General features: G+C 37.6%; 1 long non-coding RNA gene and 1 pseudogene across 1 annotated transcript; one reads left to right on the top strand and one right to left on the bottom strand.

Moving 5' to 3' along the window:
* Positions 1 to 40,039: 40,039 nt before the first annotated feature.
* On the bottom strand, positions 40,040 to 57,458 carry LOC117090441. Its single transcript, XR_004440009.1, has 3 exons — positions 57,184 to 57,458; positions 47,773 to 47,890; positions 40,040 to 40,332 (listed from the first exon to the last, which is right to left on the bottom strand). It is a non-coding gene; the product is annotated as an uncharacterized LOC117090441 (long non-coding RNA).
* LOC117090440 lies at positions 51,230 to 52,439 on the top strand (annotated as a pseudogene).
* Positions 57,459 to 72,089: the final 14,631 nt, after the last annotated feature.

Here is a 72,089-nt window from a genome sequence, read left to right as displayed (position 1 = left end):
TATGATCTTCACTGTAAGAGAAGCCACTGTAAATTGAAGTCAGAATTGCACAGATTATCAGAGTAAGCTGCCTTTTGTTGCCTATGTAATTTGCAATTGTCTCAAATAAATCTAACAGCAATTTTTTTAGGTTTTGTAAAGAACTAAAAATGAAATGCAACTTAGCCTTGAATAATCAAAACATGTTTTTCTAAATACCTCTATGCCTTAACACACACACACAAATGTAAGTAAGTTGAGGAAAGATACTTTTTCATATTTCTGTTTGCACAGAAATCATGTTTGTATACACGGCAAAACAGTGAACTCATCCTAAGTATTCACTGAGGCTTGTTGAATTGATTGTTCAGAATATAGAAGTTCAAAAATATTGTACATATTCTAGTGTCTATGACTAATAATTGGAGTAAGTTTCACAATAGTTTACTTCTCTAAATATTATTTTCTCCAAATTGGTAATTGCTATATTGTTAGTAGTACAAAAATAAATATTTGGGGAACTTTCTATTTAAAAAATAATCCAGTGATTTCTGGGGTTGTTTGAGCTAATGACTATGTTTCATTTGGGATTTCCAGAATATCTGCTGAAAACTTTATTCTGCAATTTAGATCAAGAAAGCAGGGTTTATTTTTGATCAGGGTTTATATATTTACAGAAAAGAGAAGAAAAATCTCTAGATCCCAATTAGGTTGAGTTTGCTTTTTTGAACAATAAATTCAGATGTCATAATAATGAAATATTTCTCCACCACACTGAGCCTTTGAGAGAACAGCTTTCTTATGGGAAAGTTGATCAGTTTGGTCTGGATAACAGGAGCTACCCACACAGCAATCACTGGTTTGGGGAAGAAGGTTTTCTGTTATTTGTGTTGTGTTGATCCCCATCATAACAGGAGAGTAGTCATGGATGAGTAACTTTTATGTCTTGTACCAGTATAGATATGATGAAGCATTACTAAGTACCTAATCTATCACCCAATTTTGAAGAGCTAATTGAATCATTATACATTTAAATATAGCCTTTTGAAGATTTTTAGCAATTGCTTCCAGAAAAACATGACTTGTGACATTTTAAAAAATTACCTTAAAAATAATATGAAAAAGTCAATAATGAACTCAAATAAAAATTAAGTTACTTAAGAGTTAACTATTTTTCCAAATTAAATTGCACATTAAGTTCTATAGTTTTTAAGTTCATTTAAAACAAAATCTCTACCAACCTCCCTTTATTTGAGGGTATTTTAAAACTAAAAACAATTAAGTTTTTGAGATTGATTTAATTTTTACTTCTTTTAAGTACCAGCATAAACATCTGCCATCTGGCATAGAAATTACTTCATATGGCGGGAGGAGAGATGAGATTTATTTAAAAGTTCTTTGTCTTTGATACTTTTCCCCGCTGCATTTTCCACTAGTGTAATTTGAACCTGACTATATTTAAATAACCATTTATCGCCATAATGGAAGAGCGGACTTAAAAATACATAACTGCTGTCATTCCAGGAGACTGTATTAAGGAAACATAGAATTTGCCATTCTAGATCAGACCATTTGTCTGTCTTGTCTCACACTTGCCTCCGGCAGTGGCCAACGTTGAAAACAATGGAGAATAACAAAAATATGCAGTGTGGGCACAACCCATTTTGTAGGGGAATAATTATTTTCTCCATTGGTATTCTTACACTATGGTATATTAGAATGGAATCACCCCCACCTGTTTATATTATTAATAATTTTATCAATCAATACACTAACCAGTTCTGCTAAAATTATTTTATTGAATTATGCTTAATGAGCTATGGTATTTCTATATAGGAAATACTCTAACGGGACTAACACTCAGGTTTTTAGTGCCTTAATTTTTAAATATGAGAAAGACATAGGGAAATTTAGGCTGTATAGCACAACAAAACAAAATGAAACCCTGTAATTTTTGCTTGTATTTTAAAGCCCAGAAAAATACATATTTACTACAGAAGTTCAGCTTGCAGGTCCAGAAGACAATCTAACATGATCTAGCTTTATACTAAATTTACTATTGATAGTAGCAGAATAATTCTATGCTGGGTGATTAATAGGCTGGCCAGAATGGAGGCCTACAAATTTTTATCTTCCTTGACAACTCACCAACGTTGTGGAAAAAATATTACAGCGACAAATTCATTTCATGATCTGTTTCTGAAGTTATAGGTGGGTACAATGAACAGAATACTTACCAAGTGTAGAGCTCACATACACACAGATACGCACGCACACGCACACACACACACAGACACCAGTGCACGCACACATTGTCTGCTCCACATACTCACACATCTCCCCAGTGCTCCAGGCATTTTGAACTATTTGGTACTCCCTGTTCATTATTTACCTTCACTTTGTCCTCTGCTAGTTCCTTCCTTACCTCTCCCTAGGTAAATATAAACTGTCCTCCATGATTACATAAATTATACCTATTCTTCTATAAGATTATTATAATCCCTCAAGGAATTATACACTCATAAAATTTGTGTAATCTTTCAGCCAACTTCTTACTCGCCCTATAAAAAGTATTTATACAACAAGTTTTTTCTTGTCTCCTTCACAAGCAGAAAAAAGACAAGTCTTTGTAAATTACTGTCAAATTACAAGTACCACTACTGGTGTGATCATTTTTTGGAATAATATGTTTGTAAACATATTTACTACAAAAATCAAGAGTTTTAAATAACTTGGGTAAACGCCTGCCCACCTGGTTACTCAGTTGAGTAGGGCCTTACTTCTGTTTTTTTTTTTTTTTTTTAAGTCCTCTGTTGGTGTGACTATTAATGCCAAATCATTTTGAAAGTTCAGCAAAATGTTTTCAGTTTTGAGCTGAAAAATGGTATTAGTGGTTGGAGATGGTATCACATGATGTTTCCAGTCTCCAGAGTGATAATGTGTTGTCCGACGATTTAATAACCTCTCTTTCTACAATTGTTAGTATCTTCAGAGATATCTTTTCAGTATTTGTTTTTATGTATATTGAGCAATAACACAATCATACATGGTCACGGATGACTAAAAATATTCAAATTGGGATACTTAGGTAGTGAATGAGTTTTAAAAGTGCTCTTTAAATAGGTAAGCAGTTGAACATAATTTATTTCAACTGGCGTTGTATTGAACTGGCAGCAAAAGGAGAGGCAGGGAAAAAATCCTCATCCCTTACTAAAATAAGAGAAAGAATTTTAACTTTGAGCCAAGCTCTAAAGGCATCTGGAAATCCTTGCATCGGTTTCTTAGCTTCTTGCATTTTGTAGCCTAGCCTTTCCACGAAGGCAAAAAGAACTTTCTTAGAATAAACACTTCTTCCAGCTAAGATCAATCCCTACCTTTCAGATGTAGCATACCTATCAAAAATAAAGCTTGGCAAGATTTTATCCATAATGCTACTTGATAACTTTTAAACCTGTTGGCCAGATTCTTCGCTTTAGCATGAGACAGGTTAAGATATCCCTCTAGATTCTTCACTTTAGCATGAGACAGGTTAAGATATCCCTCTATCTCCATGGTTTTCAATGGAAGCAATTTTTGGCTCCACATCCCCTCCATCCCCAGGATATTTGGCAAAGTCTGGAGACATTTCTACTGTCAACACTGTGGGCTTGGTACAGGCATATAGGAGATAGTGGCCTGAGATGCTGGTAAACATCCTACAATGCACAAGACCAATGCACCACCAAAGAATTGTCGCCCAAAATATCAATAGTGCTGAGTTTAAGTAACTCAGCTCTAAATGAAAAGTATTAAAAACACAATCACAGAGAGTATTGAAATATCTGACTGCCCACTCTGGAATGAGAATTATACATGGTTTACTATGAATTAAATTAAGAATAACCATATACAATTGTCAAAGAAATATACTAGGCTTCTAATAGCTTTTATTTTATTTTAATTTTTTAGTTCTCCTCTCTAAGGAACTAGAAATCATCTTTCTATTTATTTTTGGTTGGTTTCTCAATTTTCTAGTGATGCTGCCATTCATCTGTCTCCCACACCATTCTTGACTGTGCTGTTTGTGTTTTGAATGGTCATTTCCGGGTATAATGATTTGCATTGCTGTTTACAAATAGGTCTAATCACTGGCTGTATGCGACAGTTCACACCTGTAATCCCAGCACGTTGGGAGGCCGATGTGGGAGGACTGTTTAAGCCCAGAAACTCAAGACCAACCTGGGTAACACTGAGAGACCCTGATTCCACAAAAAGTTTAAAAAATTAGCTGTGCACAGTAGCGCACACCTGTAGTTCCAGCTACTTGGGAGACTGAGATGAGAGGATGACTTGGGCCTGGGAGGTTGAAGGTGCAGTGAACCATGACTGTACCACTGCACTCCAGACTGGGTGACAGAGCAAGACCCTATCTCAAAATAAATAAATAAATAAAAATTTAAAAAAGTCTAGTCACTGAGAATGGAAAGGCCTCAAGTTAATTTTAAGTAGCACTCTGTCATCTTATTTCTATAGGGACTTCGCTTGTGTCCCTATAGAAGTTATGTGTCTAACCAGGGTATTCTATGCTATACTAGAACAGACTGAACAATTTGTTCTACAACCTTTGAGTTTCAGTTGGAATAGCTCCCATTACTAACTGTGAATGTAGACATGATGACATTCCTTGTGTAATATCAGTAAACATCCACTTACCTTTCTTACCATACTTGTTGTAGCTGCTTAACGTTTTCTTTTATTTTGTATTTCTATTTAAACATTCCATACCCAATAGCAAGAAGGCAAAAATGTCATGAAATTGACAGAACATGTAAAAGTGTGTTTGCAGCTTCAGATGAAGAATTACAAGGAAAAATTTTAATTTTACATTTTGTCGGGGAAAAAGGTACATGATCAATTCAGATACTTCTAAAAAATTAGAACAACATATCAGAAAACCTTTGTCCTTGTTGGATTTCATTCAAATTTGCCAAGACTCTTGGATATCAATACCAAAGCAGACTTTCAAAATTTCTCTACCCCAAAGCTGAACACATATCTCCAATGTATTCTCAAATGATGAAGGTTGAAAATGGGCATTGTCTTAGGCCAGGTGGCTGGGCTGATTTTCCACTGCATTGCTCTACTCCCCACTGAACACACAAATTCATATAACCTTCTTGATCCCCTTTCTCCCTCTGTCCTTCCCTTACTGCCACTTTTATGTCTTGACCATTCCACAAGAAATGACAAATGGTTATCTTGAGGTCATTTTTGAACGAGAGCAATAACATTAATATTGATAATAAAATCCAAATTCAGAGAAGACCTGCGTTTGATTCAGAAGCTAGGGTGTTTGTGCATGGTGTTAAAGGTGTACTAAGTAGGTATTAATCTTATTTTCTCCTTTCATTTTACATGAAAGCTGTCATTATTGGGATAAGAATAAAATGAACATAAGTATGATAAATGATAAGTGCACATGGGAGTCAATATACCAGTCAGAGAGAGCATTGCTAATCAACCGGTGCAGTAGGCTAATGCACCATGTGAGCAGGCATCTCAGGGAGAGTCTAAATTTGTAACTCAGGGAAGCTTGGCATTTAGCTTGAGCTGCTTTTGGCTTAAGGTGAAACAAAGGGTACAATCATGTGTGGATTACAGCAGCAAATCATGTTTCAGAAGGTGCCTTTGCAAGACCATGTAAAACACAGAACCAATTCTATATCCCTAACAAGGCCCAGCATATACATGAGTTGTTTAATGAATGTTAAATAATGTTAATAAAAATGGGTGAGAGAGTACTGTACTTATTTTTTTTAATGAACAGTGAAAAGAAAGAGTAAGAGAATCAATTAGTTCTCAGTTTGAAAGCTCTGCCTTATATATTAAAGCTGATGAACACAATTTTAAAAATGCAAGTGCTGGAGTCTCTATGCTATTGGGAATCTGTCATCTTCTAAAACATACTTTTTAAAGTTGATTCTTAATTATTAATAGATTAATGATTCCCGTTGCTTTTGATGATCTCAAGATCTCTTACATAGCTTCTTTGTTAACAGCAATACCATTTCTGTTTCCCTTATTCCAGTTAGCCAAGAAGCTGGGGGAGTAGCAGGTTTGCGGTTCTGTTATTTCAATTAAAATGCATTTCTTATACCCTTAAGAGAGGAGTGGAATAGATAGCAGTTGAACTGCATAGAAATATGGTTGGCTGGGCTCATGTTGGCTAAAGAGACTGTTGGAAGTAGCAATTCTCTTGCTGATTCTTGGAATGATTAGTGGCTCTTAGTGACATCAGTCACCTTGGCTCTTACTTCTGGTATTTTAGAAGTGTCCCTGTTGCACTCCCTTCCCAGGCGGTTGATGAATTAGTGATTATTTACTGAGCATCTACTAGTGCCTGATTCATTGTTAGTTACCTTGAGAGCAACAAAGAAAATGATACAGTGAAATAGAAAACCCATGCTTAACTAGCAAATACTACTTTCTGGCTGACAGTTCAGGAAAGAGTTAGAGACTGAAAAGAAAAAAAATACATGATCGTGACTAGAAAGAGGAAGTAGATTAGATTCCTCAGTTTCCATTTTCCTGTCTGCCACCACAAGCCCCTACTCTCATATTCTTGTTCTAGACCCAATGAGGACTTGGTAATAGGTACGCAACTGCTGAAGAACAATGCAAAGAGTGGAAAGCAGAATAACCATAGGGAACGCAGCTAGAGACTAAGAATGGTGGATGTAGTGAGAGTGCAAATAAGACTTCTTACATCTTCAACATCGTAAGCTAGCTGACAGACATCAAACACTAAGCAGCAAAAATAAGAAGACAGCAGTGGTTGTGAGGTAGTTGCTAGCTTTATTTACCACCAACTAAATCAATATTGCGCTCTTTTACTTAAACTTACATTACTACAAGTATATAATCATAGTTCTTGGTCTGTATGTCACTTATTCGCATCACTATTGAGCAAGAACAATATATCAGTATGGTAACATACTGCCACCCTCTCTCAGCAAGCATTCATCTTCACCGTTTACTATTTCAGGCCCTTTGTAGGTGCCGGATAAACAAAGATGACCAAGACATGTTCCCTGCCCCCAAAGAGGACAGATTATCTGGAATGTTCTTTTAAAATGTGCTGATATTGTTGCTACACCAGAGTCAAGGTCATAGTTGGTTAAATATATTGGTTAAATACAATCATTTTGTTGGTAAGCCAACAAAATTTGAACTGCTTTAGATAATAATTTTTGATAAGGTCAGACCTGAAGGAAGGATTTGAATAGATCACAGAGATAAAAAACATTCCAGATTGATGGAAATATGTAAGTAAAAAAGGATCCAGTCTTTGAAAGATAGCATGGCACCCACCTGTACTGACAGAAGTCAAGATAATTGACTGAAATAAGGTGAGAAAGAAGAGGATTTCTGCATTGCAGATAGTGTAAATAAAGTCCTTGGAAAGAGAGTTGGCCCTGAAGTCAGGAGATCTGGGTTTAATTTTGTAATCTTGAGCCAATCAGTCTTAGTCTATCATCTTTTAATTCTCCTATTCATAGAAATGAGGATGAGAATACATATTTGTCTATACTGTAATTCACAATTTCACAGAATGGTTTCTAGACTGAATAAGAACCTAAAGCAAATTGCTCTGAGCTGTTGGAAGAAAGATACTATTCAAATCCAAGGAAGTATTTTAAGATCTTATATTCACTCACTTTTATATGTGGTTTTGCTAAAATAGAAAGATTAGTTTGAAGTTCATCCTGCTGTTTTGGTAAAACCAGTAAAAATGTCTTCCTGATTTTTTTCTGAGTGTAAGATAAAATTTATTGTTCTCAGCTAAGTAGATTATCAGCCATTTTCTTTGAATATCCAAATTTTAAAAGTAGAATCTCTTTTATTCATATATAACCTAGACAATGACATGTGAACTTATAAAATTTCATGTAAAATGAAGCAAGTTAAATGCATGTGATAGTTTTTAGTCCTGGTTTGTTATTCCTTTCTACGTAATACAAATAGAATCTTCCCTAGCTTAAATTTTAGTAGTTTCAAAAAGAATTAATACTAGTTTCTTTCAAGCATGTATTTTAGGTTTTTTTTTTTTTAAATAAAATCATTATCTTACTTGTATACTACTCAACTGTATTTGAACAATGATGTTTGTAGAATAGGTAGATGGAAACTTCTTCATTTTCATCCTACACCTAACTAATGCTCAGCTATCAGTTGAAGTCATACTGCCTTCTAAATCTAAGGAAGATTAACTTGATTCCTTGCTTTAAGTCTTGAGATTTCAGCTCCTTCTACAGTAGGTTAGATCATGTATCATTTTGCTATTTTGTTCATTCTGTCCCTGTTCTACCATATCGTCTCAGAGGTGGAAGCCATCTTGTTTACCTGCTTTTAACAGATAAATGTCTCACAAAGAACTTTTTAGTATTAGCTGAGTTTAATGATAGTTTGGGGAAATGGAATGGGTTCACAGTGCAGCGTTGTAAACATGAAAAATACATTTTAAACATCTCGGTCCTTTAAAAATGTCTATCTGTAGATATTTTTGAAAATCAGGCTCTAGCCTTTCTCTGTGTTATTTATTTATTTATTTATTTATTTATTTATGAGGCGGAATCTCGCTCTGTCGCCAGGCTGGAGTGCAGTGGCGCGATCTTGGCTCAGTGCAACCTCTGCCTCTTGAGTTCAAGCGATTCTCCTGCCTCAGCCTTCCAAGTAGCTCAGACTACAGGCACGTGCCACCACACCCAGCTAATCTGTGTATTTTTAGGAGAGACGAGGTTTCACCATATTGGTCAAGATGGTCTTGATCTCTTGACCTCGTGATCCGCCCGCCTCAGCTTCCCAAAGTGCTGGGATTACAGGCGTGAGCTGTGTGTTTTTAGAGCCTCCCTCTCCTCTCATTCTCTTGAAAGCCAAACATAAAATGAAATTAAAATAAATTCTTCTTATTTTTATAATACAGAAAATTTGGAATCTCTCTCCATTTTTCTTGACTCATGACTTTGTAGTTATACTTTGCATCGCCACTTTTCCAAACCTATGTGATTCTTTCACTGTGAAGGCTTGATGTTACTATACTTTTTTAATGTTATTAAATATTCTATGTCAAATATATTTCAGACTGATTAAACCACAAAATTACTAGAAGAAAATTTTGGTGAATTTTTTTTTAACTTCAGAAAGTGGAAGGACATTGTAAACATAAAGTAGATAATAAATTACAATATTTAAAAACTTATAGATTGGACTACATGACATTTATTTTGTTCTTACACTTCAGAAAAAGAAAATAATTAAACTTACAAGGATTTCATCCTTGAGTCTCTTAAATGTTTTTTTCAATGTATCCACATGAAATTCACATAACATAAAATCGTGTGAAATAGAACAATTCAATGGCATTTAGTACATTCACAGTGTTGTACACTGCCTCTATCTAGTTTCAAAACATTTCATTGTTCCAAAAATAAAACGTATCACTAAACAGTTTCTCCCCATTGCCCCTTCCGCTAGCCCCTGGCAAGCCCCAGTCTGCATTCTGTCTTTATGAGTTTACCCATTCTGGATATTTAATATAAATGAAATCATACAGCACGTGATGTGTCTGGTTTCTCTCACTTGCTTTGTTTTTGAGGTTCATCTACAGTACGGTATAGGAGTATGTATCTACTATACATATTAAAGTATGTTTCTGTGCTTCATCCCTTTATATGCTTGATAATATTCCACTATACATATATACCACGTATTTTTAAGAGACTTTATCTTTTTTTTTTTTTTTTTTGAGACAGGGTCTTGCGCTGTGGCCCATGCTGGGGTATGGTGACACACACATGGCTCACTGCAGGTTCAACCTCCTGGGCTCAAGCCGTCTGGCTGGGACTACAGTGCATGCCATCGTACATGATTAATTTTATTTATTTATTTATTTATTTATTTATTTATTTATTATACTTTAAGTTCTAGGGTACATGTGCATAATGTTTATATCATGTATAACTCCCCAATGCAATCCCTCCCTCCTCCCCCCTCCCCCTGATAGGCCCCAGTGTGTGATGTTCCCCTTCCCGAGTCCAAGTGATCTCATTGTTCAGTTCCCACCTATGAGTGAGAACATGCGGTGTTTGGTTTTCTCTTCTTGTGATAGTTTGCTAAGAATGATGGTTTCCAGCTGCATCCATGTCCCTACAAAGGACGCAAACTTATCCTTTTTGATGGCTGCATAGTATTCCATGGTGTATATGTGCCACATTTTCTTAATCCAGTCTGTCACACATGGACATTTGGGTTGATTCCAAGTCTTTGCTATTGTGAATAGTGCCGCAATAAACATACGTGTGCATGTGTCTTTAGAGCAGCATGATTTATAATCCTTTGGGTATATACCCAGTAGTGGGATGGCTGGGTCATATGGTACATCTAGTTCTAGATCCTTGAGGAATCGCCATACTGTTTTCCATAATGGTTGAACTAGTTTACAATGCCACCAACAGTGTAAAAGTGTTCCTATTTCTCCACATCCTCTCCAACATCTATTGTTTCCTGACTTCTTAATGATTGCCATTCTAACTGGTGTGAGATGGTATCTCATCGTGGTTTTGATTTGCATTTCTCTGATGGCGAGTGATGATGAGCATTTTTCATGTGTCTGTTGGCTGTATGGATGTCTTCTTTTGAGAAATGTCTGTTCATATCCTTTGCCCACTTTTTGATGGGGTTGTTTGTTTTTTTCTTGTATATTTGTTTGAGTTCTTTGTAGATTCTGGATATTAGCCCTTTGTCAGATGAGTAGGTTGCAAAAATTTTCTCCCATTCTGTAGGTTGCCTGTTCACTCTGATGGTAGTTTCTTTTGCTGTGCAAAAGCTCTTTAGTTTAATTAGATCCCATTTGTCAATTTTGGCTTTTGCTGCCGTTGCTTTTGGTGTTTTAGACATGAAGTCCTTGCCCATGCCTATGTCCTGAATGGTACTACCTAGGTTTTCTTCTAGGGTTTTTATGGTATTAGGTCTAACATTTAAGTCTCTAATCCATCTTGAATTAATTTTCGTATAAGGAGTAAGGAAAGGATCCAGTTTCAGCTTTCTACTTATGGCTAGCCAATTTTCCCAGCACCATTTATTAAATAGGGAATCCTTTCCCCATTTCTTGTTTTTGTCAGGTTTGTCAAAGATCAGATGGCTGTAGATGTGTGGTGTTATTTCTGAGGACTCTGTTCTGTTCCATTGGTCTATATCTCTGTTTTGGTACCAGTACCATGCTGTTTTGGTTACTGTAGCCTTGTAGTATAGTTTGAAGTCAGGTAGCGTGACGCCTCCAGCTTTGTCCTTTTGACCTAGGATTGTCTTGGCAATGCGGGCTCTTTTTTGGTTCCATATGAACTTTAAAGCAGTTTTTTCCAATTCTGTGAAGAAAGTCATTGGTAGCTTGATGGGGATGGCATTGAATCTATAAATCACCTTGGGCAGTATGGCCATTTTCACGATATTGATTCTTCCTATCCATGAGCATGGTATGTTCTTCCATTTGTTGTGTCCTCTTTGATTTCACTGAGCAGTGGTTTGTAGTTCTCCTTGAAGAGGTCCTTTACATCCCTTGTAAGCTGGATTCCTAGGTATTTTATTCTCTTTGAAGCAATTGTGAATGGAAGTTCATTCCTGATTTGGCTCTCTGCTTGTCTGTTACTGGTGTATAAGAATGCTTGGGATTTTTGCACATTAATTTTGTATCCTGAGACTTTGCTGAAGTTGCTTATCAGCTTAAGGAGATTTTGGGCTGAGACGATGGGGTTTTCTAAATATACAATCATGTCATCTGCAAACAGGGACAATTTGACTTCTTCTTTTCCTAACTGGATACCCTTGATTTCTTTCTCTTGCCTGATTGCCCTAGCCAGAACTTCCAACACTATGTTGAATAGGAGTGGTGAGAGAGGGCATCCCTGTCTTGTGCCAGTTTTCAAAGGGAATTTTTCCAGTTTTTGCCCATTCAGTATGATATTAGCTGTGGGTTTGTCATAAATAGCTCTTATTATTTTGAGGTACGTTCCATCAATACCGAATTTATTGAGCGTTTTTAGCATAAAGGGCTGTTGAATTTTGTCAAAAGCCTTTTCTGCATCTATTGAGATAATCATGTGGTTCTTGTCTTTGGTTCTGTTTATATGCTGGATTACGTTTATTGATTTGCGAATGTTGAACCAGCCTTGCATCCCAGGGATGAAGCCCACTTGATCATGGTGGATAAGCTTTTTGATGTGCTGCTGAATCCGGTTTGCCAGTATTTTATTGAGAATTTTTGCATCGATGTTCATCAGGGATATTGGTCTAAAATTCTCTTTTTTTGTTGTGTCTCTGCCAGGCTTTGGTATCAGGATGATGTTGGCCTCATAAAATGAGTTAGGAGGATTCCCTCTTTTTCTATTGATTGGAATAGTTTCAGAAGGAATGGTACCAGCTCCTCCTTGTACCTCTGGTAGAATTCAGCTGTGAATCCATCTGGTCCTGGACTTATTTTCGTGGTTAGGCTATTAATTGCTGCCTCAATTTCAGAGCCTGTTATTAGTCTATTCAGGGATTCAACTTCTTCCTGGTTTAGTCTTGGGAGAGTGCAAGTGTCCAGGAAATTATCCATTTCTTCTAGATTTTCTAGTTGATTTGCGTAGAGGCATTTATAGTATTCTCTGATGGTTGTTTGTATTTCTGTGGGGTCGGTGGTGATATCCCCTTTATCATTTTTTATTGCATCTATTTGATTCCTCTCTCTTTTCTTCTTTATTAGTCTTGCTAGTGGTCTGTCAATTTTGTTGATCTTTTCAAAAAACCAACTCCTGGATTCATTGATTTTTTGGAGGGTTTTTTGTGTCTCTATCTCCTTCAGTTCTGCTCTGATCTTAGTTATTTCTTGCCTTCTGCTAGCTTTTGAATGTGTTTGCTCTTGCCTCTCTAGTTCTTTTAATTGTGATGTTAAAGTGTCAATTTTAGATCTTTCCTGCTTTCTCTTGTGGGCATTTAGTGCTATAAATTTCCCTCTACACACTGCTTTAAATGTGTCCCAGAGATTCTGGTATGTTGTATCTTTGTTCTCATTGGTTTCAAAGAACATCTTTATTTCTGCTTTCATTTCGTTATGTACCCAGTAGTCATTCAGGAGCAGGTTGTTCAGTTTCCATGTAGTTGAGCGGTTTTGATTGAGTTTCTTAGTCCTGAGTTCTAGTTTGATTGCACTGTGGTCTGAGAGACAGTTTGTTATAATTTCTGTTCTTGTACATTTGCTGAGGAGTGCTTTACTTCCAATTATGTGGTCAATTTTGGAATAAGTGCGATGTGGTGCTGAGAAGAATGTATATTCTGTTGATTTGGGGTGGAGAGTTCTATAGATGTCTATTAGGTCCGCTTGGTGCAGAGATGAGTTCAATTCCTGGATATCCTTGTTAACTTTCTGTCTCGTTGATCTGTCTAATGTTGACAGTGGAGTGTTGAAATCTCCCATTATTATTGTATGGGAGTCTAAGTCTCTTTGTAGGTCTCTAAGGACTTGCTTTATGAATCTGGGTGCTCCTGTATTGGGTGCATATATATTTAGGATAGTTAGCTCTTCCTGTTGAATTGATCCCTTTACCATTATGTAATGGCCTTCTTTGTCTCTTTTGATCTTTGATGGTTTAAAGTCTGTTTTATCAGAGACTAGGATTGCAACCCCTGCTTTTTTTTGTTCTCCATTTGCTTGGTAGATCTTCCTCCATCCCTTTATTTTGAGCCTATGTATGTCTCTGCATATGAGATGGGTCTCCTGAATACAGCAGACTGATGGGTCTTGACTCTTTATCCAGTTTGCCAGTCTGTGTCTTTTAATTGGAGCATTTAGTCCATTGACATTTAAGGTTAATATTGTTATGTGTGAACTTGATCCTGTCATTATGATATTAACTGGTTATTTTGCTCGTTAGTTGATGCAGTTTCTTCCTCGCCTCGATGGTCTTTACATTTTGGCATGTTTTTGCAATGGCTGGTACCGGTTGTTCCTTTCCATGTTTAGGGCTTCCTTCAGGGTCTCTTGTAAGGCAGGCCTGGTGGTGACAAAATCTCTAAGCATTTGCTTATCTGTAAAGGATTTTATTTCTCCTTCACTGATGAAACTTAGTTTGGCTGGATATGAAATTCTGGGTTTAAAATTCTTTTCTTTAAGAACGTTGAATATTGGCCCCCACTCTCTTCTGGCTTGTAGAGTTTCTGCCGAGAGATCTGCTGTTAGTCTGATGGGCTTCCCTTTGTGGGTAACCCGACCTTTCTCTCTGGCTGCCCTTAAGATTCTTTCCTTCATTTCAACTTTGGTGAATCTGGCAATTATGTGTCTTGCAGTTGCTCTTCTGGAGGAGTATCTTTGTGGCGTTCTCTGCATTTCCTGAATTTGAATGTTGGCCTGCCCTACTAGGTTGGGGAAGTTGTCCTGGATGATATCCTGAAGAGTGTTTTCCAACTTGGTTCCATTTTCCCCCTCACTTTCAGGCACCCCAATCAGACGTAGATTTGGTCTTTTTACATAATCCCATACTTCTTGCAGGTTTTGTTCATTTCTTTTTCTTCTTTTTTCTTTTGGTTTCTCTTCTCGCTTCATTTCATTCATTTGATCCTCAATCGCTGATACTCTTTCTTCCAGTTGATCGAGTCGGTTACTGAAGCTTGTGCATTTGTCACGTATTTCTCGTGTCATGGTTTTCATCTCTGTCATTTCGTTTATGATCTCTGCATTAATTAGTCTAGCTGTCAATTCTTCCACTCTTTTTTCAAGATTTTTAGTTTCTTTGCGCTGGGTACGTAATTCCTCCTTTAGCTCTGAGAAGTTTGATGGGCTGAAGCCTTCTTCTCTCATCTCGTCAAAGTCATTCTCTGACCAGCTTTGATCCGTTGCTGGCATTGGGCTGCGCTCCTTGGCAGGGGGAGATGCACTCTTATTTTTTGAATTTCCAGCTTTTCTGCCCTGCTTCTTCCCCATCTTTGTGGTTTTATCTGTCTCTGGTCTTTGATGACGGTGACGTACTGATGGGGTTTTGGTGTAGGTGTCCTTCCTGTTTGATAGTTTTCCGTCTGACAGTCAGAAGGACTGTCTGTTGGTCTGCTGGAGATTGCTTGAGATCCAATCCAGACCCTGTTTGCCTGGGTATCAGCAGCAGAGGTTGCTGAAGATAGAATATTGCTGAACAGCGAGTGTACCTGTCTGATTCTTCCTTTGGAAGTTTCCTCTCAGGGATGACTCCACCCTGTGAGGTGTGGGGTGTCAGACTGCCCCTAGTGGGGGATGTCTCCCAGCTAGGCTACTCAGGGGTCAGGGACCCACCTGAGCAGGCAGTCTGTCCGTTCTCAGATCTCAACCTCTGCGTTGGGAGATCCACGGCTCTCCCCAAAGCTGTCAGACAGAGTCGTTCGCCTCTGCACCGGCCCCCCGCTGCTTTCCCTATTGGACCTCAGCTGTGGGCTGTCCCCAGAGGTGGAGTCTACAGAGACAGGCAGGTTTCCTTGAGCTGCTGTGAGCTCCACCCAGTTCGAGCTTCCCAGCGGCTTTGTTTACCTACTTAAGCCTCAGCAATGGCGGGCGGCCCTCCCCCAGCCTCGCTGCTACCTTGCGGATAGATCGCGGCAGACGGCTGTGTTAGCAGTGAGGGAGGCTCCGTGGGCGTGGGACCCTCCCGGCCAGGTGTGGGATATATTCTCCTGGTGTGCCTGTTTCCTTAAAGCGCAGTATTGGGGTGGGAGTTACCCGATTTTCCAGGTGTTATGTGTCTCAGTTCCCCTGGCTAGGAAAACGGATTTCCTTCCCCCTTGCGCTTCCAGGTGAGGCGATGCCTCGCCCTGCTTCAGCTCACGCTGGTCAGGCTGCAGCAGCTGACCAGCACCGATTGTCCGGCACTCCCTAGAGAGATGACCCCAGTACCTCAGTTGAAAATGCAGAAATCACTGGTCTTCTGTGTCACTCGCGCTGGGAGTTGGAGACTGGAGCTGTTCCTATTCGGCCATCTTGCTCCGCCACTCCGTGATTAATTTTTAAAATTTTTTTGTAGAGATGGGGGTCTTACTATGTTGCCTGGGCTGGTCTCAAACACCAGGCCTCAAGTGACGCTCCTGCCTTGGCCTCCCAAAGTGCTGGGGTTATAGGTGTGAGCCACTGCATCTGTATCTTTTAGAGTAGTTCTAGGTTCACAGCAAAACGCAGCAGAGGGTACAGAGATTGTCCACATATGCCCCACCACCTAACATTTTAAAACACCTGTAAGCCTCCACAATTATATTTAAACATCAAGAGTCAAGAAATGGATTATAAAGTAGATATAAGTTAAAACCATAACACTTCTAGAATAAAACATAAGAATAAATCTTTATAACATTGAGTTAGGCAATGATCCCTTGGATAATACACAAAAAGCACAAACCGTAAAAGAAAAAATTGATAAATTGGATTTCATTAAAATAAAAATTTGCTTTTTTTTTTTTTGAGACAGAGCCTCACCGTATCACCCAGGCTGGAGTGTAGTGGCGTGATCTCGGCTCACTGCAACCTCCACCTCCTGGGTTCAAGCAATTATTCTGCCTCAGACTCCTGAGTAGCTGGGACTACAGGCGTGCACCACCACGCCCAGCTAATTTTTGTAGTTTTAGTAGAGACAGGTTTTCACCACGTTGGCCAGGATGGTCTCGATCTCTTGACCTCGTGGTCTGCCCACCTCAGCCTCCCAAAATGCTGGGATTACAGGCATGAGCCACCGCATTTGGCCACAAATTTTCTTTTTTAAAGACACAGTTGAGAAAATCAGAATACAAACCAGAGATAAAATATTTGCAAAACACATATCTGATGAAGGGCTTGTATACAGAATGCATAAAGAATTCTTGAAAGTCAATAATAAAAGGGCTAACAAGTCAACTGAAGAAATAGGTAAAAGATTTGTCAGGTAATCTAAACCTGATGAAATGTCCTTGACCTATCTGCTAGCTGAGAAAAAAAAAGCCAGGGATTGGCGAATGTTTTCTGTAAAGGATCAGTTAGTAAATATTTTAGGCTTTATGGGCCACACACGGTTTCTCTAACATATTTTTGCTTGTTTGTTTGATTAAACCACCCTTTGGCTAGGCCTGGTAGCTCCCACCTGTAATCCCAGTGCTTTGGGAGGCCCAGGGAGGAGGATCATTTGAGGCAAGTTTGAGACCATTCCAGACAACATAGCCAGAGCCTGTCTCTACCAAAGAAAAAAAAAAGAAGAAGGAGAAGAAAAGAAAAAATTTAACAACACTTGAAAATGTTTTAAAATTTTTTAAAAAATAACTCACAGGCTATACAACAATAGGCTGTGGGCAAGATATAGTCCTAGGATTATAGTTTGCTGACCTCTAGCCTAGGCTTCAAGTAGAACAAAGGAAAAAAACCAACCATGCCCTATCCTGGAAAAAAAAAAAAAGAAAGAGAGAGAGAGAGAGAAAGAAAGACCTCACCAAAACAAACAAACAGAAAAAGCCCTCACTTACTGAGAATTAATAATAACATCTCTGTCCTTAAATGTGTTTATGTTTCCAATTTTCAGTATCTACATGGTCCAGGAAATCTCAAGCCAAGATATGCAATTAAAGTAGATCTGGGTAGGTAATGCTGATAGATGCTCAGGGGAAGCAAAAACATAATTTCTGGAAAGCAGTCTCTCAAATTAGATTTAGAGGAGCAATGCATGACTCAAACTAAATATTTTTAAATGGAAAAGAAAAACCCCAAAGAATTTCTCTGTTGGAATTGTCAAATATTTAAAATGTTGAAAGAGAAAACAAAATTTAAGATATGTCTAGGATCCTCAATTGTCTTGAGATGTTCTAAAAAAAAAAAAGGATGTGAAAGATATAAAAAATAATAAGATGAACCAGTATATTTGGAAAATATTCAAACAAAATTTATAATAATTAACACTACAATAACTGAAATTAGAAACAGTGGACCAGTCAAAGAGTACCTTGGACACGGCTGAAGAAATAATTAGTTATCTAGAAGGTAGATCTAAAGAACATACAAAATGTAGCACAAAGAGAAAAAGAGATTGAAAATGTAAAATAATGATTATGAAATACAATGGCTGGAGTGAGATGGGCTAAAATAATTTGATCATAGTTTCAGATAGAAAAGAATACAGGGAGGTATGAGGGGGTAATATTCAAGGTGAAATACTGAGAATTTTTCAGAATTGAAGAAAGTCCCCAAGCTTCATATTCTGAATGCATAATAAATTCCTGATAGGAAAAATTGTTAAACTTAAAGTTATATGATAGTAAAATTGCAGAACACCACAGTAAAGGAGAGCTTAAAATGGACTAGAGAGAAAAGACATTTTACATAGAAAGGAATAATAAGCAGATTGACAATGTAAGCTAAGGCATCTAAAATAATAACATTCAGGTACTGAAAATATGATAGTCAACATAGAATTATATTCTAGCTAAATTTTATTTAAAATGCTGAAGGAAAATAAAGATATTTTCATGAAAACAAAAGCAAATTACCACCAATAGACCTCCAAACCCTGAACTTCTGGCAGGAGAAAAATTATCTCAGATGGAAGGTCAAGAGAGGCTTATAAGTAAAGATACTCAGAAATATGTGAATAAATTTAAAATAGATTTATCTGTGAGGAAAAGAAAAGGAATGTTTGATTTGAAGTATAAAAAAAAGGTCAAAGGCCAGGTGCAGTGGCTCACGCCTGTAATCTTAGCACTTTAGGAGGCCAAGACGGGTGGATCACAAGGGCAGGAGTTCGAGATCAGTCTGGCCAAAAGGGTGAAACCCTGTCTCTACTAAAAATACAAAAATTAGCCAGGCGCGTTTATGGGTGCCTGTCATCCTAGGTACTCGGGAGGCTGAGGCAGGAGAATTGCTTTGACCCGGGAGGTGGAGATTGCAGTGAGCCAAGATCACGCCACTGCACTCTAGCCTGGGTTACAGAGCAAGACTTTGTCTTGAAGAAAAAAAACCAAAAAACAAAGAGCAAGAACATGTAAAAATGCAAGGAAGATGATTGTTCTAGAGAAAGGTATGTTCTGGAGAAGGGAAAAGATAATTGCTGAGATATGCAAAGAATTAGACTATCATGTCAGATACACGTAAATCAGAGACCTTACTCAGTGTCAAGCTTGACTAATCATTTCAACGATACAGCAGTCAGGAGTCCTAGGCAGAGTAGGTTCAAGGTCTTGAACCACCAGTGCAGCTCCTTTATTGCAACTTCATGACGTGTGCTCTGGCTCAAATAATTCATGAGGTCTCCAAGTAAGAGTAATATAGGCAAGAATGTTACTTTTGGAAGGGACCCAGTCTGTCATAAAAATAACTTTATTTTATGTAGATAGCTACATAGCTTATTTAACATTTAAATGCCTTATATGCCTATAGATTCCGGGTTTGTTTCCCGTAAGCAGGCACAGTCTGCTAAAATCATTCATTCTACAGATAAGGACTACGGCTAGCAAAGCATTAGTGTGTCAATATCATATTTATTAAGAGATTTTTTCACATTGCCTTATTGTTTCTTGGGGATGACCCTTACTCCTCAAAAGGAGAATAAATAGATCCTGATGTGCCTCTTAATAATTTTCTTCCCGATTATTAACTTTAGACATTAAGTTAAATATGTATGATAAAATCATAATGTTAACTCTAAAAACATATACATTAATGAAACATGCAACTTCCAATCAGTGGTGTGAAAATACTTGAAATCAAATGTAATAACCCTTGTTTAATCCACTGGCAAAACAAGCAAGGCAAATAGAGTGTAAAACAAGACATTAGAAATGATTTCAAATATGTTAACAACCATATTCTAACCGAAAGAAAGTTGACATAGATATATATCACACAAAATAGAAATGAAGGCAAAACATATTATTAGAGACTCTAAAAATCAACCTTATTGATAAAAGGTTTCTCTTTACCAGTTTCAGTTCACTGGTAATATAGAACCATTTTAAACAAATATGTACCAATAACATAACCTTAAGACATACAAAGCAAAAATGGATGACTAAAAAGTAGATATTGTCAATTCCATTATCATAATGGGAGATGTTAATACATTTCTCTCATAAAAATTAATAAGAATATGGAAGATTTGGGTGCTATAATATTCCTGCTGGATCCAACAGATATTTCTAGAAACTTGTACACCCAAATTAGATTACACATAATATACATAGTGCCTTCTTGAGAACACACAAAATATTTACAAAAACTGGCCATATTCTAGGCATAAAACAAATATAAACATATTTCAAAAAAGTAATATAATATTGCACATACTCTCTGACTACAGTGGGACCAAATTAGAGACCAATAACAGAAAGACAACTGCATATGCCCCCATATCTGCAATTAAAAATATCCTCAAAGCAAAAATAATCATTGCCAGACTCCCTTGCAGCTAGTCCTCTGGATGGGTTTAGTTTGCAATCATCGTAAGCACTCTTCAGAGTCTGAAATTTGGAACTGAGCTGGAGAAAGAGGTAGAGCAAGAGGCAGCTGTTTTGTTGGTGTGAATTGTAGCAGAAATAACATGGTTTAGGAGCTAACATCTATAGCTAGGATTTACTAACATGATTGGTGAAGTTCTGATTGCCCCAGGAACAGAAGATTCATTGGAGTATAGTTTTGCTCGGAGGGCTTTGGAAATTTTCCCAGAGGCATGATAAAGAATCTGTTTTTTTGTTCGTTTGCGTATTTTTAAATTTTCTGTTTTAGTCCATTCTCACACTGTTCTAAATAAATGAAACTGGGTAAATGGGTACTTTGTAAATAAAAGGGGTTTAATTGGTTCACAGTTCTACAGGCTATATAGGAAGCACAACTAGGGAGGTCTCAGGAAACTTCCAATCATAGCGGAAGGTAAGGGGGAAGCAGGTATGTCTCACATGGCTGGAGCAGGAGGAAGAGAGCAAAGCGGCAGTTGCTACACATTTTTAAACAACCAGATCTCATGAGAACTTACTCAGTGTCATGAGAAATGTCATGAGAACAGCAAGGGGGAAACTGTCCCCATGATTCAATCACCTCCCACCAGGCCTGTCCTCCAACACTGGGGATTACAATGTGACATGAGATTTGAGTGGGGACATAAATCCAAACCATATCACTTCCCAGTGATTTTGTAAGATATGTTGCATGTTATAAATTTTTAAATTCTCTTGCACTTAGATGAGTAAAAGTAGATTGTACCTAAACCCTGATCAATATGCCCACTATATTCATTTATTCATCTCTCACTTACTTTTCAATCCACTCCAACCTGGCCTTGCCCATCATTACACCAAAATTGTTCTTGCTACAGTTAACAATATTCTGTGTAGAACTCAATCCCATAGTTGTTTTCAAACATTATTGTATTCCTTCAGTTACAATTTACTCTGTTGACCACCTTCCCCCTCTTGAAACCCTATCTGCTCTTGCATTCTGTGAATGCACATTCTATGGATATTGTTCTTGCCTTGTACCTCCTTGACAGCTTCTTAGTTTTTTGCAGGTTCATCATCTTCTACTTGGCCATCACATGCTCGTCTCAAGGTTTAGTCCTAGGCTATCTTGTAGGCTCACTTAAGAAGTGTAACATTCAGTGTAATAGCCACCAGCTGTGGATATTTATGTTTAAATTAATTAAAATTACATACAATTTAAAATTCAGTTCCTCTGCTTGAGCTAGTCACTTTATTCAAGTACTCACCCATTACAAATAGCTCAGTAATAATTAATACAAATATGAAAGATTTGACCATATTGGGATGTGAACTATGTTTTAATCCATTTTGGATTCATTACTGAATTTGAGGGTTATCATCTTTCAAAATATCCATAAAATCCTCAGACATTATGTATTCAAATATTATCTTTTACCATTCTCACTATTGTTTCCTTCTGGAACTCCAAGAATTAATTTACCTACCCACATATCTACAGGCAAACAATTTATGGACAAAACACAGCATTTAAATGTACATTAGAATATTATTAGAACCAAATGATACAAATAAAACACAAAATGCATGTCATGGAACAAAGCTACATGTTTTGAGGGAGATCTGTAGTCCCAAGTACTTACATCAGTAAAGAGGAAAACCTAAAGATTTTTGTGCTAAGCCTTCAATTCAAGAACGTATTAAAAGCAACATCAAAATAAATTCGAAGAAAGTAGAAAAACAGAAATAACAAAGTAAAAGCAAAAATCTCCTTCTTGTTTAATTTTCTCTTTTGCTAGCTCCATTCCAACCACACAAGGGGCCTCGATGACCTTTGAACATGCCAAGCATTGCCCTTGCCTTGCCAGGTGCTGATGTCTCTGCTTCTAATGCTTTCCCTCCTGAAACCCACATGACTTGCTCCCCACTCTTATTCAAGCCTTTGCCCAAATGGGACCTTTCCTGACCCTCTGATACAAAATTACGTTCCTATTCCCACACTTCATAACTACTCTACCTTGACAGAGTTTTTCCACTGGAGAGATCACATTTAACACAGAACATAGTCTTAACACAATTATTTGTATGTCTCTTTACATTCAATTTGAGTTTCATCAGATAAGGGAGCTTTAAACTTTTTGCCTGTAGCACCTAGAAGAATACTCAGCTATTAATTGAAAATTGATGACTATTTGTTAGATAACTAACATTGATGAGTATAAAAACAAAGAATAGTAATAGAAAAATAAAGTTAAAAATGCTTCTTTGAAAAATGTATAAAATAATTGGCAAATTTATTTTTTAAGTAAGATTTTAAAAGTAATTCGGATAGTAAGTGCTGTTTTATCTCAATATATTTAATAAACTAGATGAAATAAATACATTTATTACAGAATGCTATTTAGAAAAAGAAAATGACTTAAGAAGAAATAGAAAATCCAAGAGATAAGTGTCAATTTGTCCACAACTGGATTCCTACAGGCTGGCTTTCCTGGAAAAGGAGTTGGGCTTATGAAGAATTCGTGAAAACTGGCCAGAGCCTAGTGCTTAATATGATCAATCCTGGAAGAAGGCTCACAGAGTAGATCAAGCTACTAACCAATCATGTCATGTAGCTGAATTATATGTTTTCATTTTACAAGTTTCAAATTACAAGTTTTGGGACTTCAGCAGGAAAAGGACTGGTGCTCCCTAATTCTTAAAAGCTAAGATGGTCAAAAAAACAGTGGGTACAGTGTTCTACTTGATTGTACTGTTGTAATCGCAGGACTTGCCTTACAGTTCTTGATCACATCAGAGTGCTCTTCCAGGCCACGACTGCTTAAGAGCCTGCCATATGCCATCCCTGATTTCACCAGAGAAGAACCTAATCATGCAGGTTAAAAAACCTGCAGCTCAATGGCCAGAATTTCTCCTATGGGAATCTGATGCTCAGCCTTGCAAGCTCCTGTGGGCTGCTCTAGGGTCCATTAGGCAATGGTGGAACTTCAGGCCACGTACTGCTCCTGCCTCTATTGTCTCTCAAAAAAATCTTTTCCAGAATAACTGTTGTGTGTCCTCTCTAGACGTTCACATTCCATTGGGCAAGTAAACCCCAAAGAGATTTTCAATAAAAGAAATCACATCAGTTGTTGCAAAACAAACAAACAAACAAACAAGCAAACAAACCTAGAAAACTTTATAGTTGAATTCTACAAAATATTCTGGGAACAAATAATTTTTTCAATCTTACGTAAATTCTTCCAGAGATGAGAAGAAGAAGAAAGACTTTCCAATTAACTTTTTTAACAGATTAGCATATTTTGATATCAAAACTGTATAGGAGCGATACAGGCCAGAATGGCCAATATTACTGGTGCACATAGATGTTTAAGTGGTAAAGAAATACGGAGGGAGATGAAGCGGAGGCAAGAGGAAGAAACAGGTAAGGACACTAATATCGTCTTAATATATTAATAGTAGGAACACTACCAGAGAAATAATATCTATATCTTCTAGATCAAGTGATAGAGACTTTTTTTTAAGAGACAGGGTCTTGCACTGTTGCCCAGGCTGGAGTGCAGTGCCTTGATCATAGCTCACTGCAGCCTCAGACTCCTGGGCTTAAGAGATCCTCCCACCTCAGCCTCCTGGTAACTGGGACTACAGGTGTGCACAATCACACCCGGATAATTTTTTAATGTTCTTATGTTTTGCAGAGATGGGTCTCACTGTGTTGCCCAGGCTTGTGGGCTTAAGTGTATTATTTACAGTTACAAAAGGAATGATAAAAGCATTTAAACAATAATTTAAAAACTGGCTGGTGAATAGGCTAAAGAACGGTGAAAAACTTGAATTATGTACCCATCTGTAGTATAAGAAAGTTGAAATATATGTTTTATTGCTGTTGGATTAAAAAATAAAGAATTGATCGAGTTATTTAGAGATATTCCAGTAACCATTAGAAAAATTAAATATTAAATGTTAAAACATGATTTCCTCTGGAGAGAGGATCTAGGAGAATGTGAAGTTGAAGTAGGACAATATTGCTTTTCTTTGTAAATCTTTCTGAACAATTTAATTTCTAACCAGTACACTGCTTTGATGAAAAAATAAAATTTGATTAATCCAAGCCCCCGTTTAAATTTAGTTAATAGCTTCACACTACTTGAGTAGTGATAGATACTTAGAGCATGTAAGACCCTTCAGAATGGGGCCTCAGTCCACCCTCCCTCATCTCTCTCCACTCTCTGCACTAGACACAGTGATCTTCCAGTTCCTCAGTGTCATACTCTCTGGTGCCCCAAAGTCTTGATATCTTGATGTTCTCTCTGTCCAAGATACTTTTCCTCCTCCCCATTGCCTTAGTCCACGGAACTCAGGTAATTTACAAATCTCAGATCAAAATCACCTATTCTGAGAAGTCTTTCTTGTCTACCTTCCTCCCTAGTCTGCCAAGTTTCTTTTTCATATACTTCCCTAGAATTATATTCTATGGCACATTTTTATTTTGAAATTACAAGTGATTAATGTAATTAATACATATTATTTTAATGTACATATTAATATGTAATTTCAAAATAAAATAAAATTATATGATTAATATTGGTCTCCTTGATTAGATACCAATGGCCATAAGGCCATGAGTGTGCGTTTTTTTCATCACTATTTCTCCACTGCTTATATGGACACAAAACAGGTGGACCAGTCATAGTGGTACACACCTGTAGTCCCAGCTGCTCCAGAGGCTGAGGCAGCAGAATTCTTTGAGGCCAGAAGTTTGAGATCAGCCTGGGCAATATAGTGAGACCCCATCTCTACAAAAATTTTTAAAAATATTATCTGTGAGTGGTGGCACATGCCTGTAGTCCCAGCTACTCAGAAGGCTGAGGTGGGAGAATCCTGTGAGCCCAGGAGTTTGAGGGTGCAGTGAGCTACGATCATGTCACTGCACTCCAGCCTGGGTGACAGAGCAAGATCACCATCTCAAAATCAATCAATCAATCAATAAATAGGTAAAAAATTATTGAATAAATAAATGAGTCATTGATTGAATAATGAATGATGAGGAAACCATTTTGGGCCATTATAAATAAATGACAGTTTCCACTTAATTTTTTCCTTTCATCTTAAGATGGTACTAGAGTTTATGATTTCTGTTGGAAGATCTCTAGTTCATGTTTGTTTTTGCTGAAGTTCAGCAAGTTGGACTTGGTTTTTGAGATATTCTTAGTGGTATATAGCGTTAACATTGCCTTCACACTCCCAGAGGGAACCCTCATGATTGATAGCACACAGAGCTCATAATGGGATATCTGGGTTGCCTGTGTTCCCTTGTTTACAATCCAGGGCAACAGCTGGTCAGCCTTCCAAAGTATTCATCACTGTTTTGGATTTCCACAATGGCAAGTTCTTCAGAGGCAGAAAGTTTTTTCTCCTTATTTCCGTTATTCATTACAAGGATTTATTTGAATTGCTTTGCATCATTTAATGCTTACAACAATGTTGTTATAGATGAAGAGTGTAATGTTTAGAGATTAAATGTCTTGTTGAACATCATATAGTTAGTAGAGGTAGAGCAGGCAGAGACACTTTTTCAGACTCTTTGTAAAGTGCTCTTTATGTCTCTTCTTTCCTCTCTTGTTAAAGAATCACCAACTATGCTAGAATTGAATTGTTACGCCCAATTATTTTCTATCTTTATGAAAGAGACTTCTACATTCTCACCTGTCATCATGCAATTCCATCGTCTCCCTGAGGGAAGAACATACTTTCCGACTTGGATATGTGAGTTACTTTGGTCAAAAAAAATGTGACGGGGAGTGACATATGCTATGTCTACATAAAAACTTTAGGCTGGGCATGGTGGCTCATGTGTATAATCCCAGCACTTTGGGAGGCCTAGGTGGGAAAATCGTTTGAGCTGAAGAGTTCAAGACCAGCCCGGGCAATGCCATAGACCCTATCTCTACAAAAGAGAAAAACAAAAAGTAGCTGGGCATGATAGCATGTGCCTGTAGTCCTAGCTACTCAGGAGGCAGAGATGGCAGGATCACTTGAGCCCAGGAGGTTGAGACTGCAGTGAACTAAAATGATGCCCCTGCACTCCAGCCTGGGCAACAGAGAGAGACCCTGTCTCAAAAAATAAAACCAAACAAAATGTAAGATCCATTGGTTGTGGCCATTGCTCTTTTCTTTCTACCATGAGAACAGCATGTTTCATATATGGGCTACTCTTTCAACCTAGATCCCAGAATGAGGAAGAAATGCAATAGAGCTAAGACAGAGCTGACCTATAACTGACATGTAATATGAACAAGAAATAAACATTTGTATTTCTAAGCTACTAATATTTGCAGATTGTTTTTTTTGCAAAGCATAACTCAGCAAATGCTGACTGCTATACTAACTTAGCAATTACTGTATGCTTGGCAGAATCTAAATATTTATTCTATACTGTATGTCAAGTACTATACGCTTGGCAGAATAGTAAGCATTTTGCATGTAATGAAATCATTTGGTCTTTATACAAACTTGTGATGCTAGTATAACTATCCTATCTTCCATATAAAGAAAGCAAAGCTTAGGAAGGTCATGTAAAGAATGGTAGATTCAGGATTGAAAATCAAGCTGTATGACACCTGAACATGGTTAATTAACTCCTTCATCAAAATCCCTCCATCCATCCCAGGACACATGAGACCCAATACTTTAATGGACTAAACTTCAAGTTTTTAAAGACCTTGAAACATAAAATGACATGATTTATTAAGTACTTTCAAGAACTGAATTACTCAAATGGGTAGAATTAGCACAATAGGAGATGTGTCCATTTATTGCTTCTAGGCTCAAGAAACCAAGTCATGCAGAGAATCTTACTCTCTGACCTATGCATTGGGGAACCTATTCGGTAACATAAGATTTAATCAGATTCTCTCTATATAATTATTTATATGTTTTGCTTTTAGCTTCTATGTTTATGGTTCAAGCTCAGCTGGGGGTATAATTATTTTAAAAGGCAGCAGAAAGAAAAATCACCTAACGTTAAGTAGATCTGATGTATGGTAATCTTTTCAAAACCAACGAGATATTTAATATTTGACATATCACCCTGATCCCAATTACCTTATGTGTAAAATGGAGCTGAAAATACTTCACAGCTTATTGACTGGGAGCTGAAAATAAATGATCTCTGCAGGAATTATGTAACTCTGAGCATGATGATTAATTGTTCTATGTTAGGCCACAGCCTAATGGCTAAGACATAGAAAAAGAATGGTATAGTGGAACAAGAAATGGTTTGGAATGCAAGACCTGTATTCTGCTTCTGCTGCCAGTTTCTTTTATGATTCTCAGCAAATCATTCATGTTGTCTGGACTTTGTTTGACCATTTTATTGTCCATTTTCCTCTCTTAAATAATGAGAGGATATGAGAATATGTTCTCTTTTGCCTGTTAGCTTGAAAAGGCACTGATTTTAAACTGAATAAATGTAAGTACTTTACATTTAGTGTTTCAAATGGAACTATAGGATGAGCTTACTACAACATACACCATGTCATCAAGTTCAAGGTGATGTGAACATTTCTTATAGATAGAATTATATTTAGCTATATTCGTTCTAATGAATGTTTCTCTTTTTTTCTTGCACACTTGTATTTAATACAGATTCTTTCACGAAATAAGTGATCAGTAACTTTTTCTTTTTGATGATGACCTTTTTCCAGTTTCTAATATTTTGAAAGCTGGTGTTTTAGTAGCCATTTTCTGTAAGGCCACGTTAGTCTATGAAGCAAAGTTTCATTTTAGAATATAAAGGTAGCACCAACTGCCCTCCATCTACATTGATGGCTTTCTATATTGTTAGATTGGTTCAATCCTCTTATTCTCATTATTTAAAGTACATAGTTATATGGACTATACTTGATAAAGGTATGTATGAAAAGTATAAGTATGTATGCCAGTGTGATTTTAAATGTCATCCTTCAATGCTCATATGAAAAAAGTGGAATGTTATGTGAGATGGTAGATTCAAATTAGATTTCTCACCTAACATTTTTAATATTTGGTTTCTTATTAAGCGGATAAAATAGGTGATAATGTATTAAAATCTTGCACCTGAAAAACAGTCATTCTGTGAATGGCTGACAGCACTTTAGGGTAGCATTAAAGTCACCATGTTTTCCTGTATCTGGGGAGCACTGTCACAGTACTTGATTACTTCACCTAACAGGCTTTCAGAAAGATGGACCCGATGTGGCAGCTTGTAGCTATACATTAGCGCGGTTTGTGTTACAGCCAATTGCCGTCTGACCTCTCCTCCCAGCAGAGGCAGTGTAGCGCCATCTGTACATCTTTTAGTCACATTAAATCATGTCATTGAAAGGGCTTCTGAATGTGAACAAGTTTACCTTATGCTTAGGAGAGAAATTAGTCAAACTGCTGAACTACAAGTCCATGTTCATTCGCACTCACCAATTTTCATATTGTTTTACTCTTTTCTGGAGTGATAATAATACTGTCAGAGACTGCTATCTGTTCAAAATTGGCTACGGTCATAGCTAGAATATCACTAAAGATTTTTTTAAAAAGGTCATTAAGGTAATTTGAACTGTATATGTCAACTAAGTCCCAAGGTTGGAGTCTGAACTACATTCCCAATTGGGATATGGATTTTTCAGACACAATTTGGCCCAGAGGCTTCCATGCCAATGTATATTTACATGAAAGACCAAGGAATTTCATAAGACACAAGCTACTCTAAAAGAGATAGTTGAAATGACGAGGTCTATTGAAGGAACACCTCCTGGGCCCATGGGCATGGATATGGCCTAGGTCTGCACAATCAAAATATGTCATTACCCTAGGCACAGTCATTTTCTCCCCCGAGGAATGCACATGTGAGTAGGCTAAGGCCAATCAGAACTCTCCCCAGGATTTTCTTTGCAGAGAACAGGGTAAGATTGTCTCTTTGAAATGAACTTGCTAAACTTGAAGAACATGATTATGGTTGTGCCAGTGACTATCTTAATGGAACAGAGAGTAAATCTGCTTTATAACTGGGAAGACAAAGTCCTCATTACAGTACTTAAGCTTATTTCTTTATGCCAGCCAGACTGGAGCAGAAGTAGGATTTCTGACCCTTTGGACTTCAAAATTGCGAAGTCTTTTTTTGTTTGTTTTTTACTTGCTTGTTCAAGTCGATGTTTCTCAAAGTGTGAGCTCTGTAGCAGCAGCATTAACATGAGCTGAGAACTGGTTAGAAATGCTCATTCTAGGGCCCTATCCCATACTTTCTAAATCAGAACCTCTGGGAAGAGGGAAGAAGTATAACAGACTCTCCAAGTAATTCTGATGCATTAAAGGTTGAAAAATACTGGTTTAAGTTATTTTCAATCAAGTTTCTAGCCATCTTCAATTAGCCAAGTCCTGATATAGCAGTGACAAATAAGAACTTTCGTAACAGTGCTAATAGTAATCAGAGAAGTATTTTGGTTAAAAAATGTTCTTACTTCACCATTTCAGAGACCTAGATTTGAATAAGGAGACTCTCTCGGGAGACTTCTGGAGTATCTGTTCTTAGTTTAGCCCCATAGCAACGTAGCCTCAAGTGGAGTCACAGGCCACTGGGAGATAAACATCGAAGAATCTGTTCCATCTAGGACTTCAAATTATTCGAATTTTAAAATTGTGGAGATATGGATAGGAATCTTCTCTGCAACTTTATGTCAGCTTGAACACATTCTATTTAAAAGAACTACTTAATTTTAATTTCAATATCTGCATTTAGAAGAGAACCTTTATATTGTCTCAAGGGGGAGATTTAGTCCCTCAATCTAAATATCTCTGCCTTTGATCCAAATAATTCCAATTTACTTTAACATAAGAGGGTGCCTTTTTCCAACTGGCTTAATGCTAGATACTGTGTCATCAAGGTAAAAATATAGTCAGAAATCTCTTGTGAGCTAATGGCATAATAGCAGTATGTTCCCTGATTAATAATTAAAATATAAAGTGTATGCTTCTAAGAAGCATTGCATCCTTGATCAAAAAAATTTAACAAAAACCACTGTCCTTCACATGCTTATGAATGCAGAATATACCATGTGGAAAGCACTGTATTTCCTTTAGTGTTATTTTTAGATATTTAGACATCTCTGTGATGCATGTTGATGATTTGGCATATTTAATTCCCATGATACCTTCTTTCCGGAGGATTTATGCTTTGGAACATATGTAAGATCTGAAAAATTATTGCCTTAATTACAAAAATAGTGTCTTTTTGTACACTTTGTGTATTTTGTAAGTTTGAGTATGATTACCAGTAATTACTTATTAATTGTAAGACTTGGACTAACAAACAGAAATATGTTAATCTCTAAAATTCTTTGCAAGGATATTGACAAAATTGACAAAACGTTTAATTAACATTTAGTTATAATTAGAGGTTATATTATGTAAAGTTGCCTTTTGCAAGCTATGGTTGCCTCCACAGTTCAGAGGCCTTGCATGAATGGGACCTGTATGACTATTAATGGAAGCAAGTTTCCTGTTGGAAGTATGTGTTAGTATTTTGCATAGAGGCTTCTTTTCCAAGACCCAAGTAGTCTCAAAAATTCCGTGGGTACATATCAGCATTTTAAAGAAAACTATTTCTGATTTTTAGGGCAAACATGAAAATCATCATTAAAACAGAAAGCCAGATTGTTCTCGGTCCTTAGTAATAGTCTCTTAAACCACTGAAACAGAATTCAGCCAATTCATGGAAAATTCTTGTATCAATTTTTACTGTATATATGTTTATTGCCTTTTTAAAACCAGTGTAATAGCAACAAACAGGCATAAACTTTGAGGTCAAACAAACATTTGTTAAAATTCTGATTGTACCAAATATGTACCAGCTGTATGAAGTTAGGCAATATACTTTTGTGAAGCTTTGTTTCTTTAATATAAAATGAAGATAATTAATACCAATATTCCTAACGCCATGTCCTATAACGTCCAGGATAACAAACCTCCCCACTCATCTTTTGAAATGTGGCAACATGGATACAACTGGAAGCCATTATCTTAAAGCCAATTAATGCAGGACCAGAAAACCAAATGCTGTGTTTTCTCACTTATAAGTGGTAGCCAAACATTGGGTCCTCAAGGACACAAAGGTGGCAACAGTGGAAACTGGGGACAAATAGAAGGGGAGGTAGGTGAAGAGAGTTGAAAAATGAACTATTGAGTACTATGCTGAGTACTCAAATGACGGGATTATTCCTACTCCAAACATCAGTATCGCACAATATACCCAGGAAACAAACCTGCACATGTACCCTCTGCATCAAAAATAAACGTTGAAGAAAAGAATAGAATTCAAAGGAATAATTACCAATAAAATAAAATGCAAAGTGATTTGGAATTTTGATACTCATGGTATATGTAGGTCTATAAGCGTGATTACCAACAATGCATTTTCAGTGTAAGAGGATAAATTTTCCAAGCAGAAAATGGCAATTTTTCAGTCAAGGATCTAGTAAGTGTACTTACTTTTTCATCCCTCAGGGTCACTTTTTTTTTCCAGAAAACTTCCCCTGATTCTACTAGTCTGGACTATATGATTTACAGCTTCTCCAAAACTGTATTCATTCTGCTATCAACAGCTTTTAGAATATACTGACTTCTGTCTCTCTTATCCATTATAATGCATGCTCCCTGAATACTGAATTGATGTATCATTTGCTTTGGAATTTCACCATCTACTTCAAGGTAAAGCATTTGTCACAATCAGTAAGAGCTGTTGATTAATTATAGTCCCCTTTTCTTTATATACTGTTTATGTATTTATATGACAAAAATATGAAATTAGAAAACTGGATAAAATATAATGTTGCGGGGATATGGATGTATAGCAAGTCTCCTGTGCTGCAGGTGCATGTGGATTGGTGCAACCTTTCTGGAAAGCTGTCCATCATACTTAGCCAAATCAAATATATACTCACCTACAGTCCAGCAATTCTGCTCCTAGGCATGTACCATAAATTCTCAGAGAGGTGTGTAAGGGGATGTGTTAAATGATGCTAATGTTAGTGTTATTTCTGGTGGCAGAGAATTGGAGGCAATCAAAGTGTCTAACTCTAGGGGAGTGGACAGATCTAGTGTGATTGGCAGCATGTATTACACACTGTACTCTGCAGCATTCAGTAATAATGGAACCAGATAGGTGAATATCCAGAAACATGTGTGACTCTTTAAAATATAACGCTGAGTGCAAAGATAAGAACAGTAAACTATAACACAATGCCATTTAAAATTTATGCACACAAAAAAGCAACACACATTTTAATTTTTTGAAATAATTTAAACTTTTATTTTAGAATCAGGGACATTTTGTTACCTGAACCTTTGTATGTTGCATGATGCTGTGGTTTGGGGTACAACTGATCCTGTCACCCGAGAAGTGAGCATAGTATCCAGTAGTTAGTTTTTCAACCTTGGACTCCTTCTCTCCCTCTCTCTTCTAGTAGTGTCCCATGTCTATTGTCATCCTTATGTCCACGAATACCTAATGTTTAGCTCCCACTTATAAGTGAGAACAGGCGGTATTTGGTTTTCTGTTCTAAAGCAAATATTTTCAGAAACACCTAAGACCAAAATAATGTATGTCAAATGCATTGGAATGGTTGCTTTGGTAGGAGAATGAAAATGATAATGCTGAATGCCTATAAAAGGAAAAAAGAAAAGAAAAGAAAATGTATGGAAGTTAAAAGAGACACAAACAAGAAGTCCTATAAGACCTTTTACAAAATCTGTATAATGGAAAAAGCACTGACAAACCACAAAAGTTTCTAAAGCTTAGCAGGTATTAATCGGCACCGCTAAAAGAGGAAGAAGTTATAGATTATAGAAAGGGAATAACTTAGATGCTTCTTATCTAAGAATAAGCTTTGTCTTCTTAGAAGAGAAAGAAATATTTAATCCTATACTGGAAGGGGAAAGATGAGAACCACTGAACCTGCATCCTTTGCTGTTGGAATCAAATGGTTGGCATTTTAGGAAATTTCTTCTCAAGAGCTAGTCTTGAAATCAGATCCCACTGTTCACAGGCTTTTCCTTTTTTAACCAAAAATAAGAAACAGAAATTGATAGGCATCGAGAGAAACAGAAGACTCATGGAACAAATAATAGTTCTTTTTAATCATGGAAATGAGGTAGTGTTAATCAAGCAAAAACAAGCTAGGGAAGCAACAGCAGCAAATGGAAAAGGAACGAAAAGCTCATTATAGCAACGATCTGAAATCAAGACGTACATTCTCACACCGCATCATGGTAAAGTGAAAAGAGAAAGCAGAGTTTGGTGAGAAAAGAATCTCTTCAGTTATGTGTACACAAATATTCCGATTTCTGTAAATTTTATTTCATATTTTATGTCTCAGTGCAATCAAAGTTTTTCTAATTGCTTTCTGAATTTTTAGAAAAGGGAGTTTTAACTAGCTTGTGGACCAAAGACTTTCTTGAGAAAATTTAGCCAATTTTCTCTGCTTCCTTACCGATAACCATTTTTCACCTGTTAATAGTCCTGGTTGTAACCATTTTTACTGTAATTTAGCCACCTCTAAAGCCATGGTTCTCAAACTTTGTGTGCTTTTGTAAGAATTCCCTTGGTAATGTGTTAAAGTAGCACAGTCTTGGGACTTCTCTCCCCCAGAAATTCCGGTGTGGGGCTCAGGAATCTGCATTTCTACCAATTCTAGTCTAGATGATAGTCTTTATAATCACATTTTATGGAATATCTCCAAAGGACTGATTTTGGATATTGGAAAATAATATACATCTGCAAATGTCACATTCTTTAAAGCAAAGTAATCACATAAGTAAAAGTTAGAAGCAGTAGGTTATGATCCATAAAATGGGTGAATTTTTTCATCTTCCATCATATCATTGTGAAGGATTCCAATGTATTTTCCGATAAAAGGAAGCACCACTTTGAGTGTACTTTTGAGTTATCATTATTTCACTCATATTTAAGATATTTTTTAAAATCCAAAATTATGTAATAAGAAATACTTTTGGGTGAGCTGAAATAGTCGTAGTGGTTATTCTGAAACCTGTCCTAAATGGGAGCACTTCCTAGTATCTCTCCCTGGAACCCATCATCTGCCAGTAAACATGCGTTTGCTCAGTTATCCAGGATGCTGTATTTTTTATAGCAGCACAGAGAGAAGAAAATTATTACCATTGTGATACCAAGAAACAAAAAGTTGAAAACATTGCTATTCCTGGTTCTTCTTCCTCAGCCCCTCCAAAACTCAGTCCAGGCCATGTTCCTACGTGGATTTATCCAGCTAAGGCTGATACCGAGTGCTAGCCCTCCCAGGAAAGATGAGGTGGTACATCTCTTCTCAGGTGAAGTTTATGCCAGTGTACTATAACCCCTGTGGAAGGGCAGAGCATGTGAGGCTAATCACCTCATTCTTTTGAAGAAATAGGCTGAGCCCTTGAAGAACAAATATGCTATTTTATGCTCTAATAGGAGACCCGCTTTCCATGATCAAATGATATGTTAGAAAAGCCTAGAAGCAAGTAACTAAGTAGATTAAGTAGCATAGCTCATACACCAACTAAGGGAAAAAGAAACAAGCCAAAATCTCTATAAACTGCCCATCTCTGTTTCAAATTGGGTGTTACACTATTGACGAGTGTTGAAGCAGCAATTTTAGAGTATAGAACCATCTTTGACTTAAAAAGGAGACTCAGGTGATATAAAGAATGACTTGGGTTATACTAAGATACAAAGGGCCTTTAGAAAAATGACCAGAGTTGCAATATGTCTCAATAATATTTCTAAACGTCCTCTTAAAATTTGTATTTAAAGGGAGCCTTTTAGGACAGATACTTCATGAAAAGTAATTGAGTTACTGTTAGTAATTGGGGAATTTTATGGGAGCCTACAGTTTTGACATATAATCTCTCCCGTTTAAGTATTTTCTTTAACATAGGTACAATAGCAGCATTTGCATTTGTTTTCATTATGCTGATGCGAAATTTACATGTTTAACTAGGTGTGTAAATGCATAAAATTATTCACTTTGAATAGCTATTTGCAATTTAATCAAATAGGATGAAGTGACAGGTATTCCTTTCCTTATCGTTTTCTCTATAAAGAATATTTAATTTTTCAGGCAGCCCCTATCTTCTTTTTAGATAAATTTTGAGGTATCAGATCTAGAACATTTTACCAGCACTGTGTGGGGAGCTTCAGTTGCATCTGTGGGTGTTTTGTCCTCATTTGTTTCCCTATTTTTTGTGGAACTATGGCTCCTGTTAGTGTTTCAATCAGATTTGGGGGGAAAAAAGTTTCTCTGGCATGCCTTCATTCCTTCTTCTCATTTCAATGGGTGCCATTACCAATATCTGCACCGAACAAAGAGGCAGGAAACAGAGTTGTCATGTCTCAGTCCAAATTCTGAAACCCATAAGAGTTTTTTTTCTTTCTCTCTACATCATTTGATTCACTTTCTTATAAAGTTAAAGGCAGGCTTGCTTTAGTTTTATCTTGTTTTCATTTGCTCAAGCTCCATTTCTCAGTTCCGGATGTTCTGAAGATTATGTGTAGAGATCTGACACCCATCTTTTCTTGGCTCTGGAATCCTGGCAGATTAAACTACGAACACGATAGCACTGCATTCTTTTTAAGGCTACCAGAGAAATGCCTTCCACTCTGGCCCTTAGTTTAGTAATGCAGTTTTTTTAAAACAAATCCATCAAGTTTAAAAGGGATTTTTAATAATAAATGTAAAAGGTACAAGGAGATGAAAGAAAGTGTTTGGTGAGTCATTTCTGATCATTTTAAAGGACAGTCTTAGAATTTCAAGGAAGCTAAATTCCAGGGGATAGTTTCATAAGTATGTTTAAACTTTAGATATTTGTGAACAATTAATTATTTTTTTAAGATTGTACTGCTGCCTGAGAAGTTTTCTTTTTTCCAAATCGAGTGTTTCCTTTTCTTCTATCTTAAGACTGTACTTTCAGCTTAATCTTTTAGCAGGTGCCTTTGTTTAAAGAAAATAATTAAAGATTATGCCATTAAAAAATGTGCCCAAAATGAAGCAAAGTGTAACTACAATAGTTGGAGAATATAAAATATTTGGCTGAGATACCTGACAGAAAACAAATAAACTGGAAAAAGAGAGGTTCTCATTATAACAACAGCTATTCCCAACCTTGCTATCCATAGATTAATTAATCCTTCCCATTTCCTTCTTTGCCTCATATTCTTCCTCCTCCTTTTTGCTGTTATTGTGATGATCAGATTCTGCACTGTCTTCAGAGGCAGAGAAAAATCTTTGCTTTCCATTGTGTTGCCATAGAATTTAAGCTAGACCCCTTGCAGGAATTTGTTCATGGCTATATTTCTGACCCTTAGCAAATGTACAATAAGTATCTGTTGAAAGAATGAATAATTGAATGAATGAATGAATAAGATGTCATGTTCCCACTAATGTTGACAGGTTTGCAACCAATGTAAATCCTGTCTTTTTATATTTTTCCTTAAGTGATAATTATAAGTTTATGTCATAATTGGCTTCATTTTTTTTTTTTTTTGCATATGAAGGTTCTCAGATTTTGAAAGCCACCAAGTGAAACCATTCCTGTACTTTTCAATAGAATAAGAGACATGTTCATGTATTAATAACAAAACTAGAAAATATAACCACTGAAGTAATTTGGAATCAGACAAGGAGCCCTTAATTTTAGCTTGAATAAATGTTTTATATTTTAATTTATGAGGCTGCTTTGTAGACAGCCAAAACCAAAGCGCTGCTCCCAGGAGACCTTCATAAAAGGAGATCATGCTACAGCCTTTTTTGGAAATGTTTCTTGATGTTTCACATGTTCTTCTTCCATACAACTAAATTTAAATTCCCTGAAGGTGTAAACTTTACTCTCATGCAATCCCAGGAAAAAGACATTACAACTGAATAACCACGCATCTTTTATGCTGAAATTGAGTCACTCATCAAATTTCATTTAATGTTTTTTGTGATGCTTATTTACCACTGTAAAAAATATACTTACAGTTCTCTTCCACATTTTTTTCCCTGAGCTTGGTGAAATTTCCTAATTTTAAAAGGTTGAAGGAGAAATGGGTAAATGATTCTAAAGTCATGTTTCAATTCATTTGTTTTCTTCTTCAGCTTTATAGTACTATTCTTGCCTATCTTCTTGCTAGCTTGATCCATTCAGGGACACATTTCAAGCAGTTTCAACTCTTTTAATTAGAATTTATTTTTAGATATTTACATTACATTACATTTAAGGTTTTATTTCATTTTGTAAAGTTTCATTTCAAAATGGAAAAGATACTTATTTTGTGTGCCAGACAGTCCTGTTCTTTGATGGTGGTGCTTACTCCACGCTAAACCTCTACAGTTGTTACTTCAAAGATTTAGGGCAAAATTAACTTAGAGTCATTTTTGCCAAAGCAGAGACTTAGAAGGCCTTTGCCCAGGATGATGTTTACACATAATAGTGCTCAATAAATATATGTGACGGATTGTGAAGGTCATTATTATCTATTAAATATTACTATTTTAAGGGCAAAATTGATAGGGAGAAAAATCAGTGCATCTATTCATCGTTCTTTTTGATCAATGAAAATGTACTTAGAGGCCGGGCATGGTGGCTCATGCCTGTAATCCCAACGCTTTGGGAGGCCAAGGCAGGCGGATCACAAGGTCAAGAGATCGAGACCATCCTGGCCAAAATCATGAAACCCTGTCTCTACTAAAAATACAAAAAAAAAAAAAAATAGCTGGGTGTGGTGGCGTGCACCTGTAGTCCCAGCTGCTTGGGAGGCTGAGGCAGGAGAATCACTTGAACCTGGGAGGCAGAGGTTGCAGTGAGCCGAGATGGCGGCCACTGCCAGCCTGGCGACAGAGTGAGACTGCATCTCCAATAAAACAGAAAAGAAAGAAAGAAGGAAGGAGAGAGAGAGAGAGAGAGAGAGGGAGAGAGAGAGAGAGAGAGAGAAAGAAAAAGAAAGAAAGAAAATGTACTTAGAGTAAATCACAAATATACAGATATACATTATACATTTTCTTTTAACCTGAACTTCACTGTGACATGTAAATTGACTTGTTTATGTTAATAGCAGCCATTTAGGAGTAGATTTCTAAAGCACTGAATGATCATTAAATTGGGCATAATTCACAAACTGTAAGCTACTTTGAAAATGGGCTCCTTCTAAAAGGTAAAAGCTAGAACAGAACGTATAACTCACAACTGTCTCTGAACAGATTCTCATTACGTAAAACCGCACACACAGTGTGGCAAAGATAATGTCAGCACTTAATGTAGAAAAATAATGCAACACGTTCTTCTTTTGGTTCATTTACTGCCATATGTTACTTGAGTAATGAAAACCTATTTGGTGTAGAGACAGAAGTGGATATACTCTGAAAACCCTAGTCAATAATGAAGGCTTATATTTGCTATTTCTGGATGACTACTAAGTACTCAATTATGAAACATCTCTAGATTATTAGGAAATTTCATTTGATGTGTCCCCTATAAGGAGTAGAGGAGGGCATTTAGTTTTCTTTCTTCATTACCCAGTTACTGTGTAATGAAAATTCTTCCAAATTTGGAAATGCCTAATAACTATGCAGTTCTAATAGTACTAAATTAATTAATATTTAAACATTTTTATCTCCATAAGAGAATGCTATTAAAGAATTACTGGTTGCCCAAATACTCATATTTATCATTACTTTATATGATATCAAACAGAACCGTGAATTAAATATTAATTTAAATTATTCTAAAATGTATCAAAAATTCTATTAATTATCTAAATTATTCTAGGTTGTGGAAAAATCTGGAGTACAAATAATAAACTTTATCAATATTTAAACAGAAGTGAATTAAATAACTTATTTAATATTACTGAGAAGCAATGTCTACAGCTCAAATCTGAACAAATAAAAAACATGTTTTACTGTTTATTTTATATGATTGTTGAAGACAAATGAATTCCAACGTACAAAAATAATCAGAGACACAAAGACAAATGATGGCAAATATTTTGTGAATTTGGCTTCTTAACTCTTCTGTTTGATTATGAAGAGATTTCTGCCAGGACAAAAAACAAACTGATCACTTTGTATAGAGTCATTCCATTAACTTAGCAAATTTTTCAGACATTTCGGCTGACCTGGATCCAAACTACAAATTTATGGCTCTTAATCCAGTTTGCAATTAACTCCCCAAGTCTCTAATAAATAGGTGCAATTGTGTGGGATTATACTCTTTGCTTAAATTCACCTCAAAGATTTTTTTTTGATGAAGTTTTAACTCACAAATTTTTAGTTTACCATTTACCATTTATTGAGACGATATCACTCAATTTTGCATAGTATTCATACAAATTAAAACATAATGAAAAGTAGGTACTTCAACATAGCCCCTAAAGCCTCATGCAACTAAAAACAGTGGCTGATAAATTACAAAGAGAAAAATAAACCAGTTTACACTGGCACTTTGCTAATGCTGAATTTTAAGTACATATCAAAAAACACTGAAGTCAAACAAAGAAAATGTTTTACTAAATGGTTAGAAAACAAACTGAATCCCTCCAAATAGAAACAGCACCCTCCTCTCTTGCTCCTCCCCCTCCCACATATGTTACACTAAGCATTGTCTTGTCTAAACATATATAAATTGCTTGTTTAGAACTTGGAAAGAATTTAAGGCAAAAACCATGTGACTATGGGAACAGAAACTTAGTACTTCAAATTCAGGGTATCAGAAGCACGTCTTGCCACTTTCAATCCTAGTCATAGGTTCTGGAACTCTTCCTACATGATGGCTGGAGGACGATGGGATTTCTTCAGCTTCAAACCACTGGTGTTAGTTCTAGGATTTTGAGGTAAAGCAGTATGGCATTAGTAGTAGAATATGAATGACAAGTCAAATAGAATCTCTGAGGGTGGAAGATGCAGGGTGAGGTTTAAGTGGATGGTGTTAAGTAAGAATGAGGAAGGAAAGGAAAGAAGTTAAAATAGGAGTTTTTGATGGGATGTGGTTTATCTTCCCCCACCCCCACACCTTTTTGTTTCTTCTTTTATTGCTATTCCCCACAATAGTTTGGGCTGGACAAGCAATGGAAATACGGATGGTTTCAAGGGAAGGAAAATAAGACAGAACTCATGATCAAATAGCATTTTTTTCTACTTTTTCCCTCATTCTTAGCTTTGCTTCACTCATAAATGTTATTTTTTCTTTTCTTTTATGTTTTATTTCCAATATTTATTCTCTTACCCCAGGCTTGGGCAGGAGGTGGCAGAGGTGGTAATCAGTAAAAATCTAATCAAAGCACAGAGAAGACAGTCATTGTGTTGTCTTTCTTTCTCTTTAACTGCCTTTGTTTTTAGGATGAAGGATAAAGGACATCATCATTTTCTGTTCACCACTCTATCTCTTCTCTACTATTGGCTTCATAATTGTACATCCTGTTTAGACAGGAGGCAGGACTTAATTCTGGAGGTGGGGCTTGGACCCCAGACAAAAAGTAGGGATAGTTGAAATAGGGATAGGGTGGTAGCAGTTTTCCATAAGACACGTCCAACAGTGTGCCAGGTCAGTTTATCATTGCCATGGCAACACCTGGAAGTTACCACCCCTTTCCATGAGAATGACCCAACGACCTGGAAGTTACCACCCTTTTTCTAGATATTTCTGCATAATTTACCCCTTAATTTGCATGTATTTAAAAGTGGGTGTAAATATGACTGCATAACTACCTCAGAGCTGCCACTCTGGGCACACTGCCTATGGGGTAGCCTTGCTCTGCAAGGCGCAGTACCTCTGGTGCTGCTGTATGCTGCTGCTCTACACTGCTGCTTCAATCAAAGGTGCCGTCTAACACTTCCGGCTCACCCTTGAATTCTTTCCTGGGAGAAACCAAAAGCCCTCCTGGACTAAGCCCCAATTGTGGGGCTTGCCTCCCCTTTTTCACTGTCAGTCTAAGCACTGCTGCTGTCCTGCCCTGGGATTTGGAGAGGTTCTGGCATTGCTCTGACCTATAACCGTCTCACTTTTTTGTAACTCAAATAAACATTACAACCCCAAATGGCCCAGCCTAAATATTGTGTGATATTCAAAGAAACACAGTCCAGCAAACAATGTTAGTAAAATGTCACCCAGATCTTTACTTTCAGCTCTTGAAAATCACAAAAGGAGATCCTGTTCAAAATTCACAGTACCACTTTATATCCATTTTCTGTAATTTCTCTTGCTTTACCACTTTCTCTCATGCCTAGATGCTTTGAAACCCCTTTTTCCTACTTCTAAACTTTCAGTTTTCTGATATAAGTTGCCTTTAGGAGGGACTTTGTTCCTTTTCTAATTTTCTGTTTCCTTTTCATTTGTTCTATGTTCTCATTCCAGTAAACTTCTTTTTTTTTTGAGACGGAGTCTTGCTCTGTCACCCAGGCTGGAGTGCAGTGGCCAGATCTCAGCTCACTGCAAGCTCCGCCTCCCGGGTTCACGCCATTCTCCTGCCTCAGCCTCCCGAGTAGCTGGGACTACAGGCGCCGCCACCTCGCCCGGCTAGTTTTTTTTTTTTTGTATTTTTAGTAGAGACGGGGTTTCACCGTGTTAGCCAGGATGGTTTCGATCTCCTGACCTCGTGATCCGCCCGTCTCGGCCTCCCAAAGTGCTGGGATTACAGGCTTGAGCCACCGCGCCCGGCCCATTCCAGTAAACTTCTACCCTTTCTGATACAAGTCTCCCAATCTCTTAGCTGATTTTTCCCCAACCCCCAATACCCTAATATGTCTGGTAAAGCTGGCGGGGAGATTAGAATATGGGGCATGGGGTGGGGAGAAGTAAAAATGTCAGAATTTCCTTAATAGGTAGGGGAATTTAAAGATGCTTGGAGGGCTCACACATTAATATTCTTTGCCCTTGTTAGAACATCTTCAATTACCTTTCTCCTTAGTTGTCTCGCTTTTAATTACAAATATATTCATGTTCTTTTATCCCCTAAATAATCCCCACAAACATGCTTAAAACTTAACCTTTCAACCTAATCCTCAGACAACCCATAAAAATAGCTTTCTTATGCTGCCTCTACTTTCTAATCTTCCTTTTTAAAAAATAAACAAAAAAGTCCCACCAAAGCCTGGTTTCCATGCTTGGTATAGGTTACCAGTTGCTAAATTTAATGGCTTCTTTTCAGGCCTGCATTGTATGGATTTCTCTGAAGTCTTAACATTCTTTCTTGAAACTTCTGTTTCTGTCTCAACAAATTATTTTATATTTATTTTTCTTGTGACTTTTTCTTAGTCTGCTTCCTTTATATTCTTACTATGGACACATCCCAGAGGGCAATCTCAACTATTTTGTGGATAACTCTCACATCTAAAACTCCAAACTTTTTTCTACAGAGTTACCACAGGTCCCTTTGAAAGTCTAATTAGAAGCAGCAACACTTTCTCCAAGAATAAAAAAATGCCTATTCAATAAGCATATAAGGTTTTATATTCTGGGTCTCAAGCTATATGGACTCCCTGAGGTTAATCCATGGACAACCTCCTCCAGAGCTAGACAGTGCTGCGATGAACATGTCTAGCTGAATATCCTTTAGGTTCCTTCAGCTTGTCAGGTTCTTAGCCCTCCCTGTAAACTTCTCTTACTCCATCAAAACTTTATCAAGTTCCTGCCGATTTTACTTTCAACTATTGGCATCACTATCCAACAGATCATCCAAACTAAAAACCGCCAAAATAATTCAGTGTCCTTCTCTCTCCCAAGATATACCAATATGGCACCAAGTTCTGACAATTTCATGGAATCATTTCCTATGTATCTACTCTACCTGCTGTTATATTAGTTGAGCCCTCTTCACATGTTTTTTTTTACTCCAACATTTTATTCTAGATTTCTGTCACTGTAATTCATCTTCATATTGTCAACGACTCTGTGAAGCTATCTTTCTAAAGCACAAATCTAACCTAATTCCATGCCTAAATACATTTGTTGACACCTTATTGCTTCAAGCAGGGTCACAAACTCAAATGCCCTTAGAAGCCAGACAAGGAATATAAATCAGTGAAACAATGACTGGACAGGAAACAGTCCAGAGGCGGAGGATCCTAGAGGCAGCTCCCACTCAGTCCTTGTCATTTGTTGCCATATAAAAACGCATGTCCAACGTTGCCAAGTATTTTAGTTTTTCAAGAGAAGGTAACATTTAATTTTTTAAAAGTAAAATCTCTTAATTTTAAATGATTAGCTCAAATTATTTAAGGTACGATGTAAGAAAAACTGTCAAGAACTCTGAAGGATCTGACATTTTATGCTAATTGCAAACTAAAAACTTAGCCTGCTGTAGTTTCATGGGTGTTGGCAGAAGACATGAAAGGTAAAGAACTGTATTACTCATGGTAATAACAGTAGCCACTGTCAACATGTGCCCTCATTCCCTGAACCCGATTCCAACAGTGACGTGAAGGGGCTCAGGAGACAGTGAGAGCTATACACATAGTGGTTTGTAGTATAGGAGGATTACCCTGAGTTTTGGGACCTGAATATTTTATAATGGGCAGTAAGTTTGCCTGCCATCTACTCTGGAAGGAGGCACTATTTTCCAGGTCTGTTCGCTACACAAACATCTCTGCAAGGACGGTATGGGAAAACAAAGGCAGTCAGTACTTCTGCTTGTAAGATACGCAGAAACCTGAGAGACCCATAAAGAATTGTCTCTCTGCAACCAAAATGAAAACGGATTCGTAGAGCAGCTCTAACCTGTGGGATGTGAGATTGTGACCTATGGTATAGAGCTGAGGTCATCATACTATAGCCTTCATACTGGCCATTTGTTTTTGTAAATACAATTTTCTTGGCCCTGGGCCATGCCAATTCATCTGCATATACCTACGGCTGCTTTTGTGTACCATGGCAAGGTTGAATAGTTGTAACAGAGAGCAAGTTTAAAATATTTGCTATTTGACCCTTTAAGGAATAAAGACTACTTTTTCTTGACTGAACACTGGTATACAGAATATAATTTTAGCATGTTATCTAGAATACTTTAAACGTTAGAATCAACAGTTAATGAATGAATTAAGCAAATAGGTTTTGAACAGTTACTGTTTGTCAGACAGGGTACAAACAAGATAGTGATGCTGCTGTAACAATAACAACAAAAAATTCATTCCTTATTTTCTAGGGGCTCTAGGTCCAGTAAAGGACGCAGACAACAGAATAGTGAAAATAATATAGCATAAACTTTCCTATACTTGCTGTAACCACATGGATTTGTGGGAGTGCATAAGAAGGAACGTCTACACAGCCTGGGAGAGTATGGAGGCTTCCTAAAAGAGAGTCTTCAAAGATGAAGATGTATTCCCTAGATACAGAAAAAGGTAAGGACATTCTACATACAGAAAACAGAGGGTGCAAAACTTGGAGGTTGGGGAAGGAAGACAACATTGGGCCAATGTGTTTGGTAGAGAGACACCATTAGGTACAAGAAAGGGCAGTGTGTATGTGGTGGGGAGGAGAAATGGGTGAAATGAGTAGGGGCAAGTTCATCAAAGGCTTTGAATGTCTTGCTGAGGAGTTTGTTCTAAAATGATGAGAACTTTAAGGTAAGAATTGTGTGGCATTTTTGGAAGTTAGTGAGGCTGAAGAGAAAAAATAAAAAAGCCAGTTTGGATGTGGTTGCACTGACTCAGATATAAAATAATTAACACCAGAAGGAAGCAGTAGGGAATGAAGAGGAGGAATGTATTAGTTTGTTCTCACACTGTCATAAAGAACTACCTGAGACTGGGTAATTTATGAAGTAAAGAGGTTTAATGGATTCACAGTTCTGCAGGCTGTACAGGAAACATAGCTGGGAGGCCTTACCATTATGGCAGAAGGTGAAGGGGAGGCAAGAACATCTTTACATAGGTGTAGGAGAGAGAGAGGGAGAAGGGGAAAGTGCTACACTTTCAAACAACCAGATCTCGTGAGAGCTCACTATCACGAGAACAACAGGGAGGAAATCTGCCCCCACGATTCAGTCACCTCCCATTAGCCCCCTCCTCCAACATTAGGGATTCCAATTCAACATGATGTTTGGGTGGGCACACAGAGCCAAACCATATCAAGGAATGAGCAATAGGAAAGAAGAGGAGATGGGATTAGGTATTCACATTCTTTCATGTGCCCTCTGCTCCAGCCACATCAAATTATGTACCTTTCCTTTACTTCAGCATGCTTTTTCATATGTGTGTGTGCACACATGTGTGTATTCTTTTCTGAGGTGAGGAAGAGGGGATCTTTTTATGTACTTAGGGTTTCAGTGCTTACCAGATTATAAGCAACCTGAAGGCAGGAACCATGCCTTGATTATCTTTATACTCCTAAAACCCTATGATGAGCTCGGTACTAAATAGAGGTTTAGTACATTGCTGGTGAATCAATGAATCAATGAATGCACAAGTGCAACTTCACCTTCTTTCCCACTCATTCATTAGAACTCAGCTCAAAAAGAACTCCTCTTTATAAAGCTGAATTCCCTTTCTTTACTCTTGTTACTTTCCTCAGAGTACTGTGTTCCCAGAGAAGCTTGCATTATTACATGAAATCAAACTGAATAGCGATGGTCTCTGTCAGCCCCAGGAGAATTTTAGAACCCACAGGGGAAGTCTTATTCTTTATCCTATCTCTAGTGCCTGGTGCAGTACAGACAGTTTATAGCTGCTGCCTAATAAATGTTAGTAAAATGAACATGTACTTACACCTTACCAGGTTTATCTCTGATGAATCAATCATCTTTCTAAACAATTCAGACTGACTATTCATCATTCCATTTGGTAATCCAGTCCATGATCTGATCTTCAACTTTGATATATTTTTAGCCTTACAACAGTTTAATTGCTGGACTGTGCAGAGATGGTCACAGTCTCACTCTTTTTTGTGCCTGATCAAATGAGTGTATGTTTAATGTAGTGAAAACTTCAGACAACTTGGGTGGTATCATGATGGCTAAGAACCATAAAAACAAAGAAGAGTATAAGCAGTTGCTTGCCTGTGTTCTAATTGTATAGGCACTGTTTCAGCTTACCATCTGCAAAACTAGAATGATATTAAGTTTATCCCGAGTGTAAAGTATGAATAGTAGGTGGTTAGGGGGTATTTTGGACTTACAGTATCCTTTGCCAGCAGTGGTTTGAAGATTCTTGATGCTGCTGCTATGTGCTTTTATCCCCTCTGAGAGCACTCCATTTGCCTCATTAACCATAGGACTTGAATTAATATGAATTATTGAAGCTATTTCTTGTTGTCTGCTTTTTAGAAAGCATTTGGCTAAACATCACTGTTCTTTTCATAGGAAATGTTGATTAACCCTTTAGCATAATTGTTTAAAATAAGGAAAACATAATATTGCCAGTTTCTTTCAATGTCTTAAGACAGTGTTAATAATGAAATATAACGTAGTTAATTATCATGACCCTGCCTCCCACTTCCATGGGGAGGAAAGAAGTGCTATGAATATATAAGCAATAGAATTTCAGTGGATTACTATATTGTCTTCTTCCTTTATATCTACCTTTTGCACATCTCTTCTACTATTATCACACTTACAATGTCGCCATCAATCTTGGATTTTCATAGTGTTTAACATTAAAAAGAAACCACTGCACAGTCTTAGACATTCAGCTTCAAGAAGAGTTTAGTAAACACTATAGCTTTAGTCATGCACAACTAGAGAACTAGAAGACTAAAGAGTGCCTTTAGGTATCGTTTAAGATAGATGTGTAAACTGGGTGGACCCCAAATGACAATTGTAATCAAGATTCATAAGTTCAGAGTGGACAAACCAGACAGATGGTGGACCTTACAAACCAATTCTGAAGTGTATTTATCCATGTCTGAGTGTGCTGTCATTACACATCTGTTTATAGGAGCATGTAGTCTTCTGGAGTCAGTTGTGTCGACTATGTTGGTTTCTCATGCCTGAAATAATCTTTAGGGGAACAAGGATGAAAGTCACTTCTCTAGGGTATGTAGCCTTTTTCTAGATTTCTCAGTGTGGATGCATTTAGGTAGGAGTGACTCAGAGCTTTGTGTCCAAACCTGATCACAAGGAGATAGTATAATGAAATTAATCCTGACTCAAATTATTATCTGCCTAGACTTCAGACAAACTAATGTAGCTCTCTTGATCCTTGATTTCCCCAACTATACCAGATGAAATTTTTAAAGAATTAAATAGGGTATTCTATGTAAAAGAGTTAAAACAGTGCTGGCATAGAGTAAGTCCTTAGTAAATTTTAGTTATTATTTTCTCATACAAACCTTAAAAGGAAGCTCAGATAATCCTGGCTTCTTCTTGCTGACTTGTATATAGTGCAGTTGGGAAGACTCTGGCAGATGGCAGTGGCTCCCTGAGTCTTCCAGAATTTCCTGCTGTAGTCTGTAGGCATGACAGAAGATATGACCTTACTGAGACGTTAAAGGGAGGAGGTGGGGAAGAAGGGAAAGGAAGAAGGGAAAGAGAGAGAACCAAAGAAATGAAGGTGAGAAAGAAGAAATGAAAGGAGAAAAAAATAGAGGAGGAAAGAAATACCTTTTCCTCACAAACCTTGACAGTCTGTTATGAAGACAGCATTTGCTAATTAGCAAACTGTTTTAAAATTTGTACAAAAATAGTTATGGATGAAACAGAAAGCTATGCCTTAACACATTGTAATATTGAGTCATGTTTGTCTTTATTTCAGTGGATTCAACAGTTGGTATTGCCACCCATCACCTTATCAGTATGCAAAGCTTGGTTTTCCATTTTGAATCTGTATTTTTAAAATTTACATTAAACATTTCCCTGTGAATAGTATAAATTTCTCATGTTATGGTTGATGATAACTTTGCTTAATACTGAAACCATAGTTTTTCTCTAACACGGTAAACTCTTTTTATGTCTTACTACACTCAAACAATGACAATTATACTAGAGCTGAAGATAAAGGTAAGTCGTGGGTGCTTCTTCCTGGTTCTAAGAATGACTTAGTCAGGAAAGTTAATGACTGATATTTGGCTATGGAATAATTTAGAAGGGAAAGGCAACTGTGAGGCAAAAGTTATACTATTTTGTCTTAGCTTTGAATAAATAAATACTAAAATTCTATCTATAAAAGATAGGCCTAGTTGTATTTTACAAATGCCATGTTTGTATAGCATCTCATGGATATAAGTTTACATTCAAAGTTAATAGGATTTTAAAATTGTTTCCATTTTTTAAGTCTTTTAGCAATTATCACAGCCGAGCTGAAAGTGTTAGGCAATGTTAAAGTAGGCACTGAGAAGACACTTTTTTATTCCTCCTGATAGTCATTGATATAATTAACTGCCAGCAGCAAAGTTAGATATATATTCCATGGCCTTGAATTTGAGTCTAGCTAACTGGCCCCTGTGGGGCTAATGCCCATGACTTTGGCCTTTTTTACTATACTTGATAGTACAGAAACATAGATTCATTTGGCTCCTGAAGGATTAGAGCTTTCTCCGTCTAGCCTCCTCTTCGATACCTGTGCTGAATTTTTTCTTTTTTCACTTTCAAGGAGCTAAATTTGGCAATAATTGGTGAGTGCTGATTCTTAAACTTAAAAAAAGTCGTATTGGCAATATTTTTTTTTCTCTCTAGTCACAAAATAATAAAAACACCAAAGAGAAAAATGGAAATGTCTTTTTTTCTTTTTTCACTTTCAAGGAGCTAAATTTGGCAATAATTGGTGAGTGCTGATTCTTAAACTTAAAAAAAGTCATATTGGCAATATTTTTTTTTTCTCTCTAGTCACAAAATAATAAAAACACCAAAGAGAAAAATGGAAATGTCCTAGCATTCCTAGAAGACATTGTTCTTTATGCTCCCTTTAGGCTAAGAAAGGAGGTGCTATTTCTTCTTCTTTGTTCTTAAAGAAGGGAGAGAATGCAAAGAATATTAGATCAGGAAAATGTTCTACTTTTTCAGACTTATTAATATGCCCTTCCCACCAGTATCAGCCCCTCTCTTCTTTTCTTTTCTTCCCCCCTTCTCTCACTAGCAACAATTTCCTGAGGACACAGAGTCTGATAGTGCAAATAGGGTCACATTTGGAGACAGTTTGGTGATATATGCTAATATCCACTCTGGACTAGCTGAGATCACCAATTTCATTTCTCTTGTTATCTATACCCTATGAACTGCAGCCTTCAGGGCAAAATGTATTTAACCTGCAACGATAGATTGCCCAGAAGCCATTCAGTGTTTATGTCAGTCTATATTATTATTTAGAAACAATTAGAGCTAGTTGGATTCCAAGAATTTTCTTGAGTTTCAGGTCAAAGTTTATTTTTTAAAAAAGAGAGAATAATCTACAACTTTATCAGCATGCAGCTAAAATAACAACTATAATTTTAGATTGCTAGCTCTTTTTTCCTCTGGCTGCATTTATCCCCTGCTGCCAAAAGGTATGCACGGACATATACACTGAGAGCCCATAGGGTAAAGGATGTGGGTATGGATGGTGGGAAAGATTTGTAAGAGATTTGTACTTGGTAGCAGTAAAAAAATTCCAATAAATATTGTTTTCATAGGACAATCTCATCTCTGGGGAACAACAGGTATTTAATTAAAATAAAAACACCCATTGATTGAATAACAAAATTTTTAGATAATCACAATTCTGACATGTTGCGAAATTAGAAAATATAGTAATGCTCTCATTTGGTACCAATGGCATTGACTCCCATTGAATTTTTTACTCACTGTGATATGTATTACCAATAAAACAATGTAAAAACAACTGCAAACATAATTTTAAATGATTACAAATGTTGATTATGTTACATTATTTTTCACTTTACAATGATTTCTTTTCATCCCTAAAAATAAATACTTGAAAATAGCATATCTTTATATAGACGTCACAGACAAAACATAAAATCTGTTCAAGTCAGGTACCTTAATATGGACTGGGGTAAACAGAAACCATGCCCATCATCAGTGCGCTTTTTCAAAAGGCTAGTCTATTACACAAATAAAACAATTACTTGCCAATGAGGGCAATTTGCATGTAGCAGTGAGTTGTAGTATCTCTGTTTTCATTAGGCTGTTTTCGAAGAAGTGAGTTGAAATTCATCTGAGTTATGTATATAATGACACATTAAAATAATATGCTTGCGATAATCTCATGAGAATCAAGGGTTAGCCATTCAGCCATGTGGCCTGACAGCCAGGACTCAGAGGGGAATGGAGTTTAGTAACTAGATACATCCCCAACCGTCTCTAGGGACCTCAGAGTAAGTGGTAACTAATCTATTTTTCCTCCCAGGCTACAAACAAAGATTAAAATTCTGCATATTTGCTTCTCTAGTTATCATTATCAAATAAATCATTCTTTCATGTGTATATATACAGATATACATGTATATAAACATACATCTAACTTAATCCACTGCCTACTAATAGCTTCGATTTCTTCATCTTACTCAGTTTCCGCTTCTTCATAACTTCAGCTTTTCATGAACTCTCTGGAATTCTCCCATAACTTATTTCCTGTTTCGGCTCTCCCTGCTCACTCTGGTTCTACCCACATTTCCCGTTATAAATTCCTTAAAAAAGAGAATTTATGCTTGCCCTCTGCTCCGTCCTGCGGCTGCCCACTGCCCTCCTACCGTCCACCATGGTCCCTCTGCGATCCAGGCGCGTCCTCTCCGGGATCGCCGCCGCCTTCCACCCGGGCTCCCCGCTGCGGCCCCTGCCAGAGCCAGCGCCTGGTGGACCCATGTGGAGATGGGATCAGATTCTGCGAGTCACCAGATCAGATTCTGCGAGTCACCGAAGCCTTTAAGAGGGACATCAATAGCAAAAAGATGAATCCGGCAGTTAGTGCCTACCGGGACCACAACTGAAAGCTTTACGTGCTGCCTCGCGTCCACAAGGCAGAGGCCCAGATTGCGGTCAAAAATTTGGACAAGGAATACTTCCCCATTGGGGCGCTGGCTGCATTCTGCAAGGCATCTGCAGAAGTAGCCTTGGGCGAGAGCAGCGAAGCCTTGAAAAGTGGCCGGTTTGTCACTGTGCAGACCATTTCTGGAACTGGTGCCTTAAGGACCACTGCCAGTTTTCTGCAAAGATTTCTTAAGTTCAGCCGAGATGTCTTTCTGCCCAAACCGGCCTGGGGAAATCACACAGCCATCTTCGGGGATACTGGCATGTAGCGACAAGGTTATCAGTATCATGACTCCAAGACTTGTGGTTTTCACTTCACAGGCACCGTGGAGCACATTTCAAAAATACCAGAGCAAAAGTCTTCTTCTTCTGCATACCTGCACCCATAATCCCACGGGAATGGACCCTGGTCCCAAGCAGTGGAAGGAAATAGCAACAGTGGTGAAGAAAAAAAATCTCTTTGCACTCTTCGACATGGCCTACCAAGGCTTTGCCAGTGGCGATGGTTACAAGGATGCCTGGGCTGTGCGCCACTTCATCGAACAGGGCATTAAAGTTTGTCTCTGCCAATCATACGCCAAGAACATGGGCTTATACAGTGAGGGTGTGGCAAGCTTCACTGCGATTTGCAAAGACGCGGATGAAGCCAAGCGGGTAGAGTCACAGTTGAAGATCTTGATCCTCCCATGTATTCCAACCCTCCCCTCCGTGGGACCCGTTTGTTTCTACCATTCGGAACACTCCAGATTTGCGAAAACAATGGTTGCAAGAAGTTAACTGCAAGGCCGACCGCATCATTAGCATGCGAACTCAGCTGGCCTCCAGCCTCAAGAAGGAGGGTTCCGCCCACAATTGGCCACACATCACTGACCAAATTGACATGTTTTGTTTCACAGGGCTAACGCCTGTGCAGGTGGAGCGGCTGACCAAGGACTCCTCCATCTACGTGGTAAAGGACGGCCGCATGTCTGTGGCAGGGGTCACCTCCAGCAGCGTGGGCTACCTTGTCCATGCCGTTCACCGGGTCACCAAGTAATGTCCCTGGTGCAAGAAAACAGAGACCACCTTTCTGTCTTCAGCCTCTGCTGTTGGGAGCTTCACACAGGAAGAAAGAGGGTGGATGGTGGTGAGTGGCTTGTTTCTTTCAACTACAGTGTGTAACACTCAGCGACCGAATGTTTCTCAGAAAAGGACATGTAGTGACATCAGAGGCATCCGTGGCTGGCGTCTGGAACGTTGTGGCTCTAAACCAAACTCTCCCCTGTCCTTTTAATCCAACCTTTCTCCAAGAGTTTACATGTGCAAGGAAGTCATCACACCATGAAACCTGTCCATTATGCCATTGCAATATTTCAGAAACTGTAACTGATGTGTCATACAGTGTTGGGTTCCTCTTGAGAAATAGCACACGTTAGAGGATTTGAGAGAAGACCTAGTTGTGTCATGAACGGTTGGCTTCATGTCCGTCCTCCCATCGTGGAGCAGCCTTATCAACAGACCATACTGCAGAAATTTATGTTTATGAAAACCAATGAGTCTGCTGCCACTACAGCAAGGAAAACATGCAGATTCCTGCCTTATTTAAGAAAACTAAAAGGCTCCCTTTTCTTCTTTGCCATTGCTGTTCTTGTCCTTACGCACAAAGCGTTTTAACCAATGTAAATTTTTATCCCATTCTACTGTGTGATTGACCAACAACCCTATCCTATAGGGATTTATTTAACAATAAAGAGGCTGAGCACAGTGGCTCTTAACTGTAATCCCAGCACTTTGGGTGGGTCACTTGAGGTCAGAAGTTTGAGACTAGCCTGGCCAACATGGTGAAGCCCTGTCTCTACTAAAAATTAGCCAGGCATAGTAGCGGGAGCCTATAATCCCAGCTACTCGGGAGGCTGAAGCAGGAGATTCGCTTGAACTGGGGAGGCATAGGGTGCAGTGAGTCCAGATTGTGCTATTGCACTCCATCCTGGGCAATAAGAGTGAAACTCCATTTCAGAAAAAAAAGAGCATAACTTTCTGCTGATCCCATACCCTCACCCTCCTTGGCAAAGAATAATGGAGAGTAGGTAACCGCACTTGATCTCAGCATCCTCTTCGATGATTGCGTAATTTCCTCCTGTTGGGATGTCATCTCTGCCCACTTGGACCTCCTCCCTTTGTTGAATGTGGTTGTGCATTCGCTCATCTCACATCATGAGTCAGGCGCACAGGCAAGTACCAAGAAAGAGGATATTCTAGGCTTTGTGTGCTACCAGCTGGGCTCAGGCTCCACCCGTTGGAAAGAACCACCATCTGCTCTAATTATGTAGACTTATTGCAGCCTGCTTTCTCTGTTACAATAAAATTACTGTAAACTGCGCCCCCTCCCTCGCCCCACGCCCTGCAAAGAAAGAGAATTTTATTTATTCATTTTTTAATGTCAGGCCTTAGCATCGGTTCCTAACCAGACTTGGGTGGTATGCCCATGCTGACTCAGTCAGTTCTGGTTTACGAGGTCTGTATTGTGCCACCTCTTTAACATGAGCTGTAGGTCAGGGCACTTCACACAAAAGAGTCTGACATGTCTGGTACATCCTGCCTCAAGCTATTGTCGCTTTAACCCACGGTGTTTTCTGAATTAGTCTTTCCAGTAGGTTATCTAAGGACAGTAATATCTAGTCATTATTAGCCCAACAGCCGCCAAACAGCCCCAACATTGATTTTGTCAAATATGTTGATTATGCAGTCACCTGGCAAGGACCTGAGAGAACAGGTAACGTTGGCAAGATTTTATGGAACGGAAATTCAACTGGGCATCAGAAGACCTGGATATTAGCTCTCTGTGGCCATGAATTAGGTCTCAAATTGGGCAAGTTGCTCAGTCTTTCAGACTTTCCATTCTACATCTGAAAGTTGGGGAGATCAGCTGTACAATTTATAAGGTGGTTCCCAGTCTGAAATTCTGTGGGTCCACATCTTGAGTCTTGAGGTCAGAATATATTTAGACTATGAAGAAGGCAATGAGCCTCTCAGGAGCTTCTAGTTGATAAAAGATCAGAATGAGGGCACTGCTTTTTTTAAAGGAAGAATATCTATCAGAAATGACTTCCCTGAGCTAATATGTACTTGTGAGTCTAAGATGGGTTATGGCAAACCCACTGACTGTAGTCCACATAACAAAATAGTTGGGGCAGGGCTAAGACAATCGAAGTCTGAGAGAAATAGATAGCACAGGAAGGAAGGAAGTCAATCTGTCAAATACTTTCAGAGATGACTTAACTTACAATTAGTCAGTGTGCCTGTTCTCTGATAGTCAGGAATGTCAACACTCACTTAATACATTATTTGATTTAGCTCTACGTTTTCTTATTCCAGCTGCTGACAGTTTTCAGTGGCTACAGTGAGCTGAACCCCCAAGAATCTAGACATGAATGAAATTGGAGTTACATTAAAAAATCAATATGCAACCTGAGAAGAGATATGCAAAGTCATTGGAAGGAAGCTGACTGGCTCCCAGGCCAGCAAACTTCACAGTCATCTGACTGAATATATGAGATCTAATGAAAGACTCTCTTAGAAGGCAGGTGCTATGATTTGAATGTGTCCTTCCAAGTTCATGTGTTGAAAACTTAACTCCCAAAGCAATAGTGTCAAGAGGTGAAACCTTTAAAAGGTGATTAAGTCATAAGGCCTCTCCCCTTATGAATAGAATAATGCTGTTGCCACAGGAGTGAATTTGTTATAAAAGTAAGTTTGGCTTCCTCTTGTTCTTTCTTTTGCCATGTGTTTCCTCCTGCCATGTTATGACACAGCAAGAAGGCCCTTAGTAGATGAGGATCTTGGACTTGCCAGCCTCCAAAATCATGAGCCAAATAAAATTTTATTGTTTGTAAATTACCCAGTCTGTGCTATTTTACTATAGCAGCACAAAACAGAGACAGCAGGTATCAGTAATATTTTATTATAGTAGCACAAAATGAACCAAGACAGCAGGTAAGCTAATCATGGAACAATGGCCATGACAGAGTGTTGCAAGCCAGCTTGGCTCGTGCTCATCTAAGCACTGTTCACAGGGAAGACAGTTTTAGCCAATGGTCTTCTGCTATTCCAGATTCATTAACAAAGTAGCAATAATTGCCAGTGGTGGTAGCAAGTGGACTTTGAGGGTTTTGGATTCTGATAATTTCTTATTGGAGATTAGTATATGGATATTCTAGTTATATTAATACATAGATCCCTAAGTCCTTGATTAACGTATGTTTAGCCTTAAAGAGATGCATTGTCATTTGATGTGATAAAACAATCAAATGTTGTTCTTCAAATCCAAGGACCAGATACTAGGCAGTGATACATTCACCGAAGTGATGGTGGTCACACTGAAGTCTTCAACCTGGAAGAATGTCAGTAAATACAGACAGTCTTCCTATGGTGACCACAATGCGTCCATGTGCCTTCAGGTTGTTCTTATGCTTAATTAAAAAAAAAAATATTTACACATTTGCCCTCAGAGTAAAATCCCAACTCCTGACATGGCCTTATTCACTGCTACCTCATCTTCTCCAACTCTGCTCTTCAGTGACATCACTCAAGCCACACTTCCTCTCTTCCTGTGCTGCTAACTTGTCAAGGTTGTCTCTGCCTTCGAGTCTCTCCACTCACCCTTCTCTTTGCCTGGAAATTTCTTTTCCTGATATGTATGTGGCTTATTCCTGTTCAGCATTCAGGCCTTAATTAAAAATAATGATAGAAGGCGTCTGTGACAATCCTATCTAATATAGTTCTCCTATCTCTACTTCATTCTATTTCATTTATATTTGAAAAGTTTTATTTATTATAGCTAACAGTAGTCAAAATGATTGCACTTATTTGCTCCCTCTTTAAAAAAAAATGTTTTCCTCACTAAAATATTTATTCTGTGACAGTAGGACCTTGCCTGTTACACCCATTGCTATATTCTTAGCAAACAGGAGACTATCTGAAACATACAGAAAGCTCAATCAGTGTCCTTTAAATGAACATAACAGATTTTTACTCTGGCCATTATCCGATCAGCTTAAGCTTCCCATATATATTAGAGAACACTTATTGGTTTTGTTTTGGTCAGATGGTAGCATTCCCATGGGGCTCAGAGAAAGACCCTGATTTTTAGAACAAAACTAAGTGGTTTAGGTTGTGGTCCTCTCCAGAACCTTAGCCCTAAGCGAATAGACATTTAGCGTTACAGAAGATGTATTTCCTACTTGGAGGCCTGAAGACATTATCAGCTATACTGATAATATCAGAAGCAGAACTAAATAGGGAATTCTTTCATATGCTTCTAATTGGGTAGATAAGTTGTGTATGATTTATACAATGTGATTCAAGGTAAACTTTTCTAATTCTAGTGTCACTCTGTGTTTCAGGGATTGAGAAGACAGTGTGCCCTACTAGAAAGAGCTCAGACTCTGGAACCAGTAGAGCTGGGTTTGCATTCCACTTTATTGCTTACTAGACTTGTGTCCATAGACAAGCCCTTCCAACACTTGAGTCCCAGTCTTCTCATCGGTAAAGTGGCACTAGTAATATTTTCCAGGGTGGCCACAAAGCATGTAAATATTATACATAAAATACTTGGCATGTCATAGACACTTATTGAGTTGTAACTGCCGTTTTTATGAAGATGTCACATCCTATGTTGTTGTTGTGTTTTCATATTTTATTTTTTATCTGGCTGCAAGCTCTAGAAACTACTTCTGGGAACATCAAGTTATGGGTCATGGAAAGATGGCTATCTTGAGAGAAGAAAAGTATGAAACTCATACCATTGTTGAGTATCATCTGAACTGGCAGTGGCTTCAGGATAGCAGTGGGAACTATGGTAGCTGGCATTCAAGTATATGCACTAGAGGACTCCAACATTCACATTGTCCAGTTGCTCTCCAAGCAGATATTTTCTTCTCCTTTTACTACTTGCTTAGTCTCTCTATATATTGTGTATATCTTTTTATTACTTCACGCCTTTTGGTAACAAATAGACTATTTTTTTTTTACAGTTTCAACTGACTATAACTCTATGTCTCCATAACTCGTCCTTTCTCATTATGACCCATCCTCTGCTTCATAACTCTTGAGTCATATGTTCCGCTTCTACATTCTACTAACTGCCTGGTTCTTGGTTTGTTTCAGTACCTAGTTCTGAAGAGGGTCTCATATTGGTCTTCTTCAAATTTTATGATCAAACCATGGCATCATTCTCTAGGTAGCCAGATATTAGTTTGACCCACTTGAAATCAACATCAGTTTTATGTGGTACAATCAGATACATGTTGCCTCTGGTGAGGAACAGTTGCTGGAGCCAAGAGTAAGCTGGTGCCATTTAATAAGCAAATAAACAACAATAAAAGAAAGAGTTCTATTTCACGCCATTTAGAACCAGTTGTGGCTGGGGTGGGCATTGGATTGGCTTTTTGGCAAAATGGTTAATCATCTTTATTGCCTGAAATTTTTGACCCAGACATTTTAGACTTAAAATAAACACTTCATTGAGTATAACCCTTTCACTTTAGAAATAAGGAAGCCAGACCTCAGACAGATAAGTCCCATGTGACACGTGAGCAATTAAAAGTTGGAAAACTAAATTGGTGAAAGAATGTTATAAATAAATTGTTTTATTTGTGTCCAAAAGTCTGAGTGTACAAAAAAGACTAAGAGACGGACTATTCTATCAGAAATATCACAATCTAATCAGGAAGGAAAGATTCATTTTAATGTAATAAATGTTATAATAACTGTATGCACAGGGTGAGGCAGCCTAATGATGGAGTTCAGGGGAGACTCAGGGCAGTTTTTCAAGAAGAGCAGATGTGTGGACTGAGACCTAAAGAGCTGAGTCAGTGTTGGGAAGCAGCTATGACTGTGAAGCGTGTTCCAGAGTGAGAATGGGGAAGATGTGTGTGTGGTACGTGGTGTGGGAAACAGTAGGGAGGCTGGGCCACAGGTTTTCCCTGAGAAATGTCCATGTCTCTCTCTCCTCCCCTCCCTATCCTCTGCCTTCTCCTCTCCCTCATCTCTATTATGTTCACCTCCAGCAACTCTTAAAATAAATTTGCATTCTATCTTCTGATCCAAATAGCACCGTGAAAAGGTTGTTTAAGAGCATTTAGAGTGTTGGAAGGAAACCATTTGGAATTTGAAATTTATCATAATTACATCGTGAGTTGTAAGATGCCTGTTTCATTTGGGGTGCCCAATAAAACTTCTTCCTTACCCCCTCTTCTTAAGGAGGCTGTCATTTCCTTGGTGAAGGTCACTTTAAATGGTATGCAGGTCTTTTCAGGTGTTTGCAATCCAGCGAGTGTTGTCATTTTTGCACTTAATAAGCACACTTTCAATTCCTTCATCCAGTCATGATGCCCTATACTATACCACCCAATACATCCTCCTCCCCCAGGATGACAGCAGGCAATTGATTACCGCTTTTTGGGTACTCCCCTTTAGCTAGTTATGGGCCACCTTCTTCAGTATGGTTCTGATCACGTATTCTTAATACAGCTGCTTTATTTTTCCCTGTATGAGTGACTGAGGTTCTAAGAAATGATTCATGTGAGGAAAATCAGTAGACTGTCTTGTCAGAATAGCCATACCACCAATAGAAATCCAGAAAGACCTTTGCCCTTTCCAAAAATGCAATTATAAAAGTACAATGTTTGAACTTTCTACATAACAAAACCAAAAATGACCATTTATTGAAAAAGCAAGAATTTCACATAGGCATTTACATTTTCCACTTCCTCCTCATGTTATGGATTAGAAAGTAAATCTTTGCCAAAAATAAGACCTTATTTAGAGGCAGACAAGCAGGAAAAGCTGAATACTAAGCATCGCTTAAGGCAGTAAAGAGTTTAATTCAATATATTTTACCCTAAATTTAACTACAAAGTTCAGCATTTAAATGTATTGAGAGATTCAGAATCTAATCTTAGGCAAAGTTTTCAAAAATCTACCAAAGCTTTTGTGTGTATGTGGTTTTTCTCTCATTTCGTTTCAATATAACTTTTTTTTTTTGTCTTTTCCCTTTGACGATGAGAATTAACTTGCAAAGAAATTTAAATCAACATCAAAGTGAGAAGAGAGAGGAAGAATTTATGAGCTGAGATTAGCACTCCAAAGAAAGAAAACTGAAAATGCAGCAATAAGATAACACTCTTGGTAGGCTGTAAACACTCCTCTGCTTTTAAAATTCCCTAACAAGGTGAGCGAAAACCATTCCGAGAACACTATTGTCAAGAGACACCTTTGAACTGATCTATCCTGAAGAATAACCCCCAGAAAGGTAGAAAAAAAAAATAACTTTCATATGTTTGTGGCCACACAGTGCAGCTCTGACTTCTGAACATTTTTCCCCAATTATTTTTGTAAAGTATTGATCGCAATTTAATTTTGCAGTCCCAACATGAGAGGCGCTTCATGCTGAAATGTCTCACAGGAGATTGTAATCAGGGTCTAGCCTGAAGGTGAAACGCTGGTACATAGGTTTTACTCTATTCCTCCACTCTTCATCAGCTCGGGGATTGGAGCAGAGGGCATTCTCAGGCAGATTAATTTTTGACGATGGGATCGATGGAAGATGTTTTTTTCCTCCTGACATTGAGTCATCTAATTTGCTGTTTATCTTTGGCTTATTGAGTTTTGAGCATTGTTAAATCATACCTTTCAGCTGTTTAATTTCATATGTGAATTTTGCATTCCCCTCTTGTACTTTGGCATAACTCTTTTACCTAAAATGAGCAGGATGATGGGCCTTTTTTGACACAGGGTTACTGCTTTTGAGTCTGTTAAGTACTCCAAGGTAATGTTATGGTACTTTCTAGCCTTTTTTTCTTTGCTTGTGGCCATAGATCAGTTCACCTCTAGGGAAATCATTACTTGCCATGATTATTATCCCCAGCACCTTCATCTGTTCTTCCTTGTTTCCTGACTCCATGGCTTGATGAAGTGCCTAGATGTGCGAACACCTTATCTCAGGTCTCATAATTAACCCCTTCATAACACAGGCTGAGAAGATTATTTTTCCAGAGATATACTCCATCTAGTTCAATATTTGGGACTCTTTATAGTAATCACAGCAGCTTTAACAGTTTCAACTCTGTTTCTGCTATAAGATGTGAATTTTGTAAGTGTGCTGATGGCTAGAAGAGAAATACTTTCCTCCTAGAGAAACTTGGCCTTATGTAACCTTTCTTTCTGTTTCCCTTAAAGGTAATCAAGCTGTATCTCAAGACAGTACCTCATCTACACAACTGAAAATTCCCCACAGTGGCAATATAGTATTAAATGTTAGTCATTCTATCCATTTTTATGAGTATAGTCATAATTATCTAGAAATTAATAAAATATGAAGAGGGCTTTTTTTTTTTTAGTTTGAAAGACATACGACATATTTGCAAATAGACCTGAAAACAAAATAAAAGTAGAGATGTTGACAGAATGTACTTCTAGATTTGAATTTAACATTAAAACAATCTGTCAGTCCCATCAATTCAGTAAACTAGAACCATCCTATTTTATACACCAAACCACTTATGGGTTTGATTGAACAGAGAAGTGTTATTCCTGCTATCATGAAAAGAGCCCTGAACCAGATTTACTTAGTAAATCTGATCCTTGCTCTGCTAACTAGTTGGATTTTTTTGAGAAAGTTGTAATGTATCTTTGACTCTCAAGTTTTCTCATTAGTAAAACTAGGGAGTTTAAAAGACAGGATTTTTTCTAGGTGTAAAGTATATTATTTTACTCTGTACTGTTATGTACACATTCATCTGTCACCCAAGGCCTCACTCTCCTCCTACCTCCTCCAGGAAGCTTTCCAGCCTGTTGCTGCCCACAGTGCAGTCACTGACATATACTCACAGCCATTCACTGGTTGTTTTTATGTTCATTCTGGTGATGCTTTCTGGTACTTAAAAAAAAATACTTCACTGTATGTTACAAGAAGGACTTATGATTTTGTTTTACATGTTATTCCAATATCTCTAAAAAATGACTATTGATTATTTGAGGCTACATTTTATTTTTGGAAAAAGCCCAAATTTATCTGTAGGCATTCTTGTAAAGAAGGTGAATAATCAAGACTGGAAGCTTAGTTTTCAAGTGAATCTGTATATTGTTCAAATTTCTTAATTGAAACTGACAATGAACCCACAACTCCAAGAGAAGAGATCTCAGAATGCATTGCCTTATGTCAGCCTTGTTAGAATAAGCATTTTGTCCAGTGAAGTAACTACTTTGGAAAAACAGTTTCTAGTTTGATGCAATTTAATTTAATTGTTTTGTTAATTAGTTTTGTGCCCTTACAGCCACACATTATATGTCTTGTCCAACTAAGTTACCATTTCTTCCTAGGAAAGAAAATGGTGTTAATTTGTATACATTTGCCTTGTAAACATTTCAATTCTTTCCTCAGTTCAGACTTCAAGTTGCTATTAAAGAATCAATCAACTAAATTTGTCAGAGCATGTTTGTATTTTATTAGCTGGTATCAGAGATGAGAATGAGCTAGCATTTTTAAAAAGGAGGAAGTAAACTTTCTGTGCCACAGGAGAATATATGAATTACACATGTAAATAAATTACAGATTAATATTCATATCTATAAACATTAGTGTAGGCTAATGTCTTTATGAATCACATTAAAATACTTTGGCTCAGAACTTTTTTGTTAACTTGTTAGCACGAAAAAAAAAATACTTCCAAACCTGTTTGTGAAAAGAAAGAGCTAGAAATACTCTATTTCTCCAATGTGTGCCTTTCTTGAGATCTGAATAAATTGTGGAGGTTCAAGGAAAATATTGGGCTTAGCAATGTTAGAGGCCAAACAACCATATCCACCAATTATATCTATAAAGAGAAGTTCCCTGGTAGTGCTGACCACATCAGTTTATCAAGTCCAAGTCCAATCATACACACACACACACACACAAGCAAGATTAGAGGGAACACCAAACCTGTTAGACTTGTTTGGCTGTTGTTGCATATTCATAAAATAGTAATGGTCACTTTGTTCAATCTAAGCTTCAAAGATACTTTAACTCCAATGTTCTGGTCTTCATTTTCAGTATATTTTGTACCTATTGTACGAACTCATCTATTATATACAGAGCTTACATATTTATGCTGTCTAAGGTAACTATGACTATGTGGCATATTCTTACTGTAATCACATATTAGTCTTGAAGTAAATAGCTAGGATACCTAATGAAATAATTATTGTAGAATTCATTAATTTATGGAGCTTCTGTTAACATCCTTACAATAAACTCTGTGTTGAATATCATCTAATCCCCATTGCAACCTTATAGATGGCCACCATTATTGCCTTTATCTTATGGATGAGAAAATTTATTAAGAAGGGACCTTAAGAATCATGGAACCCATTTTTTAGTTAATAAGGCTAAGTCCCAGGGAGCTAAGTGGCCCACATAAAGCTACATGGTCAAAACTCAGGTTAAAACAAAGCTCTCCAGACCCCATTGGAATGTTCTTACTACTCTACCTTCCAGACTCCTAGTGTAGTATGTTGCTGGAGAGATATAAACTTTCATTTGTGATTATCTTATCTTACCGAAAGAAATCAAACTACATAAGAAATTTCCTGCAGAATATTGTTAAGATTTTTTTCCTTTGGAAAAAAAATAAAATTCATATAAATGTGTTAAGGTTTTGACACTAAGCATATTTTTGTTACCAAGTTCTTGCCATAAAGGAACTTTGAGTCATAAGTATGAATTCATTCTATCACCATAAATTAAGTAAGGTATTTATAATACAAACCAGGTCTTGGGATGTAAGTCTGAAAGAGATAAATCCTAAAGCTGGTTTTAAAGAGGCTATGAAAAGTGAGCCAGGAAGGGAGAAGCCCTGTTTTGAATGCCAAAATCTGGAAAAAGTGAGTCATGAGGACTGTAATCCTGGGTCAGAGTCGGGGCTGCAGTAGTTGGTGTATTATTATAAAATCATGTTTTACTGTTGCTCCAAAACTCCCCCTCCTCCTGTGGACAAGAACTTAGGAACCAAAAGAGCTGAATCATGATCTATGATAAGCTATTTCTGCTGTATCTAGCATCATCTACATCTATCCTGAGCAGAAGAATTCCTAGGCTGTGGCACCACTTAGCTCTAGGTTAGAGATGGGGGGAACAAACGGTGGCACTTCATGTTTTAGTTAATTGCCCATCAATACAAATACCCACTTTGACCCATCTTAAGTGTCTGGTGTTATTTGTTTCAGCCATTCTGCAGCATGAATTTCTTCCACTATCATATATCCGGTTTCTTTGCATGTATTAAATAATAATAATATTTTCAAAAGTACACCAAAAAAGAAAAAGAATAAATTGTAAAGCTCTGGACAATGCACAATTTCACAATGAGCTCTTTAATTATTTAGAGGTGATTTAGGATTCTGTAATTAATTTCAAATCATATAAACTTAATAGCCATTATGCCTTACATTAACATCATATTTTCAAAAAATCTTTGCAACTCTGATAGCATATAGGTATGCTGCGTTAAAATTTCTAATAAGGCTAATAAATCGCACATGGAATTAGTAGATTGTGGAATTATGGAGCAGGCAGGAGATTATAAAACAAGTTGTTAAATTTGGGTAATTTGGCCGTACATAACCATTTCCCATCACTCCATTTCCTAGCCTAAAATGGTATAAAAGGTATGTCTTATAAAAGGAGTTTGAGGTTCTGGAGTCTTCTGGCTTGGTCAGTGCTTGTACTCTATTAGGTTGCTAAGACTACCAAACTTCAAGTGTACATCATGGGGAATAATAATAATAAGTCATCAGGAAGCCATATCCCATTCTATCTTCAGATATTTTTCATCTTACACACCTTGCATGGAATCTTTGTTGTGGTTGCTAATCCTGGAAACTGAAGTAGCCTTTGTTGTCTGGCCCAGAACAGTCAGCACATATGCCCCCTTATTTAATTTTTCTAAGCACCATACAAGGTAGTCAGAGAAGGTGCTATTATCATCAACCTATAGAAAAAAAGAATATAAGGCTTAAGGAGGTATTTACCAAGTTTGCAGAGGCAATATGTGAAAATATGTTTAAATCCAGATCTGTTGATTCTAATTCCTCTATTCTGCTACTGAGCCTGTGAAAAAAGGTTGACAGAGGCGCATACTTTAGAATGGGCAGGTGGTGTAGACCTAGCTAGATGATGAATTAACAAAATAATTAATTCCAAATTGTTCTGGCTTGTTTTCATCAGGCGAAACAATGTCCGCCTTTTTCATTTTGTGGGGATAACCCATACATTTTCACTGACTGCACTGCCTGTTTCAGTGCCTGCTTTCCATAGTCAAACACACAGATATCATCGTAGGCTAAACATAACTCAAGATATGGTACTCTGGGGAGGATTTGGCGAGGAGAACATATATAAAGAGTTAATTTATAGAGTGCAAGAATGAGTATAAAACATTAAGAATGAATATAAAAACAAACATTGGTTCAAATAAGTTAAAAACAAGACCTGTGCTCCTAAGAATATTATTATACAAGCAAGAGAAATATCCAATATTTATGAAGCATTGTTTTATTTTTCTTAATGCCATGTATCTAGGCAGTCAGATGTATGTCTGTTCTCCCAAGAGTATTATCAATTAATGGTGGCATAATAGTCACACATGATGAATTTTACTTTATAATCATATTGTCTTTGATAAGTGGCAAAGCCTAATGTGAAGTGCACTAGGTAAAAGGATGATAGAGAGTATACAGTGTAGTGCTAGCACTATATTCTAGTCAACAATAACAATGAGGCCTACTATGTGAATCTACTCATCACTTAGCCTGGGAAGACTTCTATGCTTGAACAAATGCAGTAGTTTACCATAAAACATGTAAGTATGAAGCACCCAAGAACAGTCCGTGTGGATTGGGGATGCAGTGAGCCTGGCTAGAAAGGTGAATGACATTTTACTTTAACATCTATCTGACAATGGGCCAATCTGAGAACTAATCAACTACTTGGCTAGGTCCTTGGGAATAATTAGGCTTACTTTGTTAGAAGATGAAAGTCAGTGAGAGCTCTTAGCCTTGATGATTCAGGGAGAGGAGAAGGGGCTTAAGTTGATTTGAATCCTAAACCATTCATTAATCCACTTAACCTCATTCATTTTAGATATGACTACTAATTTCAGGGCACTCTTGGCTTTTCTCTAGCTTTTTTCTCCGTTAGTGCTTTTTTATAAACAATTCCTTTCTTAGTTTTTCATTTTGTTTCTCTCTTGCTCACTCTTTCATTCTTGGGAAATGACTTTCTTCTTTCCTAGGATACCCAGACCATTGTAACTATGATGATTTGTTTCATTTCTGAGATTACCCAGTATGCTTTACAATTCCCTGGTATATTCATTATCCACCCAATGATAGTCTGTGAATTTAAGCACCAAAAATCATTATTAACTTACTTTGTGCCTTCTCTGTAATCATATGTCAAGATTTGGTGAAAATGTTACATTTCAACAAGGTTGTCCATGATTCTAGTAGCAGAATTAAATACCACACCTTCATCCGGGAGTACCTGGTACACAAGTCTATCAATTATTTCATTGTCTTTTTAAATTTTTAATATGCCTGTCTTTACAAATGAAATGGGAACTTCTTCAGGCAGGGGCCAAACCTTCCTTACTGATATAACCCCATCACCTACCATTGTCTTCCACTTAAGAGATGGTCAATGAATATTAGTTAGAAGAATTGTTTAAATGTCTTTTGTGAAATGATGAAAAAGGGAGAGCTGGGCCCGGTTATTCTTCTCTAGGCAAAGTGTTTGAGCTTGTGTTATTTGTTAGAACATAAATGAGTTGGCATTTACGCTTATGGAATAAGTTAGAAATCTATAATTGTAAATTCATGCTGATTTTAATGAAATCAAAACTCAAAGTGTGAAACCATCCAAATAAATATAATTTTCTCCAAACTGCTTTGATATGAAAAAGACTCTTTGGCATAGCTCCAATTAACTATCTTAGTCACCCACACAGAATCAAGAAGACTCCTTCCATCTGATTATAAGTTTCTACAAATAGCAAAAACACTCAAAGCATTCCTGGTTGTTCTCTCTGTATGGAAATTTTCACAACCCAGAGCAAATAGAATGGACTGATTCTGTCATTTTTGTAGACAGATCTGATCTATGTCTCACTTTTCAAGCTTTAAAAGTGCTACTGAATATGATTTTCATAGTAAAAAGAAATGATATAAAACATTAATAAAAATGATGTTTTCATACTTCATCTAATATTTTATGGCCAAGGCACATATTCAAAGCTTAATTATAATAGATTAAGTTTTTATCATAATACTATTGGTGTGTTCTAGTCTGCAGTTCTTAAGTGTAGTATTTAACGGTCTTTGTTTTTTGAAAATGTCAAGCTTTTGTTTTATATTCTTCCAACCTTTGCCCACTACTGGTATCTCTGCTTCTGTTAATTGTTCCAAACACCTGCTACAAACTCAGCCCCTGAACAAACAAAAACTACAGGGCACTTGACAGCCAAACAAATAAATACAGATATAGGAGTTTTATAGAACCTGCCCTCTGACTAAATCTGTAAACACTCAGGCTGAAAAACAAGATTGTCTGCAGATGTATCTGCTGGCAAATGGGGAAGAAGTGAGCCACTGAAGCCAGTTTATGGAGGCGGTGAAGGCATGGTAAACATGTCTGCCTACCCCTTGATAAGTTGTTCCAGATGGTTGCCTAGACACAAGACAGACTCAGTGAGCTGGCTCATTTCTACCATGAAGCGAAAGAAAGTAACTCTCCATCATGGGCCAGGGCAGGCTATGTCACTGTCCCTGTGTGATATAACACGCAAGTCGTTTGGAAGGTACCCACCCTTCACTATTTGAATGAAGGAACTTTTCCAGCACTGGGCATATATCACGTGTCTCCTGGTAAGACTAGAGCTTCACTAAAAGTAAGAGCATGGTCTTTGCCCATGAGGTGATACATTTCCTGTGCTAGCAACAGTGAAGACTTGGGAAGTGGTGAACAAAGAAACGTCTTGAAGCATCTCTTAGGCATGTCATGAAAGGGCACATTCAATATAACTCATACGAAAAAGTAATGTCTGATGGTGCTCAGGAAAGAGAGGGAGAGCATGGTGGTGCTTTCAGTAGTAATTTAGGAAGAAAGTTGCAGCAGATATGTTCATCACTGAATAGAAGCAAAGGAATTGTCTTCACTCTACCCCTGACCAAAAAAAAAAAAAAAAAAAAAAAGTAATGATCATGGTGAATGGAGTGGGAAGGTCTATGATCCCTTCTAACTAAAGAACCTAATTTTGAAAACAAATTTAACACTGAAAAAAAGACACACAGGCTGGGCAATCCCTTATTATTGAGATTATGTTTATTTCACAAACCAGGAAAAGTGAACATCAGTGTTTTGCTTTCTTTCATCTTTTTGTTCTTTTGTTGTTGCTACACAGTGAAAACTAAAACAAGGGCCCTTTCCTGTATAGAGGTAGAGAGGAGAAAAAATAAAGGTTGAGAAAAAAATAGAGGTGCAAAGAAGAAATGAAATTTCAGAAAGAACATTGAAAAGAACCAGTACTCAGGAGGCTGAGGCAGAAGGATTCCTTGAGTCTAAGAGCTCCAGGCTGCAGTGAGCTGCGGTTGTGCCACTGCACTCCAGCCTGGACGACAGAGTGAGACCCATCTCTAAAAAAAGAACTATTAAATGAAACAAAAGGATTCCTTGAGTTTTTAGGGACTTAAATGTCCGGCAAGATCTTGCGCTCAGAGAGACAGGTTGGTAAAATGTGCTGAAGCCAAGTGTGACTTGGAAGAATGCCAGCGGGAATGCACAGAGGCGCTTCTTTGTGCGGTATTGTTTCTGTGGGTAAATGCCAAGACTGGCCCTGGGCTAATTGAAATGAGCAGCTGCATGGGTCACATCAGTATAAGGAGCAAGTATTAACAGGTGCACGGGGGGCCACAGGCTTTCCCTTTGTCAATACTGAAGTAAACAGGTAATGCTGTTCATTTGTCTTCTTAAAATGTAAAACTTCAGGCTCAAATTGAAAGCAGCCCTGGGCATCTCCTGTGTGTCTGTCAATGAGTCTAGGTGCTTCCAGCTTCCCAAATTCAAAACCAGGCAGTTACTCATGTCCAGGAGGAAACAGAAGTTCAAGGGCTATATCTTCAGGTGTTGATGCTCAGGACAGACTGCAAAATCACAGGAACTTCTAGCAGGTGTCGAGTGTCTTTCTCCCAGATGTTACAGATTGCATCTTAAAGTTGTTTTTCTTCAAGAAGCCTCGTGTGGGGGGAGAAAACCTCTCTCCCATTTCTGATTCCATTCAGGGCCACTATAATCTTATTCTTGTTTGCTTGCTTGGGGCATAGAAAGCACCAAGGCCAGTCCTGCTAAGTTGTTGCCTTCCCTCTGAGTCTCTGTCAAAGAAATTGAACTAAAATGGTTGCTGGGAGTTAAAAAAAATTAACATTGTCACCACAGAAACTTCAGATTGGACCAAGGAAAGAATCTGTGATCGGGGCTTAATGATCCATCAAAGGTATAGGGTTTAATTTTAGACCAGAAATATTTTTCATTTATATTTATTAATGTGACATTTTTCAACAGAGGAGGAAAGGGACCTGCAAGCTATAAAACAGAATCATAAACGGTTGATTTCATCATTAGGGACGATAGTCATTTTAACTACACTGAGTTAGAGTGTTCAGGAGTTCACAAAGCATTCGTCTCTATCCCAGGTTCTTATTCCAAACAATCTGGAATTCTGCAATTTCCAGAAGGCAGACTGGGTAAATGTATTTTCCTTCTCTGCATTGCATACTACCTTAGCATTTTGACAAATCTGCTGTTTGATGTAACGCATTTTTTTTAAATTTTACATTCCTCATACAAAACAATACTGAAAGAACTAAAACATGTCTCTTTTGTCTTAATATTCAGAGTCACTTTTGTACCAAACTTATATAATAATATGCGGCTCACCTAGGACCTGCTCCAAGTGCCAGGAGAGATTACTAATAAAGCTAATAACAAATATCTTTTTGTTGACTCTCAGGTGAAGCTAAGGAAAACATGTGAGCATAGCTTGGGACTCTTCACCTTCACAGAATCTCCCTCTTCCTCCTGCCACTTGAAACCAAAGCTGTTGAGTTGAGCTGGTTATACTTTCTTAACTAGTATTTAAAGAATCAAGGCTGATTTTCTGGTTTTGCTTCATTTTGTTTTGTTTTAATGAAGAAAGTGTTGGCATGTACAAGACAGAGGACTCTCATTTTTGTCCATTTTACTAGAATTATGGATAATCTGGTATTCCACTTTAATATTCACGTGTTGGGGGAAAATGTTAAAGGTGAGGCTGTACACAGCTCAGAGTAGCCTCTGGATGTGTTAAAGAGAGGCTGTACACCTTGATTTGTGGAATCAGCATTGCCTGTAGCCGTATCATTTAGGCCAAGCAGCTGGGAGGCTCAGCCAACCATTTGTCTCTCTGGGCTCTCTGGAAACAGGAACATCTGCTTTTCTGAGTTATACTGTAAATTGAGCCTTGCTTTATTCTAGGTTAATTTTTTCCTGTATTTCTTCTTTAATTTTTTCCTGTATTTTCATCAGCCTCTTTGGAACCTTTCTGAATAGTTCAGTCATAAATTACTTATCTGGAGATTCCAGGACTGTGTTCATATTCTAGGATGGTAAACTGCATTGTCCAACTGATTGATTAATCAAGCTTTTATTAAGCACCCATTATGTGCCAGATATTGTTATAGATCCTAGAGGACTTTTAAGGCACTCACAGTCTAGTGGGGGATGCCAAAAAAAAAAAAAAAAAAAGTTTGTGATCAATTGCTCACAGTAACATGAGTGTGGTGGTAAAGGAACACTGACAAGGGTGTATCTAACTCAGGCTTGCAGATTAGAGAAGTTTTCCCACAGCAGTTTCTTTAGAGAAGGTACCTGGCAGGTAAGTTAATGTTTGCAGGAAGAGAAAAGAAACAGTTGGGATATTCCAGTTAGAGGGAACAGCATAGGTAGGAACAGGAGGCATCATAGAACACGGCTATTCAGGGATGAGGGGAAATGCAGTGCGGCTGGAACATATGGTGTATTATGGTGAGGTGGAAGATGAGTCTGGAAAGGTAGATGAAGCCATGTATGTTATTTTGGGATTTGGAAAACCATAGAATCTTTTAACTGAAGGCAGTGGGATATCAATTCAAATTCAGACACTGTTTAGCTTACTGTTCCAAACAATAAAAAGTTATTGATAAAATAAGAGAAAAGAATGACTATAAATGATGCATAAATACAATCAATAACTTTTATGTAGTAAATAAGGTAAGCTGGAGGAAAATACTGCGAAACACATATATTTAGTATGCACATTTGAGATAAAAGATATTTGTTAGACTATGATCTTTCCTCGCCAAATTCTTTGGCAATACTCCCTTTTCTATAATGGGCATTTTCCTCCTCAACACAGCCACTGATTCAAACAAAACATCTGCAACCACCACTGGCTGGATTCCCACCACTAGGTGTATTTCTAATGTGCTTTTCATTTATCTTTTTATTGTGTATTCTAGGGGGTTGCATATGGTAAGGGATGGCATATGAAACACAGGGCTTAATGTTCCCTTATGTATTGTGTGTAGCAGGGATAAGGATGCCTGTTTAAAGAGCTAGAAAATGACCTTGACATATTTAAGAATATATAATCTGAAATTTTTAATCCCAGAAACAGACTTGCAGGGCAATAAAAAGGGCTTTGGGTTTTTATTTTTCTAGGCAATAACCTTTTTAAAAAAATTTGAGATAGTGCTAGATTTGGTAGAAGAATGGGTCATGATAATGATTCTCAACTTGAACTTTCTTTTTTATTTGATCCTATAATAACATGCTAGGCAATCAATTGGGAAATGCATTTGTACCATCCAGGATTGATCTATTCTCCCAGGCCTTGTAAGCCAGGCTACCATATCCCGAACACTACCAAATCTGATCAGAAAGGTAAGTCTAAACTACTTGCAGGAGAGATGGTTCTCGGGTGCTCCTCTTCACCCATTTACCTTCATGTATTTTTGTTGTCCTTTCTTTGAAAACTGGATACCAGCTCATGACATTGAGTGCAGTGCCTGCCTCTGGTCTCCTTAGGGTTTGACTCCATTATAGGCTCCATTTCTGGTTCTTTTATTATACAGCATTTTAAAAATTCTGCTTTCATCTTTTACTTTAGTCCCCCAAATGCCTTAATTAACTCCTCCTCTTATTAGCTTCTAGCCACTAGCCCACTCTCCAGTTTTACCAATTGCTCACCATAGGGTGGGATCCAAAAGGACACAAAACTGAAAATTATACCGAAAGGGTGGTCATCAGTGAACAAGTGGCCTCCACGAGAGTTAGCTGTGGACTCAATGTATAATACACACAGCTGGCTCACAAAAGAGAGAGCTTGCAAAACAGACCTGGGAAAGGTAATGATATGTAGCAATTTGGGGGACTTACTAAGAATTATAAAGAGTTTTAGTATAAGTAGAAGATACACTCACAATTATGCTGGATCAAGTTCCAGTGTGACAGATATGGACATTCATGTTTGCTTGTGACAAAAACAGAGACAGTCAAACTACACAAACACCATGGGGACTCCCCAGTTACATGCAGGAA

This window comes from Trachypithecus francoisi, unplaced genomic scaffold (genome assembly GCF_009764315.1).
Source record: "Trachypithecus francoisi isolate TF-2019V2 unplaced genomic scaffold, Tfra_2.0 Lachesis_group11, whole genome shotgun sequence".
NCBI classification, from domain to species: Eukaryota; Metazoa; Chordata; class Mammalia; order Primates; family Cercopithecidae; genus Trachypithecus; species Trachypithecus francoisi.
Note: the sequence above shows the minus strand (reverse complement) of the source record. Positions and strands in the feature narration are given on the sequence as shown.